This window comes from Schistocerca cancellata, chromosome 2 (assembly GCF_023864275.1).
Source record: "Schistocerca cancellata isolate TAMUIC-IGC-003103 chromosome 2, iqSchCanc2.1, whole genome shotgun sequence".
NCBI classification, from domain to species: Eukaryota; Metazoa; Arthropoda; class Insecta; order Orthoptera; family Acrididae; genus Schistocerca; species Schistocerca cancellata.
In genome coordinates, this window is record NC_064627.1 from 607173480 (window position 1) to 607245568 (window position 72089).

Sequence of the window (72089 nt, forward strand, 5' to 3'; positions counted from 1 at the left end):
GGCCGTCAGTAGTTCCAATGGAATGTTGTCTACTCCCGGAACCTTGTTTCGACTCAGGTCTTTCAGTGCTCTGTCAAACTATTCACGCAGTATCGTATCTCCCATTTCATCTTCATCTACATCCTCTTCCATTTCCATAGTATTGTCCTCAAGTACATCGCCCTTGTATAGACCCTCTATATACTCCTTCCACCTTTCTGCTTTCCCTTCTTTGCTTAGAACTGGGTTTCCATCTGAGCTCTTGATATTCATACAAGTGGCTCTCTTTTCTCCAAAGGTCTCTTTAATTTTCCTGTAGGCAGTATCTATCTTACCCCTGGTGAGATAAGCCTCTACATCCTTACATTTGTCCTCTAGCCATCCCTGCATAGCGATTTTGTGCTTCCTGTCGATCTCATTTTTGAGACGTTTGTATTCCCTTTTGCCTGCTGCATTTACTGCGTTTTTATATTTTCTCCTTTCATCAATTAAATTCAATATTTCTTCTGTTACCCAAGGATTTCTACTAGCCCTCGTCTTTTTACCTTCTAGATCCTCTGCTGCCTTCACTACTTCATCCCTCAGAGCTACCCATTCTTCTTCTACTGTATTTCTTTCCCCCATTCCTGTCAATTGTTCCCCTATGCTCTCTCTGAAACTCTGTACAACCTCTGGTTTAGTCAGTTTATCCAGGTCCCATCTCCTTAAATTCCCACCTTTTTGCAGTTTCTTCAGTTTTAATCTACAGTTCACAACCAATATATTGTGGTCAGAGTCCACATCTGCCCCTGGAAATGTCTTACAATTTAAAACCTGGATTCTAAATCTCTGTCTTACTATTGTATATCTGATACCTTTTAGTATCACCAGGATTCTTCCATGTATACAACCTTCTTTTATGATTCTTGAACCACGTGTTAGCTATGATTAAGTTATGCTCTGTGCAAAATTCTACCAGACGGCTTCCTCTTTCATTTATCTCCCCCAATCCATATTCACCCACTATGTTTCCTTCTCTCCCTTTTCCTACTCTCGAATTCCAGTCACCCATGACTATTAAATTTTCATCTCCCTTCACTACCCGAATAATTTCTTTTATCTCATCATACATTTCATTAATTTCTTCATCATCTGCAAAGCTAGTTGCATATAAACTTGTACTACTGTAGTAGGCATGGGCTTCGTGTCTATCTTGGCCACAATAATGCGCTCACTATGCTGTTGGTAGTAGCTTATCCGCACTCCTATTTTTTATTCATTATTAAACCTACTCCTGCATTACCCCTATTTGATTTTGTATTTATAACCCTGTATTCACCTGACCAAAAGTCTTGTTCCTCCTGCCACCGAACTTCACTAATTCCCACTATATCTAACTTCAACCTATCCATTTCCCTTTTTAAATTTTCTAACCTACCTGCCCGATTAAGGGATCTGACATTCCACGCTCCGATCCGTAGAACGCCAGTTTTCTTTCTCCTGATAACGACGTCCTCTTGAGTAGTCCCCGCCCGGGGATCCGAATGGGGGACTATTTTACCTCCGAAATATTTTACCCAAGAGGACGCCATCATCATTTAACCATACAGTAAAGCTGCATGCCCTCGGGAAAAATTACGGCCGTAGTTTCCCCTTGCTTTCAGCCGTTCGCAGTACCAGCACAGCAAGGCCGTTTTGGTTAGTGTTGCAAGGCCAGATCAGTCAATCGTCCAGACTGTTGCCCCTGCAACTACTGAAAAGGCTGCTGCCCCTCTTTTAGGAACCACGCGTTTGTCTGGCCTCTCATCAGATACCCCTCCGTTGTGGTTGCACCTACGGTACGGCCATCTGTATCGCTGAGGCACGCAAGCCTCCCCACCAACGGCAAGGTCCATGGTTCATGGGGGTAGGCCAGTTCTGTTAATTGGCACATAAAATGTCAGATGAGTTTCGTCAATATTCGCTACTTGGCTTAGTGTTGAATAATAAAGCGATGGAAAGATTATATTTTCTCTTCATACTCTTGTGGCATTTGCTAAGATATTCTGGTTTTGGTTCGCATGCTAAGTCCTTGACACCACACAAGTCTGTAGCAAAATCCAACTCCATCCTTGCGACTGTTAGGTTTCACTGTAGCGCTAGCCTACGAGCGTGTATTTGAATCATTTTTGTAATAATTCCAATGGCATTTTTATGGTGTCCTCGAATCCATTTGAATAAGTCATATTTTAGTTATGCCATTTTGCATTCAGTCCTCTATTAGCAGATGTAGTCTTCCTCATTTTCTTCAGTTCTTCTTGACTACCCCGACAATCGCGAATAGTATTTTTTCTGTTACATTTACATCTACATGGTTACTCTGCAAATCACATTTAAGTGCCTGGCAGAGGGTTCATCGAACCACCTTCACAATTCTTATTATCCTAATCTCGTATAGCGCGCGAAAAGAACGAACACCTATATCTTTCCGTACGAGCTCTGATTTCCCTTATTTTATCGTGGTGATTGTTTCTCCCTATGTAGGCCAGTGCCAACAAAATATTTTCGCTTTCTGAGGAGATAGTTGGTGATTGGAATCTCTTGAGAAGATTTCGTCGCAACGAAAAACGCCTTTCTTTTAATGATTTCCTGCCCAAACCCTGTATCATTTCTGTGACACTCTCTCCCATTTTTCGAGATAATACAAAACGTGCTGCCTTTCTTTGAACTTTTTCGATGAATTCCGTCAGTCCTACCTGGTATGGATTCCACACCGCGCAGCAGTATTCTAAAAGAGGACGGACAAGCGTAGTGTAGGCAGTCTCCTTACTAAATCTATTACATTTTCTAAGTGTCCAAACCAATAAAAGGCAGTCTTTGGTTAGCCTTCCCCACAACATGTTCTATGTGTTCCTTCCAATTTAAGTTATTCATAATTGCAATACCTAGGTATTTAGTTAAATTTACGGCTTTTAGATTAGACTGATTTATCGTGTAACCGAAGTTTAACGAATTCCTTTTAGCATTCATGTAGATGACCTCACACGTTTCGTTATTTAGGGTCAACTGCCAATTTTCGCACTATTCAGATATCTTTTCTAAATCTTTTTGCAATTTGTTTTGATTTTCTGATTACTTTATTAGTCGATAAATGACAGCGTCATCTACGAACAACCTGAGACGGCTGCTTAGATTGTCTCCCAAATCGTTTGTATAGATAAGGAACAGCAAAGGGCCTATAACACTACCTTGGGGAACGTCAGACATCACTTCTGTTTCACTCGATTACTTTCCGCCAATTACTACGAACTGTGCCTCTCTGACAGGAAATGACAAACCTAGTTAGTGGAGGGCCGCAATGCCACTCAGCTGTTCTATTTCCATGTTCTCCTGCATCTGCTTTACTTTCAATTTATAGCCCGCATCATAGGAATACCTTTTATTTTTTCCACTATGAAACTAGTTACGTTTGTGATGGCGGATCGGGAGGGGGATAGTGTCAGCAAGCTTGTGAATCCCCGCAACTCATGTTCGTCGCATCGGTGCAATGCTGCTGCCAGTTGAACACAATATTGCCAGATAGAGGTAGGTTTCCCACAACATGGAATGTATGGCCATTTTTAAGACTGGTATGAATTTTAAATCAAACACTGAACATTTTTGTATTAAGTTCGAGTATTACCCCCTCTTAAAGTTTGGAGGCAGTTTTTCGAAGAAAAAAGTGCGTCTTATAGTCCGTAAAATGCGGTTAATACATCTATTTGTATAATATGTATGGATTATGTCGATATCCTACTCGGTTTGCGTAGAATATTTTTTTTTTTTTTTTTTTTTTTTTGCACTGGCGCACAGCACTGCAATCGCCAAGAGAGAGATCTGCTGACTCTTGTCCACGCAAATCACATGTTGCTGGCACGTGCACGCTGTCGACCAAGGCAGGTGAGCGGCCGCGGCCAGCCCACGGTACATCTCCCAGGCGCAGCAGCGGGCAACGTGAGTACGCCTCGCGTGCTGCGTACGCACACCTCACGTGCGGCGGCGGTGTGGTGTTACGTTGGTGGCACCGGGGTTAAATTGTAATCATGCTTGTCACCTTATTTAAAAAAATAGAGTGAAGTTAGCCATCCATGTGCGGTTACAGGGTAGACCTTCGGAAGAAGCGCTCTCATTGTAACACTGTCACAGCAGACGGGGAAATGAGTGTTCGAACTACAGTCTGCCATAATACGTACACAGGGACGCACACTGACTCTACGTGTGATTTACCACCCCCCACCCTCCCCTCTTGTCGTAACTGATTTGTAGCCTACTTCCTTAACTCCTGTCTCATAGATGTTGCCTCAATTGGTTTCTAATATTTTGAAGAATCAGCCTCAGTTGGGCAAATTTTCTGGTCTTTACCAGGTTTCGTCTAAATTAATCTAGCCTTCTTCAGAAACATAAAATTACTATAACATGCCAGAGTAAGGCCCAGTCAACATTGAAATTAAAACCTGTAGTACCGTGGTACCATGTCGAAATGAAACTACGTAACTGAAGTCCAGCCCCGGCATCTCTTCACCACGCGGTCGGTTGGCAGCGGCAACTACGTTGGCACTGACCAGTTTTAATTTTAATGTTGACTGGGATTTACTCTGGCATGTTATAGTGATTTTATACTTCTGAAGAAGGCTAGATTAATTTAGCTGAAACCTGGTAAAGACCAGAAAATTTGCCCAACTGAGGCTGATTCTTCAAAATATTAGTCTATCACAGTTGCTGACGGGGCTGCAATATGCTAAAAACTTCAATTGTTTTCTTCTCCGTCGGTCATGAGCTCTAACGCTTGTACAAGAAACAGTGCATAATTATGTGGCAAGTGGGTAGGTTTAAATGCTAAGCATAATGAGAATCGTAAAATGCTAGGAGGCCAACGAACTGCGAAATTAGTAAAACGATTTCTAGAGCCGGTTTATCATTAATATTCATAACAAGATTTCCGGTCATTAATTATTAGTTCCCGAGCACAGCAAAAGCCACAAAACGCTTCGAACGGTCTTAGAATCATAAGATCGCACAAACATGTTTTTTGAGGCAACTTTAACACTTGATTCCGTTTTTAGGCGGAGCTACACTTCACACACTAGTTCGCGTGTTGTCACCTGTAAAACCGATCGTAGATTTCTTCGATTAGCACAACATCGCACGAGTATGTAATCCGAGGCAATTTTTCAACAAATTGTTCCCCCTTTACATGAGACCAGACTTTGTACACGGATTCATGTATTACCTCCTCGGAAATCGATCGTAGTTGTCAGCTATCTTAGCAGTCTGGCACTTGCCCTCTCAGGGCCCACTTTTGATTGACCCACTCTTTCCATCAATAAGCACTGGCAGCAACTAGAATTTGTAATCGGCGTTTCCGGATTAACTGAATGATATTACCAAGTTACCAGTGCAAGTAAGGTCATCATCACGATTGGAGCTGCATATTAATATTCAAACAGTAAATATAAATCATAAAAGATTCGCTTCTTGGCGCCCAGACTACTAGATGAATCCCCATTGTCTCTCTCTGTTCAAGTATGATGTCACTCTTGCTCTCTTGGCCGTTCTCAGGTTATGTGACAGTTTGGCGCGTCATTCGATGAGTCTGCCTTGTGATCCTACCTGCTCACTAGCCTCCCGTAGCAAAATCTTCCTGTAATGTGCATTAGAACATAGCAACAAAAATGTAATTAACCTGGGGAGGGATGTGGCATAAACGCCAAAACATCTCCAGCCGCTGTTGCACGGGGCTACTCCCTAGTGCATTTTATACCATTCTTAATCCGAGCACTTTGTTCTCCACCTTCCACTCTCATTATTACCTCTTGGTTCTTGTACATGTTGCATGTTATCCGTCTATCCCTATAGTGTACCCCTATTTTCCTCAGAATTTCGAACATTTTGCGCTATTTTACAATGTCGAACGCTTTTTTTTCTGTTCGAAAAATCCAGTTAAAGTGTCTCGATTTTTCGTTAGTCTCACTTCCATTATTAATTGCATCGCCCAAATCGCGTCTCTGGTGCCTTTGCCATTCCTAAAGCCAAACTGATCGTCATCTAACACATCCTCAATTTTCTTTCCATTGTTCTGTATTTTATTCTAGTCAGCAACTTGGAGGCATGAGCTGTTAAGCTGATCGCACTTGTCAGCTCTTGCAGTCTAATGAATCGTGTGGATTTTCCATTAGTCAGATGGTATATCGAAAGACTCATACATTATACACAACAACGTGAATAGTGGTTTTCTTGTCACTTCCCCCACTAATTTTAGAAATTCCGATGGAATGTTATTTATCCCTTCTGCCTTATTCGATCGTAAGTCTTCCAAAGTGCTTTCAAATTATGATTCCAATACTGGATCCGCTATCTCTTTTAATTCGACTCACTGTTTCTTCTATCACATCAGACAAATTTTCCCCCTCATAGAGGCCTTTAATGTACTTTTTCCATCAATCCGCTCTCTACTCTGCATTTAACAGTGGAATTCCCGTTACGCTGTTAATGTTATCACTTTTAATTTCACCGAAGGTTGTTTTGACTTCCCTATATGCTGAACCAGTCCTTCCGACAATCATTTCTTTTTCTATTTCTATACATTTTCTTGCAGCCATTTCATCTTAGCTTCCCTGTACTTCCTATTTATTTCATTCCTCAGCGACTTGATTTTTGTATTCCTGAATTTCTCTGAAAATTTTTGTACTTCCTTCTTTCATCAATCAACTGAAGTATTTCTTCCCTTACCACGGTTTCTTCGCAGTTAACTTCTTTGTACCTATGTTTTTCTTTCCATCTTCCGTAATTGTCTTTTTTAGAGATGTCCATTCCTCTTCAACTATACTGTTTACTGAGCACTTGCTTATTGCAGTAGCTATAGTCTTAGAGAACGTGAAGCACATCTCTTCATTCCTTAGTACTTCCGTATCCTACTTCTTTGGGTATTGATTCTTCCTGAGTAATCTCTTAAACTTCAGGCTACTCTTCATCAATACTAAATTGTGATCTTAGCTTGTATCTACTCCTGGGTACACGTTACAGTCAAGTATCTGATTTCGCAATCTCTGCCTGGCCATGATGTAATCTAAATGAAATCTTCCTGTATTTCCCGGCCTTTTCCAAGTATACCTCCTCCTCTTGTAATTCTTGAACTGAGTATTCGCTATTACTAGCTCAAATTTATTACAGAACTCAATTAATCTTTCTTCCCTATCATCCCTAGTACCAAGTCCATATTCTCCTGTAACCCTTCCCCTATAACCGCATTCCAGTCTCCCATAACTATTAGATTTTCATCCCCATTTACGTACTGAATTACCCGTCCAATATCCTTATTTACTTTCTCTGTCTCATCTTCAGCTTGCGGGGTCGGCATGTATACCTGAACTATCATTCTCGCCGGCCGGAGTGGCCGAGCGGTTAAAGGGGCTACAGTCTGGAACCGCACGACCGCTACGGTCGCAGGTTCGAATCCTGCCTCGGGCATGGATGTGTGTGATGTCCTTAGGTTAGTTAGGTTTAAGTAGTTCTAAGTTCTAGGGGACTTATGACCACAGCAGTTGAGTCCCATAGTGCTCAGAGCCATTTGAACCATTTGAACTATCATTCTCAGTGTTGGTTTGTTGTCGGTTTAGATGAGAATAACCGTGTCACTGAACTGTTCACAGTAGTACACTCTTTGCCCTACCTTTCTATTCATAGCGAATCCTACTCCCGATAACATTTTCTCAAGCTGTTGATATAACCGTGTACCCATCTGACCAGAAATCCTTGTCTTCATTCCCTTTAACTTCATTGGCCCAAATTATATCTAGATTGAGCGTCTGCATTTAGCCTCTGCATTTCCCTTTTCAGGTTTTCTAGTTTCCCTAGCACGTTCAAACTTCTGACATTCCACTGCTCGACTCGTAGAACGTTATCCTGTCATTGGTTATTCCATATTTTTCTCATAGTCACTATCCCTTGGCAGTACTGTCCCGAAGATCCGAATGAGAGCTATTCCGGAATCTTTTGCCAATGAGGAGATCATCGTGGCGCTTTTTCAACTACAGAATACATATCATGTGTATTCTGTGTCTTTAATGCAGTAGTTTCCGTTACGTTCTGCATCCTCATACCGTTGATCACCGCTGATTCTTCCGCCCATAGGGACAGTTTTCCATCCCAATGGCAAGTGAGAGCCTTGAACCTCTGTTCGTTCATCCGCCTTCTTTGATAAGGCTGTTGGCAGAATGGGTGACTTTTTATGCTGGAATTCTCCGGCTGCCAATGCTAATTATTATTCAAAATTTAATGGGTGGCAGGGCTCGAACCCAGGGCCGAGCACGTTTTGATTTCTATTCAAAGACGCGATCACTAGTCCTCGAGTGCTAAGTGTTAACACGAGCTATTCTTCCTAAACGCAGTGACTACTGAAATTAACGGGCCAGGGTATTCCCTGGCGATAATAGAAGCTATCGTCCTCCCTAGACCCAGCAGTTATTCAGACAGCTATCTTCCTTCCTATACCCAGCAGCTATTCAGACTCGTTAAGTATGTATTTTTTCCGACTGCATTCTTATTCATGGACGCCAGTACTCACATCTATATCTACGTCATACTCCAAAAGCCATCTAATGGTGTGTAGCGGAGGGTACTTTTTGTACCACTAACTGAGCCCTCCAACCCTGTTCCACCCGCGAATAGCGCATGGGAAGAACGATCGTCTGTAAGCCTTTGCATCAGTTCTAATTTCTCGAATTTTCTCCTCGTGCTCATAACGCGAGACGTATGTGGGTGCCAGTACTACGTTGTCGGACTCGGCCCGGAAAGTGCTAACTCGAAATTTCAATACTAAATCTCTCCGTGAAGCATAACTACTCTCTTGTAAAGTCTGCCACTGGTGGTGTTGAGCATCTCCGTAACGCTCTTGCGCCGGCTAAACGATCCCGTGACAAAACGCGCCGCTCTTCGTTGGATCTTCCCTATCTCCTGTATCAGTCCTGCGTGATAGGGATCTCAGACAGACGAACAATACTCAAGAATCGGTCGAACCAGAGCCATATAAGCCACGTCACTCGTGAATGAATAACATTTTCTTAAGGTTCTTTATCTGAATCTGAATCTGGCATCTGCTTTTCCCACTGTTTATGTGCTTATTTCATAATTCTCTCAGATATTTAATAGCAGATACTATTTCCAGATGTTTGTCATCAATAGTGCAGCCATACAAAAGTGGATTTCTTTTCCTATGTTTGAGCAATTTGTTACATTTATTTACGTTCGGGGTCAACTGCCAGAGCCTGCACTATTCATCAATTCTCTGGAGGTCGTTCCGCAAGTTCTTACTATCTTCTGGCGTTGCTACTTTGGTACAGACAACTGCATCATCTGCGAATAGCCTTCAAGAGTATTAGATGCTTTCTACTGCATCATTTGTTACATATATTGTAAACAGTAACGGTCCTACCACACTTCCTTGGGGTATTCCGGAAATTACCTTTACATTTGTCGATTTTGTTCCGTTTAGAGTGACGTTTTGAGTTCTAGCTGCAAGGAAGTCTTGATTCCAGTCGCAAATCTGCTCCGATACTCGATAAGCTCGTATATTTTTTTTTTCACGAAACGGCAGTGAGGGACGGTATCAAATGCCTTCCTGAAGTCAAGGTTCACGGCTTCAACCTGAGCGCCGTTGTCTACGGCACTGCAGATCTCATGGAGGAACAGAGCGAGCTGAGTTTCGCAGGATTTTAGTAAACTGCAGCAGCATCCAAGGGAACGTTCCAGTATTAGTATCGCTTACTGAAGGTTGTGATGCACACATATTATTAGGAACAGAAAATTGATTGAAACCGGGCGTTAACGACAACGAAATCCTAAGTTCAGATTGGAATATTTATCGTGAGCATATTGTAGTCGCCAATGGTGGCGGTGTGTTTATTGAAATAAAGAATTCGATAAAATCTGGCGAGGTTGTCACGGATTCAGAGTGTGAATTGGCTCTGAGCACTATGGGACTTAACAGCTATGGTCATCAGTCCCCTAGAACTTAGAACTACTTAAACCTAACTAACCTAAGGACAGCACACAACACCCAGCCATCACGAGGCAGAGAAAATCCCTGACCCCGCCGGGAATCGAACCCGGGAACCCGGGCGTGGGAAGCGAGAACGCTACCGCACGACCACGAGATGCGGGCAGAGTGTGAATTAATCTGGGTGAAGGTAAGTATCACAAATTTGTCAAAAATGGTAATCGCATGCTTTTATAGACTGCCTGGGTCGGGAGATCTAGTCGTAGAACGCTTCAGTCAGAACTTGCAGAATATCGTTAATAGTTTTCCTGATCATGCCGTTGTAATAAGGAGTGACTTCAACTTGCCTCGTGTAGATTGGGAGTGTCATGCAATTGGTGCCAGAGACAGGGATTCGTGTGACATTGTTCTTGATGTCTTATCCGAAAATCGCTTTGAGCACGTAGTTAGAGAACCAGCTCATGAGGGTGGCGTCGTAGATCCTCTGGCGACAAACAAACCTGAACTTATCGAATTAGTTAACGTAGACGATGATATCAGTGATCATAAGGCTGTGAAAGCATCTATGACAACGGGTCTTACAAATAATGTTAAGAAAGGTAGGAAGATACTTTTGCTTAACAAGAATGACAGGACACAAATTTCAGAGTATCTGAGCAGTCAACATCTAATATTCTGTGATGAGGAAGAAGATGTGGAGAAAAATGGAAAAAATCAAAGGCATCGTGCAGTATGCCTTAGACAAGTACGTTCAGAGTTAGGTCTTAAGGGATGGGAAAGACGCTCCACGGTTTAATAACCTTGTTAGAAAAGTGCTTCGTAAACACAGACAACTACATCTCGATTTCAAAACAAGTAAAAACATAGCCTGACAGAACGAAACAGTCCACACAGCTTTGCCTGTGACATTGCTCAGAAAACATTAACTGTCAGTGAATATCGTTCATGCGCCACAATTTCAGGAAGGTGTTCATTGCCCCACACTCTCAAACTGTGGCGATTAACTGATCCAGATAAATGGAAGGTTGCTTTGTCAGTGAATAACAGTTTCGAGGAAAAATGTCCATCCTCAATTTCTTCCTGCACTACGATGAAAAATTGAAAGTTGAAAGGTCTCTGTTGGATTCCTTTCATGTTAATTTCTTAAATGTGTTGTCATTTACGGCATACATTCCTCTTCTAAATTTACTGTGGTGTTTCTGACTATCTGGGAGGAGACTGAGCAGTGAAACGTGTCACTTTTACACATAAACAAGAACGATCTGTCACATTACTACACTTTAAAACACAGTTTATATGTAATTCATGTCACACAGTCTCATACGGAACCTACATCTGCTTTCTTTTATATACTGTATATGATAAGATACTGTTATCCCCCTTCCGTTCTGTGTGAGGATGAATGAGCAAATGTATTTCTAGTTGCATGCTTGATGGTAGCAGACAAGCCTGTCTGCTAGAGAACAGTAGGACCAACGTCGGAACAGGTAGCTACGCTTTCTAAAAGCAGAGAGGTTTCTATTCTTAGTATGGTCCTGTCCATCCCTTGTCATGTTGGTATAGGAAGCTGCCTCTCTGGTCACTTCCGTGTTAAGCACGCTCGGTAGGGGCCCAGGTCAGTCTATCCGTGGCGAACGTCTGAAGTGGTGAGCTCTCTGGCTAAGCGCGTGTCTGCTAAGTCCGTAGGACAATGGATTTCTTAAGTTCACCCTAACTGAAAATTTAATCACCTTTATTTCAGGTTTAGCTCTAAAATATCTAATGTTATCTTAAATTGCAATGCAGTGTAATTCGAGTGTGAAGTTCAGAATATCTTCCGATAGTTGCTTTGGCACTACTTTGTGAGTAAAGTGGAACCACGTGTTGATCAGTAACTCTAACTAAGATCATCAATCTTAAATGCGAATGTGCGTGAAATTATAATGTCTCGTCTTGACAATATTTTTCAATACAGCAACTTTTCTTTATGTCCAACCCATGTGGGGTGTACTTTGTGAGACCAGTACCACATGCTTATACAATTGTTTGACCCATCAGGTTACTAGTAAGACGATAGTAACCAGTTCGTGGTTTTTCTTTTGTAAATTGCTTTTCGATGTAATTTATTTTAATTATCAAAATTATTGTGGAGTTACACTCTTTGTGTAAACCAAGTTGACCACGTGAAGCATGTGGTGTAAGCATCAAAGTAGCCCTCAGCTATTCTTTTCGGGAAGATTTCCCAGTGTGTGGTAATTTCATAACGGACAGGATTGCATTCGAATGTAACTTCTTTGGGTGAAAATTGAATCAGTTGGTTGTGGTTAATTTCCTCTTGGATATGTTTCAACGTTCTTCGTGTGTTATTTTATGAATGCTGTGTTGTATGTAGTCTCCCAATCTTGGCTCCCTATTTGATGTGTTCCGTAAGATTACAAACTCACATTTTCACAATCCTAAATAAGGCACCAGTTTAGTTATGAATCAAGTCTGATATGCTGAAATTTTAATGGAACAATGATCGTTGTTAAGATAAATGTCCAAATATAAACTGATTTATTTCTTTTTAATTAAATTGTCTTTTTATATATATATCACCGGTTATCGTAAGATGAGTACTAAAAGATTATAATTAATGTTAGTCTGGTTGGGAATTTGGTAAGTTAGACTGGATACCTGGTGAAACAGTTGCGCAGTAATGCAAGGTTAACTTCCTCAGATAGCTCACAGCTTTTAACCCACTTTTATGGTCTTGAATATCAGCACCGCTTTCAGAACAAATTAATGCAACAATATTACAAAGTGCCAGCCATCATCTTCCGTTTTTAATTATTGCACGAGCTGCAGACGTTGCAATATTTTCCACGCTGATTGCTGCGGTATCCCAAGTTCATGGCTTGCGCGGACAGGTTGATTTCTTTTGAACTGAGTACGAAACTTTCCCTCACCTTCTCCAAGGCTGCATCTAGCAAACGTGGTCGTTCGGCACTTATCTGTTTACTGAGACGACCAGTGTCCCTAAACTGTCGATACCAAGCACAACACTCTGCTTACATGGCGGCTTTTTCCCATAATTTGCTCTGAATGCACGCTGCACTGTTGTAACAAATGAAAATCTCGCTTATTCCAGTTCGCAAAAATTCTTTTCATGTTTTGTCGCGATTTTATCAAGACACTACAATCGTAACGCCGACTTAGGGCACAATTCCTTGGCGAGTTAACGCTTCTATTCATGCATTAATCGTATTTGTGCATGTAATACATAGGAAAATATAGAACTTTGAAATCGAATGATAATTTATAGTAGTCTTGTATTTCTGCGAGGGGGTGGATAGTAACAAATTGTGACCCTACCTGGAATTTAACCCTAGATTCGGGCAGTCCCCACATGCTGCGTACAGGTGCCTGAGAAAGCCATCCTCCATTTCCTGAAGTGCCTCTCGTCCCATCCGCCAACTACAATGGTCGTTCCAGAAGTAACGCAAAACATTTTTTTCGCGGCCAATTTCGGTTGACAAAACGCGGATTTTTTTGGGACATTGAGGAATGTTCCGGCTTCAGTCCCTATATTTTAATTAATTTCTGACCGGTCGCGGCGATATATGTAGCTCTGATTCAAAATGGCGTCTCTAACGGAGGTACGAAAACCAGAGCGTCGCAGATATTCGTAAGAGCTTGCAGAATGTCTACGGAACATGGTAGCGAACAAAAGGACGGTGAGTCGGTGGGCGAGGTGTCTGTCATCATTGAAACAAGGTGGCGCAAACCTGTCACATCTCTCGCGTGCCGGGCGGCTGCACACAGCTGTAACTTCTGCAGTGCTGCAATGTGGGCATTCTCATTCGAGATCATCGACGGATCACAGTCAAATACCTCGCTGCTCGTCTGGACGTCTCTGTTGGCAGTGCTGACATACTCGTCCACCAGTTGGTGTACTCAAAGGTTTGTGCCCGCTGGGTTCTTCGGCGCCTAACAGAAGACCTTAAAGAGCAACGAAGGACGTTTTACATCTACATCTACATCCACACTCCGCAAGCCACCTGACGACGTGTGGCGGAGGGTACCCTGAGTACCTCTATGGGTTCTCCCTTCTAGTCCAGCCTAGTATTGTTCGTGGAAAGAAGGATTGTCGGTATGCTTCTGTGTGGGCTCTAATCTCTCTGATTTTATCCTCATGGTCTCTTCGCGAGATATACGTAGGAGGGAGCAATATACTGCTTGACTCTTCGGTGAAGGTATGTTCTCGAAACTTCAACAAAAGCCCGTACCGAGCTACTGAGCGTCTCTCCTGCAGAGTCTTCCACTGGAGTTTATCTATCATCTCCGTAACGCTTTCGCGATTACTAAATGATCCTGTAACGAAGCGCGCTGCTCTCCGTTGGATCTTCTCTATCTCTTCTATCAACCCTATCTGGTACGGATCCCACACTGCTGAACAGTATTCAAGCAGTGGGCGAACAAGCGTACTGTAACCTACTTCCTTTGTTTTCGGATTGCATTTCCTTAGGATTCTTCCAATGAATCTCAGTCTGGCATCTGCTTTACCGACGCTCAACATTATATGATCATTCAATTTTAAATCACTCCTAATGCGTACTCCCAGATAATTTATGGTATTAACTGCTTCCAGTTGCTGACCTGCTATTTTGTAGCTAAATGATAAGGGATCTATCTTTCTATGTATTCGCAGCACATTACACTTGTCTACATTGAGATTCAATTGCCATTCCCTGCACCATGCATCAATTCGCTGCAGATCCTCCTGCATTTCAGTACAGTTTTCCATTGTTACAACCTCTCGATACACCACAGCATCATCTGCAAAAAGCCTCAGTGAACTTCCGATGTCATGCACAAGGTCATTTATGTATATTGTGAACAGCAACGGTCCTATGACACTCCCCTGTGGCACACCTAAATCACTCTCACTTCGGAAGACTTCTCTCCATTGAGAATGACATGCTGCGTTGTGTTATCTAGGAACTCTTCAATCCAATCACACAATTGGTCTGATAGTCCATATGCTCTTACTTTGTTCATTAAACGACTGTGGGGAACTGTATCGAACGCCTTGCGGAAGTTAAGAAACACGGCATCTACCTGTGAACCTGTGTCTATGGCCCTCTGAATCTCGTGAACGAATAGCGCGAGCTGGGTTTCACACGACCGTCTTTTTCGAAACCCATGCTGATTCCTACAGAGTAGATTTCTAGTCTCCTGAAAAGTCATTATACTCGAACATAATGTGTTCCAAAATTCTACAACTGAACGACGTTAGGTCTATAGTTCTGCAGTGCAGTTTCTGCAGAATTGCTTGCTTGTTACGAGGATGATCGTTACAATTTTGTGTCGAACATCATATCAGGCGATGAATCTCTGGTTCATCACTTCGAACTGGTAGTGAAACAGAAAGGCATGGATTGGCGCCACACCACCTCTCCTCTGAAGAAAAAGTTCAAAGCTGCTCCCTCAGCTGGTAAAGTCATGGCAGTGGTATTCTTGGGCTCTGAAGGGGTTATGTGTTTGATGTACTCCTCCATGGTGCAACGATCAACTCTGTATTGTATTAAACCGGGGACCAAGGAACGATGGAGAGGCTTCGTCCCGCCTGTAGCCCCCAGTGCTTCACGACCCCACAACAGGCCACAGCAGTCCACCCACCCCACCGCCGCCCTACACAAAACCCAGGCTCATTGTACGATTCGGCCCCCAGTGGACACCCCAGGAACGTCTCATACTAGACGAGTGTAGCCCCAAATGTTTGAGTGGTAGAGTAATTATGGTGTCCTTGTACGTGGAAACAGTGTTTGTGCAGCGATCGTCTACACAGTGTAACTGAGGCAGAATAAGGGGAACCAACCCAGATTCGCCGAGGTACATGGGAAACCGCCTTAAAAACCATCCACAGGCTGGCCGGCACACCGCACCTCGACACTAATCCGCCAGGGACCGGCACGCCTTTCCGCTCGGGAAGCAGCGCGTTAGACCGCGTGGCTAGCCGGGCGGGCTACGATCAACTCTTAAGTGTATTGCCCTACCCTCAGGAAACCAAAGAAACGACTACAGCGCGTTCGTCGCCACAAAAATGCAAACCAACTTCTTCTCCATGTCAACGCAAGGCGTCACACAAGTCTGCTCACCTGAAATTAGCTCATGAAACGAGGCTCCGAGCCTATAACGTCACAAAAGGGCAAGTACCACGAAGCGATGAAAAATAAAGCGTAAGATGAAGTAAGCTCATTGCTTTAACAAGGCTTACAAGAAAAACACGGCAAGTGCCGTAAGCCGATTTCGCAGAAACTTTGTTCAGTGGAAGAAGAGTCAAAATAAGCGAACACGTGTCTCGGCTTATTTGAAACTACTCGATCGCTTCTCATAAAACAACGGTCAAAGTTCTCGATGTACTTCAGAAGCCTTTTGGCAGGCGACAATATCAGACGAAATGGTGGTACAGCTGCTAACGTCACTGCCTCTCGCTTTTGCGCCCCGTTAACGAAACCCTATTGTTTTTATTTATTTAATTTCATTTCATTTATGTACCCATATCCGTAGAAGATTACTACACGAATGATTGTTATCAAGTTATGGGATACAAGGGCGTTATATTAATTTTAAAATTAAAGCTGAGTTTCTCATAAGTGTCATACATTTATTATGAAGTGTACCTTTGTATGATATTTTCATGGAATGAACATTTAACATTTTTAAATGTTCGTATAATAAGTTGCCGTCTCTTTATCTAAGAATGGATGATGAATGCAGCTAGCCGCTATCTCTGTGTAATGTCTTGTCTATATAGACGTGTATCTGTTGCCTTTAAGATCCCTGGACCTTCACACACAAATCTATCCAGTAAAGTAAGGCCCTCCCAGTTCTTGGCTGATCCGTGATAAAACAGGCGAAAAATTAGACTAATGGAGGATTATTAGTATTATCTCTATTTCCATTCGCTCTCTCTCTTTCTCTCGTTTATCTATGTACAGTTTTTAATATAATATTTCATTACGTGAAATCAGCCAAATAGGATCTTTGGTGGAGTCCTTCGTCTTGGTAATCAGCGGCTGGCTTGCTGTAAGAGATGTTTACATTTATTATTACTGTTAAACACTGCAGTCAGTCGGGAGAATCAATCGTTTGGACAATTTGTTCCTTTTACGAAAGATTGCGAATTCCAGATGTGTACGAAGCCTTTTTGGACGATTTAACACAGACTCAGTGATTGCAGGCTCTCTTCGACACAGCTGAAACTTCCCCACTAATTACAGGGCCAACGTGATCATCAAATGATTCAGAAAAAAACTCATTCGTTCTTTCACTCCAGAACAAAAAAGTCACAAACCTTATTCATGAAGGAAATTGTGTATTAAATCCATCTCCATTACAAGTCCAGATCTCCGGTGATTCCACGCCTTAATTATTTTTCTTTTACAGTCTCTTTCTCTTCAAACAAACCGCTAGCGGCACAAATGTTAATTGGCTCGCTTTAGCGAGAAGAAAAGCAGAATATGTATCTCCCAGAAACACGTCAATCCCTTAACAGATACTCCAGAAGCTGTCCTAGTTACCACTCTAACAACCATGGAGAATGCATATATGCATCTGTTATTTCAAAGAATAAACGCACTAGAAAATACTTTGGCGTCGTCGAGCTGTCGCCGCATATATTACGAGAAAATCAGATCAGATAACTTTTCCAAAGTGAATAAATGTGGATGGTTTGATTGAAAATGATTAATTGGTGCGTGGTAGAGGGTATTTGCTGTGGGGACATTACAAACAGTCTAATGAGTACAGAGTATGAATTGAGAGTAAATCGAAGAAAGACGAAGGTAATGAGAAGTAGTAGAAATGAGAATAGCGAGAAACTTTTAATATCAGAATCGGTGGTCACGAAGTAGATGTAGTTAAGGAATTCTGCTACCTAGGCAACAAAATGACGAGTGACGGAAGGAGCAAGGACATCAAAAGCAGACTAGCAATGGCAAAAAGGACATTCCTGGCCAAGAGAAGTCTACTAATATCAAATATCGGCCTAAATTCGAGGAAGAAATTTCTAAGAATTTACGTCTGGACTACAGCATTGTATGGAAGTGAAACATGGAATGTGGGAAAACCGGAACAGAAGAGAATCGAAGAATTTGAGATGTGGTGCTACAGACGAATGTTGAAAATTAGGTAAGGTTAGGAATGAGAAGGTTCTGTGCAGAATCGGAGAGGGAAGGAATATGTGGAAAACACTGAGAAGAAGGGACAGGATGATAGGATATCTGTTAAGACCTGAGGGAATGACTTCCATGGTACTAGACGGAGCTGTAGAAGACAAAAACTGTAGTGAAGGATAGAGGAAGACAGAGATTGGAATACATCCAGCAAATCATAGCGGACGTAGGTTGCAAGTTCTACTATGAGATAAAGAGTTTAGCACAGGAGAGGAATTCGTGGCAGACCGCATCAAACCAGTCAGAAGACTGATGACCAAAAAATATATATATTGTCAACGGTTACAACCTTTTTTAAACTCTCGTACTCTTATATTTGTTATATCAGTTCTGATATTTTAAACTTATGTTTATTCTTCAGGAAGATATGGTGTATTCCCTTGGATGATACCGATCGTAGAAACATTCGAAACATAGAAATTCCGAACAACACGAGCATTGCACGATGGCAGGTTTGCCACAGTGAAATTTCTTCGTATGAATCTCTCTCGGGAGAGACAGGTCGTTCACATTGGTGAAGATTTCACTCATTGGCAATAATATCGCCGCAAATCAGCGTAACGTACCACTTTACCAAAAACTGACGCTTGGTGTTGATTATGAGTCAAGATATACTACAGGAATTTCACCGAAAGCAACTGCGAATAATTTTCTCATTTATTTACTGTTTTTTCTTTTTAAATTCATTGACCAGACACACAATTAGTAGACAAATAAGGAGGATTTTATTTCGACACACATTTGAAAATGTTTGTGCAGCAGTCTTCTATAGACGTGGGTTGGTAAATGAAAAACAAAAGAAATTTAATAATCGGTTTTCTAAGCAGCGACTTTAGCCACTGTGCCACAGCTTCGGCTGAACTTTTTCTCTCTCAAAGGGACATGAATTACTTCGCAAATTTTGACCTTCATTTTCTCAGGAACGGGCGAGTACCTATGGATAAGCTAAGACACGTATTCCTTTATTTTCACCTCCCTTCTGTTGAGCGAAGTTTCTCGGAAATCGGGTTATGGCACTTGACGTGTTCTCGTTAGATCATAAAATGAGACGAGGATTGTTTTCGATAAGTGACAGAACACTAAAAGGGAGAAAACGTTTCTTTGCTACTAAACCGACGTAAAGTTTACTGCTCCACATTTGATCCAAAGTAGTCATATATATAGGTTATGCCTTAATTAATTATAATTATTACATCTCCAATGGTATGTTGCAAATGTTAAGTGCAAAACGCCCTGTTTTATACGCTACACTCTAGGGTTAAAAGGAGGAGCGAGGCTGCGTGGTGCAGCACGGCACGTGGGCGGGCAGCACCCACGCAGCCTGCACGGGCAGCCAGCGCCGGCGGCCGTCAGCTGGCGGCGTTGTCTTGAGCCCAGACGTCGGCGTCGGCAGATGAGTCTACATTGTGCTGTCCTAATGGAAGCGGGCGCGCGGGACGCCTCCCCTAATTGATTATCGAACACTCGCCGGCGCTCTGCTAAGCCGGGAGCCAGCCGTCACCGCGGCTATGTTTTACGCCATCTGTTTTTTGCCTCAGTGCAGGGTGATGGGGCAACGCAAAATACGTTGAGCTTCTACCGGGAGGGGAAAGGAGTGGATTGAAGTTTGATTTCCGATCCCGCGAAACAAATTAGATTTGTCTGTATCTTGTCCCAGATGCGTCGTCGTTTCTTGCTCAAACATCCCTGTGCTTTTCACTTAGCGATCTTTCATTTGCCAATTTGATTCTGCCTCCAACTTCACCGACCCGCCTCTGATGCCGTTATGCGCTGCTGCCTTGTGCTTGGCGGCACCAATTCGCAGCGTCTTTTCAGGGGAGGATGAAACTTCTGTCGTGGGGATTTCAATGGGATGAAACGAGGGTGTGTGATTTTTAGGTTTTCTAGACAAAGGATAATTTCGAACGTTTTCTGGGTACTCAGCCGGGCGCCATCGTCCAGAAGACGCGATCTACATCTTAATTTATACTCCACAAGCCAGCCAACGGTGTGTGGTGGAGGGCACTTTACGTGCCACTGTCATTACCTCCCTTTCCTGTTCCAGTCGCGTATGGTTCGCGGGAAGAACGACTGCCGGAAAGCCTCCGCGCGAGCTCGAATCTCTCTAATTTTACATTCGTGATCTGCTCGGGAGGTAGAAGTAGGGGAACCAATATATTCGATACCTCACCCAGAAACGCACCCTCTCGAAACCTGGACAGCAAGCTACACCGCGATGCAGACCGCCTCTCTTGCAGTCTGCCACGTGCAGATATTCGGCAAGCCGACTTCTTGCCATCTTCAAGCGTTCCTAATGACTGATTTCTAGTCGCTATTCGCTATAATTGTCGAGCATTCCTTGTTAGGTATGTGTTCAATTCAAACATAAAAATCTTATTCCTCCTGAAACTCATGATGTCGTGTTTCAGGTAATATGGAGCTCATTGGCCTCATGTTACTGCAGAGGCAATTGTTGTCGCAGTGTAATTAGCATCGCCCGCATCTCGTGGTCGTGCGGCAGCGTTCTCGCTTCCCACGCCCGGGTTCCGGGTCCGATTCCCGGCGGGGTCAGGGATTTTCTCTGCCTCGTGATAGCTGGGTGTTGTGTGCTGTCCTTAGGTTAGTTCGGTTTAAGTAGTTCTAAGTTCTAGGGGACTGATGACCATAGATGTTAAGTCCCATAGTGCTCAGAGCCATTTGAACCATTTTTGTAATTAGCATCCGGTGATATGGAGGTGAGTTTACCTCCGGCTGTTGTGGAGAAAAATATTCTCGTAGCAGGTCAAGCCAACGTGTTGCGGTCTGTGGTGTGGTTGGTGGCCAAGTTCCATGATGAGCCGATTGTGCGGTTGACCAGACTTTTCGTAGGAGGCACGTGCGCTCTGTTGGATTCTCTCCGGCAGCCGGCTGCAGTGGCCGAGCGGTTCTAGGCGCTTCAGTCCGGAGCCGTGCGACTGCTACGGTCGCAGGTTCGAATCCTGCCTCGGACATGGATATGTGTGATGTCCTTAGGTTAGTGAGGTTTAAGTAGTTCTAAGTTCTAGGGGACTGATGACCTCAGATTTTAAGTCACATAGTGCTCAGATCCATCTGAACCATCTGATCCATCTCTCCCGCAAAAGCGGAATTACAGTGTCCTCGTGCGACAGACGAGTTGAATACAGTCTCGCGAGACACAGAGCGAGTTTCAGAATTCGGTTCTGCACCCTCCGCAGCGCCGCGATGTGTGTCAGCGACCTTCGCCCGTACCATGGCCGCGTACTCCATTATGTGCCCAATGATAGGTAGAGAAACTACGGGTTACGCAGCGGATATAGCCCACAGAGGCGCTCCACTACTCTGCTTCTGAGAACACGAATATGGGCCGCAGGTGAGCGTTTGTTCGAGATCACCCCGAGATACTTTATTAGTCTTCGTCAATGGGATGGGGCCTCCCATAATGGTTCCATGACTGATTTCTGCTGGACACCACTTTTATATTCTTCCAGTCCTATCCCACCCCACACGGCACCTCCCTTCTGCAGTCACCGGGCGGCAGCCTCTGGGGGCGAACCTGGTGTGGTGGTGGGAGAAGCACGACGTCAGGGTCGATCCAAGGTTCCCAGTAACGCCGCGGCCGGCGTCAGTCGCGGTTTGCTGCCGATGAGGCGACAATGCGTCCTCTTCTTCAGTTGTCATGAAGGGATCGGATTTCCATGTAGACTGATTGCTTTGCCCATGATCAAGGCTGGGTTCCAGGGCTTGCTTAATTGAAAGCCACTGTCTTTATTTATTAGTCCGTCATGTAATCGGATCTGCATAGCCTCTTTTAGAATGCAGTCCGAGAAGGTGTTTGCTGCAACCACCTGGTGCCTTAGTAATTTGTGGCATGTCCGTGGGAGATGCAGTGCTCTGTCATAGTGGACTCTATCGACTGTTAGTTGTCTGTATGGCGTTTGTGCCAGGTGCATCTCTCCTGTACCGTCCAGACAATCTGGCCTATTTTCCCACACCGGAAGGAATGCGGTAGACTCCCGATTTCCGGAGTCCTAGGTCATCCTTGTGGACTGATGCGTTAAGGAATGAGGAGGTTCTCCACAGAATCGGTGAGGGAAGTAATAGATGGAAAACACTGACAAATGGAAAGGAATACATCCAGCAGATAATTGAAGACGTATGTTGCAAGTGCTACTTTGAGATGAAAAGGCTGGTACTGGAGAGGAATTAGCGGTGGGCCGCATCAATCCAGCCAGAACAATGATGACTCAAAAAAAAAATCCTTCTATTCTTGCTGATGTGCTCCTGACATGTGGCACAATCGTCGTCGCAACAGGTTTCTTTTCGCCCTCAGCAGGGTGTGGTCTTGGCTGAGACTGGTTTACAGCAATACGTTATTCCACTCTTCTGTCTACCTTCCTCTTCATTTCTGTATATGTAGCATACCCTACATCGTACATAGCCTGTAGCATGTATGACGTCTTTGATCGTAGCCGGCATTTTTCTTCCTTCAACAGCTCTTTCTTCTATTGTTCCAGTGAATAATATTTTCTTAAAATATATTCTAAGAGTAATCAGCGTTTGGTTTCCCCTGGCTCTTTTGTGAAAGAGAATTTATTTTCCAAAATATTTTGATATCAGCCATTTTTCTCCTTAGTCACCATACAAATTTAAACATTTCTCGTAGTACACCACAAGCTTTCTGCATCTACATACATACTCCACAAGCCACTGTACGGAGCGTGGCGGAGGATATACCCTGTACCACTGAAACGTCCCCTTAGAAAAATTATTGAATTACTGTGCTGGTAAACCCCTTATGTTATTTGATTTTCAAACAGCTGAGCAGAACTGAACGTACTCAGACATTTCTCTCTTTACTTATTGTGATCAACACTAAACTGACATACAACATTTTTAGCGCAATGCAATCTGACTTTCAATAATACCCACAAAAGAATGGACCTGACTAACAATAACCTATACCTTTCATGAATCCCAATCTGACTTTCAAAAATCCCTACAAAAGAATGGCCCTGACTAACAATAACCTGTACCTTTCATGAATCACTTGCCTCACAAAAATCTTCGTTACTCGAACTACTGCAATGCAGCGAGCGCCACTACTGCCAGCTAAATAAAAGATTCTAACTACTGGAGGCACTAACTACTGATAGGCATAGTTAGCAAATGAAAGATTTTGATAAAGAACAAACAATGTATTTACCTTAATAGTGTTCAAAAGTCATAATATATATATCAGTTCATGATATCCAGTATTACAAATTTACTCTCTCTGATGGACACACGTCCAGATCATCCGCTCTTAAAACTCCGCCATCTCTCTCCCCACATCCACCACTGCTGGCGGTTCACCTCCAACTGCGCAACGCTACTCGCTGTTAACAAACCAACTGCCCAACACTACAATAGCAAATTCCAACAATGCAAACCAGCCACCGACTGCACGCAGCACAGCCAGTGATTTTCATACAGAGCGCTACGCGGCGTTACCAATATAAAAACCTAAACAGCCTACTTACATAGCCCCCATGCTCCCCACAAAAAATTGTACAAATTGTTTTGCGCAGTGGCCAATACAGATTTGAAATTTTTTTTTCATAATTACAATAACAAAAATCAAATGCACACACTTATCGATACAATGTTGATCAAAAGCAAAAATTTTCTCACAGTCCATAAAGACAGTCCTAATCACCCATCATAGTATTAATTACAATTTTATGCACAAAGTCTGAGCAGTAAAAGAAAATGCACACGGAAGTAGTGGATTTCCATGCAGTCTTGAAGAAGTAGTGTTGTCCTTCCAACGGAAAGAAAATGCTGACTCTTGACATGTAGACAGGTAATGGGCCACAACAGACCAAACCCACAGCAGAGTCAGTCGAAGTTATGAAGCATATTCGTAGGTAGGTCATCACAGAGCAGACCCACTGTAGTCCTGGTAGAGATTACGGTATTGGTGGGCCACCAGAGGCGCAGACCCACAGCAGTCCTTGTAGAGACGGCCAACAACCACCTGTTGCGACTGTGCAGGTGCACAATCACCATCGAAGAGTTTTGCGGACAATATAGCAAGTCCATGAACCACCACTTGGCAAAGTTTTTTTTTTAAATGTCCTTAGAACCAGCAATGCTGTTAACCAGTCCCTTGCTGAATTATTAACACACGTGTAAACACTAACAGTCCCAACTTCTCACATATTGTGCATATACCATGACCAACAGAAATGTGTACTGTGAAATGTATGCTTACAAATTACTTAATTTGATGAACTGGTGTCCATTACAATTTTAGAACATGAGAATACAATTACAAAGATACAGAAAACATCATTCAAAACAGTCCGGAACCGCACGACCGCTACGGTCGCAGGTTCGAATCCTGCCTCGGACATGGATGTGTGTGATGTCCTTAGGTTAGTTAGGTTTAAGTAGTTCTAAGTTCTAGGGGACTGATGACCTCAGAAGTTAAGTCCCATAGTGCTCAGAGCCGTTTGAACCATCATTAAAACATAATAATACAGATAACACTTGTAGTAATACAGGCTTTACTAAAGAACAGAAATAGACATATGCATCAGTGTTAATTTACTGTCTCTGATGGACACACGTCCAGATCATCCGCTCTCAAAACTCCGCCATTTCTCTCCCCACATCCACCACTGCTGGCGGCTCACCTCCAACTGCGCAACGCTACGCGCTGTTAACAGCCAACTGCCCAACACTACAATAGCAAATTCCAGCAATGGAAACCAGACACAGGCTGCACGCAGCACAGTCAGTGATTTTCATATAGAGCGCTACATGGCGTTACCAACATAAAAACCTAAACAGCCTACTTACACCACTAGTCATTTTCTTTCCTGTTCCTCTCGCAGATAGAGCGAGGGAAAATGAATGTCTATATGCCTCTGTATGAAGCCTAACTTGTCTTGTATCCGTGGTCTTTATGCGCAATGTATGTTGGAGGCAACGAAATCGTTCTGCAGTTAGCGTCAGATGCCGGTTCTACAGATTTTCTCAGCGGTGTCCCTAGAAAAGAACGTCGCCATCCTCCTGTTTGAGCTCTAGAAGCGTCTCCGTAATACTTGCATGTTGTTCGACCCTACCGGTAACAAATTTAACAGCCCACCTCTGAATTGTTACTTCGATGTCTTGAGGATCCCTAACAGTCGAACAATTCTCAAGGGTACGTTACACTAGCGTCTTATATGCTGTATCCTTTACATATGAACCACACATTCCCAAAATTCTCCAAATGAACAGAAATCGACCAATTGCTTTCTCCACCACAGTCCTCACATTCTTTTTCCATTTCATATCGCTTTACACGTTACGCCCAGATATTTAAACGAGGTGATTGTGTCAAGCAGGACACCACTGTAGCTGTGTCCGAATATTAGGCGTTTGTTTTTCTTATACATTCTCATTACCTTAAGTTTTCCTGCATTGAGAGCTATGTGGCCTCCACTTCCTATGTCTTCTGCTTATTTCGTTATCGCCATGTTGTTGACCCAGTCACTAACGTCCCATTTTATTTCGTTGACGTTTCCAGTCTGCCTTCCACCCAAAAAGTTCTTCAATTTGAGAAAAAGACAATGTCCAGGCTATAAGGCGGATATGCAGAACCTTCTCAGTCAAATTTCCGAAGCAAATCATTAGTCAGTGCATCAGAATGCGGGTGAGTCGAATGTTATCATGAATAAACACAACGCCGCGTTATGGCAGGAATCAGTCTATAAGTAGTCTGAGAGCAGGTTGCTAAGTTTGTATCTCTCCTCTTGGTATGAAGTCGCTGAACAGGTCACCCTATCGATACCAAAACACTGTGGTCACATTCTGTTTGATACTCAAAGTTTTGTATTGTATTGCTGGACATAGTGAATGACGCCATTCCATTTCCTGGAGCTTTGTTCCCAGACTTTTATGTGAAACTCGGGTCTCATTATCAGTAACAATGGAGTTCACAAACTCTTCGTCATTCTTGTCGTACTGAATGAGAAAGATCAGTGCAGCTCCCATTCGTTTTTATGTTCATTTGTCAAAAGTCGAGGAACCCACCATGCACACATACTTCTACATCCCAAACCACCAAAAACGTGTGATAAAGAACTGATCACGAAATTTCAGGAATACACAAACTTTATCTTGTTGAATTTTTTTCTCAATCCGTGAGTTCATCAGTCACACCTAAAGGTGTTCTCACAGTTCTTCATAATGAATACTCGTTGATCCACCATGAAACATGAAGTACCATTTTCGAACTGAAGATTCATACATGAGATTTTCACAGTACTTCCGGTGTTAGTCTGTAAATTTAAGTAGGGTGGACTTTTTTTGCATTCAGAAACCGTATTAATAACCTCACTGTTATGTTAGAGAATTTAAAAACATGACTGGCTTCAAAAAACAGTTAATGACGTATCTACTTAAGCAACAGTAATGCCTTCCTCTGTACATGAATGCACTTCACCTCATAACTTCCCTCTTTCACCCTCCTTAAATCTCCCTTCCCCAAAACTCGCTATACTAGTAAACATCTACTTTACACACAAAGATATTAATGTACATCTGCACAAATCTCCATTACTATTGCCAATTTTTCTCTCGTTTATCATTATTATTTGATTTTTTTACTGTTATTATTATTGCTTTTATCATAATTTGTGTGTATAGCACCTGTTGTGAAAATACTGCCAGCATTTACTTTATTAGGTCTTAGTCATTACTCTTTATTCATATCGTCACTAGAGTAATCTAATTTTCTTATTTAAACTATTCACATGATGTAACTCTGATGTGTGAAATGCTGCATGCATGGAACACTGGTCAGATGTAAGAGAGGGCCTGACGGCCCTCATCTGATCAGGTTAAATAAATAAATAAATAAATATTACACTACGAATTTCATGTTTGCCGTGATACTTAATTTTTTCACAGATTTTAAAATCGCACAGATCAACACGAAACGATCGTTCCCGCTCGCTGTTAGCGTCATACTGGCGCCAGTGCCCTGGGTTAGATCCAAAATCTCTTGTAACGTTTCTGGCTCTGGGAGGCATACTGGCCAATTCGAAGCTTCGCTCAGTAGTGGAGAAAGAATGCATTAGCTTATGTATGACGCAAGAAGTGGAATGAGGTGCAGACAATCTTCTTTTCATTTATTAATATTTCTTGAAGATATAATTCAGATTCAACTGACAATAATATTCCCTATCCTGTCAATACTAAAGTAGCACACATTCAGTTCAGATTGCATTTTTCTGGCCATTTTAATAACGTTAGAATTACAATACAAATACAGGTCAAAATTTAAACATTACACGCTTCCTCCAGCTCAGGCAAACTGGTTGGTTCTTTTGCATAAGGTGTAGCCTAGGTTGGACCTTAGACAGCTTATAAAAGCATCACTTGTTCGTGGGCGGTTGCTGAGGAAACTTCGAATAACCACGATTTTTGGATACAAAAGGATCGATTGTGGGCATGGCGACTTCTATAATTTTTATTCATGTCAAATCGTAGAAATTTTTGTGTTCTTAAGATGAAGCTCTCGGGGAACCCAGAAACTTTTTTCGATATCACTATCCGTTACCGCAATCCAGAGGTTCAAATTTACCGTACTTATTGTGACGTCTATTCCTGTAAGGTATCATGTTTACTTCTTGCTGACACCAGTCTGTTTCTCGAGTTCCTTAGCCAACCTATCCCCTCTTTCCTTATTCTGAGCCTGTAACGATTTAATCGCTTGTTTGATTTCCTCTTTAAATTCTCGATACTTTCGATCCCATTTTTGATTAGCCTGTAACATTTCCTCTTTAAATAATCGATCTTTCTGATCCCGTTCTTCTGTGTTTTCGTTGTTGTACCTCCCGTTGCCGATTAGCTTTTAGTATGTCCTCTTTAAAGTCTCGATCCTCCTCCACGAATTTAATTAAAAAGTCGAACGAAACATCCACCACCACTTCATCTGTAGTTTTACCCATTCTGCTAGGTCGTACAGCTGAATCACTATTGGGTATCGACAATCCGACGTTGTTACTTTCAGTCGTTTCCGTCGCAAACAACGAGTCTATTCCGGCCGCATTCTATGATTCTAATTCTCCTACCCTATTCATCTGTCCAGGGAGTACGTTTTGTATCCTATTATCATCCACCTCTGTTCCCTCCTCCTTAGCCATATCTTCGTTCACATCCTCTACATTAGATCTCAACCTATAGGACTTCTTTAACGTGGTCATATACTATAGACTACTACCAATCAACACTAACTACCGATAGACAACACATGAATACTACAATTCGACAACGCGACAAACTTGCCGTAGTCATCCACCAGTTGTTACATTGTGCAGGGAGTAGCATAATTAATGGCGTAAACGCATACAGTTGAAAGTACATGATACTAGAAGCAAAAAAGTGTCAGTAAACATGGAGTCGAAAATACGTATCTTAACAGCTACGAGCAATTTTTCATCTTAGACACTGTGAAACAAATCTCTTCTATTGCAAGTTCTTTGCCTTCCCTATTTTGGGAACTGGTAATATTGTAAGTAGGCTGTTTATGTTTTCTTTATGTAAGTTTGCTGTTTATGTTTTCTTATTGGCAACGTTACGTAGCGCTCTCTGTATGAAAATCACTGGCTGTGCTGTGTGCAGTATGTCGCTAGTTTGCATTGTTGCCTGCCATTGTTGTCATGAACTGCTATAGCTGGATGTGAACAGCAGATAGCGTTGGGCAGTTGGAGGTGAGCCGCCAGCAGTGGTGGACGTGGGGAGAGAGATGGCGGAGTTTTGATAATCTGTAAGACTGAATGTCAATTATGAATATTAAGGTAAATACATTGTTTGTTCTCTATTAATATCTTTCATTTGCTAACTATCCCTATCAGTAGTTAGTACCTTCAGTGGTTTGAATCTTTTATTTAGCTGGCAGTAGTGGCGCTCGCTGTTTTGCAGTAGCTTGAGTAGCGAAGATTTTTGTGAGGTAAGTGATTTGTAAAAGGTATAGGTTAAAGTTAGTCAGGGCCATTGTTTTGTAGGAGTTATTGAAAGTCAGATTGCGTTGCGCTAAATAATATTGTGTGTCAGGTTAAGCACAGGCTTGTATAATTGTTCTAAGTGGACGTTTCACATGTATAATTGTTCTAAGGGGACGTTTCATATGTCGACCCTTAGCCTAGGATACCTCACTGGAATCTTCTGATTTTTTCTTGTAGTTTGTGTATTTAGTGTAGCTTTTGTTTATAGCTAGTGCGTAATTGTAGAGGGAATCTCCTTTGTAGTTGCAGCCTTTCTTTGTTGTACTGTAAAACAGTTGTGGCATGCATGTAGATTTGCACCAAGTATTTCGCAGCTGCAATTAACTAGATATTATTTTCAGTGCTATGTTAATGTGTTCTCCTATTTTTGCTCTTCAAATTGTGTTTTTCTGTGTTATCGTGTGAAATATTGTCACAATAATGGCGTGTGAAAAACGTAACACTCGGCTCCAAAGTAAACTGAGAAACGACAGTGAAGACGAAAGCAATGTGTTAGCGCCACTGTGTAATGAGTTAACTAATGTTCAAAGTAGTAATTTGGTAACTGTGCATAGGGAAATGGAGCGGACGTCAAACAATGGCGTAGACAGTCAAACAGGTAGTGAACAGGGAAGCATTATCGATCGGTCGGTCGGCAACAGCTCGCCTCAGGAATCCGAAATGATAGGACACAATATTGCAAATACTGTAGATTCAGGTTTTGCGTCCTCACCGTTTCCTCAAATAAGTCAAGACACATTTTCAGCTTGTCAAAATGTGAATGTTGCCGGCGCAAATGCACTGCCGAAAAGAGTAGAGGAACAGATTCCAGACACTAATGCATTGTTATTACAACTAATGCAACAAATGGAACAAAATCAGAGACAGATGGGACAAAATCTTCAAAAGTTAGACACAATGGAACAAAATCTTAAAAAGTTAGACACAGTGGAACAAAATCTTAAAAAGTTAGACACAGTGGAACAAAATCTTCAAAAGTTAGACACAATGGAACAAAATCTTCGGAAGTTAGACACCACACTTGAACAAACACGTGAAGATCTAACTACTGAGTTACATAACATTGAATCGAAATGCCAAAAAGTCTGTAATGACGTAAAAACACAAATTTGTGAGCATTTTCAGCCTATTTTTTCGCGGCATGAGAATGCATTACAGAATCACGAAGCAGCCATAAAAGAGCTGCAAACTATTGTTCATGAAAATCATGAGACCTTGCAAGCTAAAATGGACTCAGTTGCATCTACCGATTCGGTTACGCAACTTGCAAAATCTCAGGAAAACTTAAAGGACACAGTAGAAAGACACATGGGGGAAATTAGTTCATTATCAGAGAAAGTAGCCGAACTTTCGGATCAGGTCACTAACTTATCTACAAAGGTAGATATTGATCTGAATGACACAAGACCCATAGCCTTCACTGACACAGAAGAGTATGAACAAATTAGAAAATTCAAACAAAATCAAAATCAAATCAATACACAGTACAAAAGAGAAATCCGGGAAGTACAAGATCAGTTGACACAGGTAATACAAGAATTACATATTTCAGAGGATACTCGCGCTCCAACATGGGAAGAGGAACTTAGAAATACGGAAAAGCCACAAAATAATAGCACAGGGCATTTCGGTAATTATGAAAGAAATTGGCAAGGTACACCGAATTTTGAGATGGAACCGCCGAAACGACGTGACAATGACCGACATGCTACTCGCCGACACGATGATTTTGACTATAAGCTGTTCATTACTACACGTAAATTCAAAACATTTAAGAATTCTGGCAACGACATTCATCCACAAGCATGGCTCCATCAATTCTCTCATTGTTTCCCTCCCAACTGGTCATTGGAGCACAGGTTAGAATTTATGTGTGGCTACTTAGAGAATGAACCAGCTGTAAGAATGCGATCGGTCATTCACGATTGCCACAGTGAAGGAGAATTTTACCATGCCTTCCTCTCAGCATATTGGTCTCAAGCCACACAAGACCGCGTAAAACATAGCATCATGATGATGAAACACTTCGAACAATCTGAATTTTCCAGTCTTGTCAAATATTTTGAAGACATGTTGCACAAGAATCAGTACCTATCAAACCCATACAGCCCCTCAGAACTCATCCGCATTTGCTTAATCAAACTGCCCGAACATTTGAGACATATTATTTTAGCAGGACGTTGCAAAGACGACATTGAAGCTTTTCAGGGACTGTTACAAGAACTGGAAATTGACACAGACAGTCGCGGGATGCGAAAACAGGAAAACAATCATTACAGGTCACATCCGTCACAATTCCGTGACGACAGAAACAATAAATGGCCACGACAAACCTATTCTTACAACGTAAATCGTGACCAAAACAGACACCACCCATATGACAACCACTGGCAGAGTAATAGTTACAGGGAAAGATCACCTCTCCGCAGTAATGACTATCACAGAGACAATCAGAGAAACAGACAATATGGGAACCAAAATAACTATTATCAAGGGAGACAGAATAACTTTAGACGCAAAGGTCCAGCGCGTAGTTACGATTCAAGGAGAAATTCTCCACCACGTGACCGACAAGAAAGAAACTATGGAATCTACCGACATGACGACAGACGATATGATCGTAACGACAGACCTGAATTACATCAGAACTGGCGAGATTTAAACAGAGCTGGGCCCTCTCGGCAAGGCGAATTTGTGGAAGTTAGGCCTCCAAATCCCAATAACGACGCGCGCCAACAAAGAGACAATAGGCGATGACTCACACCACTGGCAGCCACAAGACGTACTTATGAAACTGACGACGGAGCTGCCGTAGCTAGTAATTACGTAAAAATGGAAGACATTAGGGACATCTTACTCCAGGAACACGACGTAAAACATAACAACATTGCATATCCTGTGATTCACATTACTGTAAATGACGTAAAATTTACGGCAGTACTTGACTCTGGCAGTCCCATTTCAGTAATTAGTGAAACAGCTTTTAGCAAATGCAACAAATCGAACGATTGCCCCACACTTCCGTTACGTAAGATTAAATTACAAGGTGCAATCTTTGGAAAAAGTGTAGATGTACGCCAACAAACCAATTTAGAATTCTTTTGCCAAAGCCACAGCTTCTCTATGAACTTTCTTATTGTTCCATTATTGTCGACGGAAATTATACTGGGAGTAGACTTTTTGAATGAATACAAAGCAATTTTAAGCTTTCACGATGCTGAAATAAGTTTAGAGAAAGAAGGTATGTCAATAGCTTTGAAATTTGAAGACTGGCTCTCAAACCATGATGAGGAAATTAATCGGCTTTACCTTCTGTTAGATAACAGTTCGGAATTTTCTACGGAACTAGACACTAACAATCACTCTGCAAGTACTGACAGGGATGACATCGACGGCATATTTGAAATTAATGAGTTAATTCAGAATAAAATTCAAACAATTGAGAATTGTAATGACACTGATAGGCAGGACCTTTTTGAGATTTTACAAGCACATTCCACAGTTTTTACTCACAAAACAGGAACAATCAAGGGGTTTCAATACCAATTTCGTGTTTGTGAGCATACTAAATTTTGTGTTAGACCATACGTAATTCCGGCGCATTATAGGGACCGTGTTAGAACAGAAATACAATCCATGCTTGACGAGGGCATTATTGAGCCTGCAGTAAGCTCATACAACAATCCGTTACACGTTGTTGAGAAGAAAAATGGATCGATCAGGCTTGTCTTAGATTCGAGACAAATCAATACTATCATCATTCCTGAAACAGATAGGCCGCAGACGATGGAAGAACTTCTTCAAAATTTTAATGGTGTAAAAGTGTTGTCTTCCATTGATCTCAGATCCAGCTTTTATCAGATTGAACTTCATCCAGAATGCAGAAAATACACAGCTTTCCTTTGTTTCGGCGTTTGTTATCAGTTTCGGAAACTTCCTTTTGGTTTGAACATTTCTTCAGCAGCATTCATTCGCGGGTTAAATTCCATATTACCTGAGTTCTTAAAACGTCACATCACCTTATATGTGGACGATATTCTAATAGCAGAAGCTTCATGGGAACAACATAACCGCATACTCAACAGTTTGTTACGTATTTTTGCAGAATCTGGAATTACAGTTAACTTGGAAAAGTCTGAATTCGGTAGGACAAAGGTGAAGTTTTTGGGACATATTATTTCTTCTGAAGGCATTCAGCCGGATCCTGAAAAGTTAGAAGCAATTAGAGCCATTCCAGTTCCATCCACAAAAAAACAAGTCCGCAGTTTTCTAGGTCTCGTAAATTTTTACCGTCGTTTTCTGAATATGCAAATTCTAGTTACACCAAAACTTGGTTCTCTCACTGGAAAAAATACTATTTGGAACTGGGACGAACAAGCACAGTTGGAATTCAATTCTTTGAAAGAAGCGTTACTTCACGCGCCAATACTAGCTCATCCAGATCTGTCACAAGATTTCTGCCTTAGCACGGATTCTTCCAAAGTTGGTCTTGGTGCCCATTTATTTCAAGAAGCCATAGAAAATGACACTACCATACAGAAAACCATTGCTTTTGCTAGCCGAGTGCTAACAAAATCTGAAAAAAATTATTCCGTTACTGAATTAGAAGCTTTAGCTATCGTTTGGGCATTTAACAAATTTCGTTTCTTTCTTTCTGGTAAGCACGTAAAAGTATACAGTGATCATCGTGCATTACAGTTTCTTATGTCTTCAAAATTAAATCATGATAGGTTAAAACGTTGGGCATTGTTTCTGCAAGAATTCCGCTTCACAATAGTCTACATTCCCGGCAAGGAGAACATTGTTGCGGACGCGCTGTCACGCGCACCGGCTGGGCTTGAGAAAAGTAACACAGAAGGCAACCTCGAGAAAAATTTCAGTATTCTTTACATTCAGAAAGTCGCCTTTGAAAACTTCATCACCACATCTTTAAAGGACATTGCTCATGAACAAGATAAAGATCCGATTTGGAAAGATATCAAAAGCAAATGGCATGAAAAGACACACACTCAGATTCGGCATTATTACCTGGTTAGAAACAACATACTCTTCAAACGCTGCACTGTTGATGACAAGCTATGGGTACTTTGCATTCCAGACGATTTTGTTAATAAGCTCATTTGGTACATTCATTTCAGCTACGCACATTTTGGTCCACGAAAATGTTATCATATTCTTCGAACGACTTGTTATTTTAACAATATGGAAAAGCGAATTCGAAGAGTCTTGTCTATTTGTAAACTTTGTCAAAAGGCGAAACCATCTACTATCTCACATCGTGCTCCGTTGTTTCCTATTATTCCTTCCAAATTAAAAGAATTTGCTGCTGTTGATCTCTTGGGACCCCTTGTCACAACATCGAATGGATTTTCGTACGTTCTAGTCGCTGTTGAACTTACTTCAAAATTTGTTTCTTTCACTCCGTTACGTAAAGCCACTGGACGGTCTGTATCCAACGCCTTTGTTAAAAATTTCTTACGTGAAGTGGGACACGTTAGTAAAGTCATTTCAGATAACGGACCGCAATTCAGATCTGCTGTGTGGTCACGCATGCTTCGGAATCATAAAATCAAACCTGTTTTTATTTCATTGTATTCACCACACTGTAACCCGTCTGAACGGATTATGAAAGAAATCAATAAGCTTTGCAGACTTTATTGTCACAGAAAGCATCAGCATTGGGACAGATATTTACACTTATTTCAAAATGTGCTGAATGAAATGCCTCATGATTCCACTGCTTTACCACCTACTCTTGTACTGAAGAATGTAGAACCTCCGAACAGAATCAGAGAGCTTGTACCTTTCCCGAATACACGTAAACTTCGACACAAAGACATAATTGATTTGGCTCTTAAAAATATAAAATCTGCAGCAGACAAAAGGAGAAAACTACACGGTAAAGCAAATGCAAAGAAATTATGTATTGGTCAGAAAGTTCTCATTAAAGCTCATTCATTGTCACATAAGAAGAAACACTTGAGTCACAAATTCTTTCTAGTTTACAATGGACCTTACAGAATCCGACGTATACCACATGATAATTGCGTTGAAGTTGAAACTCTGCGTACTAGGAAGAGTAAAGGTTTACACCACATTTCTCATGTAAAACCATTTATTGACAGATAATCTGCTTTTTAACTTAGTCTTTGCAATTTTCACTTCACACTACTTGTACAATTTGTCACACTGAGAAACTGTTAACATGCAACTATGTTTTAAAGCTAACTAACCATCCAGTCAAGAACCAAGAGAACTTATTTAAACAGAAATTACGAATGCATTGTTATTGCGAACAGACGACACAGTGTTATTGTGTGTGTACATTCTTGCTTGTTAGTTGCATGATTACGTAACGACTTAGTTTATGTGACAGCTACACGATTTTATCACGATGCTGCTAATGCGTGACAATTTACAATGTTGCTTTTGCGGTGTATCTGTTTTATATCTGCACAGTTTTTTCTGAATTCTTCTATAAAGTGAGAGATGTTTTAGTGGTGACCTTTGTGCTATTGCTACAAGGAGACAGCCTTTTCGTAGGACAACAATACGTTACAGCACAGTACTTTCCTCATCACGGCAATAAGCGTAATAACAAAGTTATCTATACGCAAAGCATTTCACTTTTGTGTATCATGAGGTAAGTACATTGGCTTCTGCTTAACTTAGCTTTTGGAGGACGATAACTACGACACTTCCCAGAGATTTTCTTAGAGCAAGACGCACATTTAGCGCTACATGACACGTATTTGAGTGATTAATTTTGTACTTAAAACATTTATTTTTAAAGATTTTTGAATTACAAAGAAAGTTTTTCGTGATACATTTCATTCCATTGCTGTAATCTGTAACACCTGAGGGTATAATTACAACAAACCTCAGGGGGGTACACGCCTACTTTGTGTCCCATGTGTTTGGCAAGCACAAGGAGCCCTAGCTAATATGGTATTTGCTTATACAACTTTACACATCGGTACCATATTTCTCTAACACATAAATTACACACCTATCTGATCATTTAACAGAGAAACAAACATCCTTTTACTACGTCAGTGACACATGTTTACGCAATTACAGATTTGGATTATTTCACACTTAAGAAATTGTACTTTGTCTGTACCTTTTGCACTGTTCATATTTTTTTGGTACCATTGTGATACTATGAGAGCTTTGAATGATGTATTTTGGTATGAGATCATGATTTTTAAAGTACGTTTGAGGTAGATGACACTACTGAAATGAGCAGAGAATTTTCTTTAGGTTTTGAAATTATTGGAGGAAGCTACGACGATTTTGAGATTTGACTGAGGTGTTATGGTGTTATTTTTACGACGACGATGTGTATTATGCTGCTGAGGTATGTTTATGATCCATAAGCTGATGCTATATGAGTTATTTGATTATGCTATGTATCTGTTATGATGAAATATGGAAAAAGTGTCGACAAATAAGGTAAGGAATAATGAATAGAAGTTAGGGACTCTTGACTTGTGAAAAAGGATGTTGGAAACCAAGAATCGTACTTTAAGAGTTATGAAATGTGTGTGTAAATGCGTGAATGTATCACAATGCACGCGAAAATTTTTTGGACACTGTCATATCAATAGCATTTTGTTTCTACAGATTTGTAACGCAAATTCTTGACCTGTGAAATATTTTTATATGAGACTGTCACTGTAGCGAAAACTGCTGTTGTCAATATTTCCATAAGAAAGTTAAGTGACCATCTGTACATAATGCGTCGTGGGCACCCAGGTGTGTCAGACACCTGGAGAACAAGCCATTAGGGTGTGCCAGAGGCACAGGTGGAAGAGAAGGACAAAGAGAGGCCTATACTCCTGTTAATGACATTCCTTTGTAGAGGGCATCGCTAATGCGACACGCTCGCTACTTGAAAACATATGATTTTTGTAATGCGTTGTGGGCACACAGCTGTGTCAAACACCTGGAGAATAAGCCATTAGGATGTGCCTTTCATCGCTAATGCGACACCCTCGTTACTTAAAAATTTATGATTACTCGCACTTTGTGCTAATTATTGAAATGCTTATGAATTGACAAGAAATATTTTTACATCTGCACACCTGATTATGACAAGTGTCTTTCTACGAGAGTTGAGTGCTACTGACTTACGAAATGCCACATGACTATTGAATGATATTTTTATGCTTTGCTTTTCGTAGTTGCTTATTTCATTTGATGTCTGGTTTCCAGCTTTGTTGCAGCATTGCTTTTATAAAATGAGATGCATTTGCTAATGTGAACTCTTTCTGTCAACAGATCTATTAAATGATAATTTTGTAATCCACATTCTTTAAAAAAGGAGCACTTGGAAAGGAAAGAACAATAAGAAGTAACTAGTAACAGTAACACTTAATTTTCTTTTCAGGTACATGGTAATATTTTTTTTACAATCAGTTGTTATGGTGCACCACTTTAATTACATAGACATTAAGATGTGAATATGCATTTCCCTTGTCTGCATTGTTGTTTTTCTTGTAATATTTTTTCTGATTGAGCTATGTCATGTTTAGGTATAAGTTGCTGCTGTTTGTCAGGCATAGTGTTACTGAATTTGACTTTGTGTTACTCTTCTAAGCTAGTTTTTCTTGTTTCCTGCATTGCCTTATATTAGTTGTAATATTGCACTTGCTTTGCTAATTTATGCTGCTAGCTTTGCCAATTTGCATTTTTTGTCATTTCTGTTTGTGTTGATTTGTTGTGATGCTGCATTGCCTCGTCCCTTGGTATATATATCTGAGCTCAGTAGATTTAAGTTAGCTTAAGAGGGGGTAGACTATATAAGAAACTGACTATGGAGAATAGGTAAAGAATGCATTGCGAAGAAAGATTTGGGCCCCAATGAGTATTGTACAATCAGAAATAATTATTTTGAAAGAAATATGAATAGAATACAGGAACGAGGTATAGGTAGGATTTTCTTGGAAATAAATGATGAGGTAAGCAATATGTGAACATATAAATACAGAAAGCATGCTTGGATAGGATTTTTTTGGTGGAAACAAATGTTGAAATAAGACGAAAGATCTATCGAATGAAGTTGTGGGGTGGACTGCAGTACCAAATGTTACACTAAAAACAAACCCTGTCCTTTCCTTTTGTGTTATCCCACTATGTGTTTGGGTACCCGTGTGTATTTGTGTTTTTCCTGTCTTTATGTGTTTAACTGATGAGAGCTATGTTGTAGAATTTTTCTAATACTCTGTTATTTTCTTTGTAAAGATGCTTAGACTTTATTTATTCTGTTTTGTTTTAATGCTCATGTGTGAAGTTGACGTTTCAAAAGTGATTCTGATCTTTTATTTTTGTACTCATGTCATCATTCCTGTAACACTGATGTATATGTTTATTTCTATTCTTTTGTAAAGCCCCTATTACTACAAATATTATCTGTGTTGTTATGTTTTTAATGATGTATTTTGTACCTTTGTCATTGTATTCTTATGTTATAGAATTGTAATTGACGCCAGTTAATCAAATTAAGTAACTTGTAAGCATTCATTTCACTGCACACATTTCTGTTGGTCATAGTATATGGACGATATGTGAGAAGTAGGGACTGTTAGTGTTTGCACGTGTGTTAATAATTCAGCAAGGAACTGGATAACAGCATTGCTGGTTCTAAGGACAATTCCCAAAAACTTTGTGAATGCACAAGTGGTGGTTATGGACTTGCTCTATTATCCGCAAGACTCTTCAATGGTGATTGTGCACCTGCACAGTCACAACAGATGGCTGCTGGCCATCTCTACAAGGGCTACAGTGGGTCTGCATCTTTGATGGCCCACCAATACAATACTCTCTACCAGGACTACAGTGGGTCTACTCTGTGATGACCTACCTACCAATATTCTTCGAAACGTCGACTGACTCTGCTGTGGGTTTGCTCTGTTGTGGCCCATTACCTATCAGCATGTCAAGAGTCAGCACTGTCTTTCCGTTGGAAGGACAACACTACTTCTTCAAGACTGCATGGAAATCCACTACTTCTGTGTGCAATTTCTTTTACTAATAAGACTTTGTGAAAAAAACTGTAATTACTATTATGATGAACGATCAGGACTGTCTTTATGGACTGTGAGAAAATTTTAGCTGTTGACCAACATTGTATCAATAAGTGTGTGCATTTGATATCTTTGTTATTGTAATTATGAAAAATTTTTTCAAATCTGTATTGGCCACTGGCCAAAAACATTTTGTAAAATTTTTTGTGGGGAGCATGGGGGCTATGTAAGTAGGCTGTTTATGTTTTCTTTATGTAAGTTTGCTGTTTATGTTTTCTTATTGGCAACGTTACGTAGCGCTCTCTGTATGAAAATCACTGGCTGTGCTGTGTGCAGTATGTCGCTAGTTTGCATTGTTGCCTGCCATTGTTGTCATGAACTGCTATAGCTGGATGTGAACAGCAGATAGCGTTGGGCAGTTGGAGGTGAGCCGCCAGCAGTGGTGGACGTGGGGAGAGAGATGGCGGAGTTTTGATAATCTGTAAGACTGAATGTCAATTATGAATATTAAGGTAAATACATTGTTTGTTCTCTATTAATATCTTTCATTTGCTAACTATCCCTATCAGTAGTTAGTACCTTCAGTGGTTTGAATCTTTTATTTAGCTGGCAGTAGTGGCGCTCGCTGTTTTGCAGTAGCTTGAGTAGCGAAGATTTTTGTGAGGTAAGTGATTTGTAAAAGGTATAGGTTAAAGTTAGTCAGGGCCATTGTTTTGTAGGAGTTATTGAAAGTCAGATTGCGTTGCGCTAAATAATATTGTGTGTCAGGTTAAGCACAGGCTTGTATAATTGTTCTAAGTGGACGTTTCACATGTAAAATTGTTCAAAGGGGACGTTTCAATATGGACCAAAACAGGAAAAAAAAGTCCAGTAAACATATGCTCTAAAATGTGTTCCTTAAGAGCTTTGAGCAATTGTTCATCTTTGCTATTTTGAAACACAGCTCTTCTAACGCTAAAGTGCTCGTAACTTCAAAGGTATGCGTTTTAGGGCAAATGTTTGCGGACATTTTTTTCTTATTTTGGTCCATAATACCACTTCCCAAAATATGGAAAGCAAAGAACTTGCAGTAGAACAGATTTGTTTCACAGTATCGAAGACGAAAAATTGCTCGTAGCTCTTAAGGTATACATTTTCGACCCTATATTTACTGAGACTTTTTTGCTTCTGGTATGGGTACTTTCAACTGTATGCGTTTACGCCATTAATCATGAAACACACTGTATTTAATTGAAGCACAATGAGTCATGACTCAAACTTTAAATATCGACTATTACGGCAAGTTCGTCATGACAATTATTTCGATACATACTTGGGTGTTGTGTCTTTTATAACACCTGAAGGTGCGCTCCCTCAGGCACGACGTCTAGTGCTTTCAGTTCGTTATAAGTACTTGCTTCGTGTAACTCCGGGCGTAGCTTCTCGAAGTCAAGCAAGGTTAGACGGATGGTTATTTCGTTCGTATACAATCACTAAATAACTCCCCAAATCACAGGTGTAAACTGTATATTGTTCATTTTTTACCTGCAAGCCCCACTTTGGGAGGCATTTGTGGCACCTCCTATTGCTACTTTCTGGAACTTTAACGATCAGCGAAAGTGTAATGCCCTTTTTCTATGCCCAGGCAATATTCTACACCTCGTCGAGACACGTGAAGGCGAGGCGACTCAACACCGTTATTGCGGTCGATATTTGTTGATTACATTCGCTCTTTGCATTAATTTGAATCTATATTCTGGGTTACACGACACTTTTAAAGTCTCTTTCGTTAATAAGTTTAGGTTCAAATACTTACTATCGGCTAGCTGCGTTGTTTAGCCGTTGCCACCAGATATGCTCGTTAACACTTACTAGGCGGCCGTTTCGCGTTTCAAAGTGAATTGATATCTTTGGTTAGCGTAGCACATGTACACCGAATTGATTCCTTCAAAAGACACTGTTCATTTAACACAGCACAACGTTTTGTCCTTGAAAATTATTTCCTTTAATATGGAATAAACTATTATTATTGTTATTTCTTTTCTTTCTCAGACGTTAGGTCTGGTTAAAAATGGAAAGTGACGCGGACCTTGATCCAGCGTGACTTCCTTTTAACTGTACGGTATAAGTTACATTGCATTTAGGAACTTTCGGGTGATTGAACAAGTATCAATAATTACAGATTTCTGTAGTTGTATATATAAGTTTGGATGTAGCTGTATTGCTTTGATGTACTGGTGGATATTGTGTGGTATGACTCCTGTAGTTGATAGTATAATAGGTATAATGTCAACTTTATCCTGATGCCACATGTCCTTGACTTCCTCAGCCAGTTGGATGTATTTTTCAATTTTTACTCCTGTTTTCTTCTGTATATTTGTTGTATTGGGTATGGATATTTCGATTAGTTGTATTAATTTCTTCTCTTTATTGGTGAGTATGATGTCAGGTTTGTTATGTGGTGTTGTTTTATCTGTTATAATGGTTCTGTTCCAGTATAATTTGTATTCGTCATTCTCCAGTACATTTTGTGGTGCATACTTGCATGTGGGAACGTGTTGTTTTATTAGTTTATGTTGTAAGGCAAGCTGTTGATGTATTATTTTTGCTACATTGTCATGTCTTCTGGTGTATTCTGTATTTGCTAGTATTGTACATCCGCTTGTGATGTGATCTACTGTTTCTATTTGTTGTTTGCAAAGTCCGCATTTATCTGTTGTGGTATTGGGATCTTTAATAATATGCTTGCTGTAATATCTGGTGTTTATTGTTTGATCCTGTATTGCAATCATGAATCCTTCCGTCTCACTGTATATATTGCCTTTTCTTAGTCATGTGTTGGATGCGTCTTGATCGATGTGTGGCTGTGTTAGATGATACGGGTGCTTGCCATATAGTGTTTTCTTTTCCCAATTTACTTTCTTCGTATCTGTTGATGTTATGTGATCTAAAGGGTTGTAGAAGTGGTTACGAAATTGTAGTGGTGTAGCCGATGTATTTATATGAGTGATTGCTTTGTGTATTTTGCTAGTTTCTGCTCGTTCTATAAAGAATTTTCTTAAATTGTCTACCTGTCCATAATGTAGGTTTTTTATGTCGATAAATCCACTTCCTCCTTCCTTTATGCTTAATGTGAATCTTTCTGTTGCTGAATGTATGTGATGTATTCTATATTTGTGGCATTGTGATCATGTAAGTGTATTGAGTGCTTCTAGGTCTGTGTTACTCCATTTCACTACTCCAAATGAGTAGGTCAATATTGGTATAGCATAAGTATTTATAGCTTTTCTCTTGTTTCTTGCTGTCAATTCTGTTTTCAGTATTTTTGTTAGTCCTTTTCTATATTTTTCTTTTAGTTCTTCTTTAATATTTGTATTATCTCTTCCTATTATTGTTATTATTATTATTGTTACCATTGTCCATAGATAATCCAATACAATGTTCACTTCTCGTGATACTCTGTTCGAAATCGTAAGACACTATAGTTTTTCCTTAACTCGGCTTTTATTCACATAGTTTCTTTTACATGATTCACTAATATGAATGGTCACACTTTAGCTCGATAATCAATGTCCAAACAGGGTCTATAATCGAAAGCAAGTTGCGACGCCATGTTTGAACAGTTGCTTTGGCAACAACTGAAGTTCTGAAACTGGAATTAATGATATCGATCTTTTATCGATTGAGATGTTCGCTAGATGTTAGCGTTACCTCATTTCTCTGTTTTCGTAATTTTGACGATAAATTAAACGAACAGAAATTTACTTTTAATTAGCCTGGCTTCCAATGTTGTTAACTATTTCACGCTTTGGCGCATGAACTTAAGAGACGCACATACTCAGGACTGGAACGCTAAAAACTCGAACACTGAAATCTTCAACACAAAAACTCCCAGATATTAAAGACTCCCAAACACTAAAGACCTCAGGCGCTAAAGAGGTTAACAATACGTACGTTGGGTTTATATAGCAGTTTTGAAACAAAAGGGGTGTTCGTTACAAACTTTCAATAAAGTCACTTGCTACTTTGCATATAATACTCCATTCCACTGGATTTTATTACACTTTTATTTAATTTTCTCTACTTTAAAACGGGAATTCATGATTTTATATGAAATATGGGAATTTTTCATAGCCAGTTCGAATAAATTTTAGATTTCAAAAAGACCAGATATGTAACGAGGGGATACAGCCCCTCAACGATGACTACTATATTTTAATTAACTTGTCATCTTTTCAGGTAACCGAGAGATATGATAATATTACGCCTCTTCAAATTTTGTCTTAGAAGGTTGGGATCCTTCCTTAACTATGACTGACTTTGACTTATGATTGGGTATTTCTAGTTTCTTTCTTATGGATCCAGGGTTTTGTAACTTTGCTTGGGAGCTTATTTTTTCTTTTTCTTTTTTCTTCTTTCCTTTTTATGATCGAGTGACAGTATGTAACATAAATATGAGTGGGTGATATGACACGATTAAAAAAATTGTACAATAGGTTTTTTCATGTTCCTCATGTCCTAGATTATTCATCACGGACTAACTTAAGTATTTGAAAGTATTATCTAAATCACAGATACTTCTATTTTTGCTAACATTAATTAAATATTTCATTCATTTAATATCTACACTAAATATGTCAGTTTAAAGTTAGCCATAAATTTCATTTTAGATACGAGACACAACCTAAATATTCATTTTATGTCTATTCCTGAATAGATCAGTTTTATTAATTACACATTCCAATCTATGCATAGACATAAATATTTCATTAACAATCTTGGGAATTGTTTGGAGCCGTGTCTGTTGTTTTCCTGGCGAGGACTGCGATGTCCATTCGTCTCGCCGCCTCTGTGTGGCTGCACAGAGTGATCGTTTGGCTTTTGGAGCCCACGTGTGCGGTTGCAACAGTGGGACATATGGAATATGGGCAACCGAAGTCATCTTTTGTCGTGCCTCTTCTTGTAGCTTGCAACATGATCATATATGTTTTGCAGCCTCTTCAATGGCTAAGCTGCACAATGTTTTCATTGCTTGAGTCATGTTGCCTCTTCTAGTAGTTTGCAACACGCTCGACGTAACAATGGATCTTCTCACCCCGCAAATCGCGTAGCTTCCTCGATGATTGCGCCATAGGATGTGTGATTATAGATTTTTCATTATCTTCAATTTACATTCGTCGATTCTTCGTCTCTATGGTTAAGCTTCGTAATTCGTTCTTCGGATTGCCTACAGCTGCCGATCTCCTTCGGTAGTGTCTTCATTTTCTTCAAATTGTTCTTCTGATTTATACCGATACTGCCTGTAGACTTCCATGATGTTCTTGACTACTTTCACGATAGAATTTCCGATTGGCATCAACGGACAGCTCGATTCTTGTATAACATCTTCCAGTGAGGAACTGCAGGTGAATGTTTCTTGTTCGCTCATTCTCGCTCCACCTCTAGATTGTAAGGCGGGCGAACTCCAGACGTCGACGCCCTCCACCTGTGTCATGGAACGTCTCATAGTTCGTCGTTACCGTTTCTGGAGCCATGCAGCCAAAAGATGACTCGTCCCATCAGATAACAGCAGCAATCCCTCAGGTTATTTGGGCTGTGGCCTCAGCGAAGGGTAAGACTTCTTCACGTGCTACAGAATGACGAACATGTATAGACACGACATAAACGGACATTATCTTTATATATTATGTCACTCATTAAATTTCATCCCCAGCAATCAATGTTCTTGTTCACTGATGTATGCGGTCTTTTGGCCTTTCTAATACTTCATAGCATTCATTTTCCCACTAGTGTCAGGCACTAACTGTTTGGACATGCGATATTTCATTGTTTCACAATTATTCTCAGTGCTCAAATCACTTTCATTTTCGTAGGTTACGCCGAGATTCTTACCTATTCAGCTCCGGGCACAATCCTATTGAATTAATTACTCCATTACATGACTTGCTGTAGCTTATGTTGAGATTCTGTACTACTAGTTCCTGGCACAGCTTTATTGAAATAACTGCATATTAAATTGCCGTGGTGACGTGTCAAATTAATTCGATAACTCATTGTACTTGTTCTTAATTTAAGGCCTCTGTTTGCTAACCATTACAGGTGAGGCACTTAAAAATTACAGAATAAAGTATTAACAAATAGCATTGTCATTCACTACTACAATACTAAACAAAGAATACATTTATATCCACTAAAATCAGAACATTATTAAAACAATAATTTGTAATATTACTCTAACTGAATTACTTAAACTATTACTTAAATTACAAAAACTACTCTGGTAAAGCTTTTCATTCAGTGTCCCATTAACTGTCCCTAAAGGTTTCATCCGTAAAATTTCTTCAAATATTTGTGAGGAAACAAGCTGTTGGTCTGCTTCCCTATTACTTCATTAGCTAACAAATAGCTTCCCTCATCCGGAATGCAAATGATCTGGTATGGCCCGGCGCAAGCATGTTGCCATTTATTGTTTAACCTCTTAAGGGCCGATGACACAGTGTGTTTTCTTAATAAGACGTTATCGACTATGGTATACGTCACAGTTCACCCCAATTTACCATCGAATTTGACCTTCCCCAGTCCCACAGCATGCTTTAGTCATTCACGCACATCATCCAAATACGACTTCCAATTATTGTTTCGCTCAGGGAAGATCGGTAAAGGTTTACTCCACTTACTAGATTCGGGCGTGTTGTATATTATCTCTGCTGGAGTATGCCTAGTGGATGAGTGCGGCACGTTATTGCGAATCTCTTCAAATAACGACACGTACTCTATCCACTTATATTGTTGTGTTGCAACATAAGTGCGAATAAATCTGATAAAGTCTCTACGTTCAGCTGGCGAAGCTTCTCCATGATATCGTGATATCAAGATATCTTTTACGTCTAATTAGAACATACACTCCTTCCAAGGCTTGCTGGTGTAATATCATGCATTATCAGGCAGGAAAGCCTCGGATTACCAAAATTAGGTATGTAGTCTTTAACTAGGTAGTTGAACATAGGCTTGACATTAGTAGACGTTATTGGATACATTTTAACGTATTTTGAAAACAAGTCATAAAAGACAATTACATATTTAAATTTACCTCCTGCAGTCGGAAGTGATACGACCACGTCACAAGATACTATCGCTAAAGGTTCTGGTGGAACTATTGAGTGTAATAGTAACTTAGTGCTATAATTAATAGGTTTTATCTTTTGACATAAGGTGCACACCTAAAGCATACTTTGTATTTTCCGTTTCATATTGAGATAAAACAATATTGTCTGATTTCACCGTTACACTTAGTAGCACTAAAATGTCCCCAGGAGTAATGTGTATGCCATACGAATTCAGAGATGTATTTTTCATGTATACACACTTTACAGTTCCCTTTATTGATGTTCGCTTGATGAAACAGGGCTCCCGATGCAATTTATAATTTAACAATCTATGAACATTTTCACCTGTTTTTAAAGCATTTGTCACACGATTCCAGTTCGCGTCTTGTTCTTGTAAGATCCATAAATTTTTACACATATATTCGTAACCCTTTCGGAACGGCACATTTTTCAATAGCATTACCCTAAAATTCTGATTATTTTCGGTTATGTATGACAATAGGCTTTGACCCTTCGACCATGAAAGCAGACGACTGCACCTTGCCCCTCTGAGTAAAAAACGTATAAATTTACGTAAATTAATAAGAAAATAAAATTTTGTACTGTGTGCTACGTAAATGGATCCACAGCCCACACAAAGGGACAGTTGTAATGGCACTTATTAGATGTCTTCTAAGTGGTATACGCAAGATAAAAAAGAAAGCGATGCGTTGCAGCAGAGATGCTGTTAGATGAGTGAGATGTGACTGTCACTTTTTTTAAGTCAGCAGCGATGTGCCTTGAGGAAGAAAAAACGCGAACATTTTTTTATAGTTCTTCCTATTGTAATGGTTTCGTTAGTAAGACTGTGTTTTGGGTAATATAAAGGAAATGAAGTGAATTACAGTGCCTGTCTATTTATTTGACAAACAGTTCATCTCACTGCATCGAAACAGGAGTTTCTTTCATTGAAAATCAGCTATTTGTCCTCGATGTACATGTCGCCACGCAGAGTAGGTTGATGAATCCAGCCAATGCACGTCCAGTAAAATATGACAAGTAGGCTACTGTGAAAGTGGTTTGATTTGCCAGATCAATATTGATCTCACACATTGTTAAATACGCACATTTCAGACGTAACCTCATAGATAGTATGGAAAAGGGTCTCCCACCATGCAATTCCCTACGAGCCTTCCTTTTATCAGTTTCCTTCATTCAGGGCAACTGGTCTGTAGAGCGATCCAAGCGTGAATACTGTGCTACACTTCTCCTTTCCATGACCAGACTGCAGCTGTTCTTCTTCGTTTAATGTTATGAGAGGCACTGTCGCCATACATTCACTGACAGCACGTAAACAATCTGCAAGCAGTGTTAGTCATGTCCTGTCACTCTTCCTCCATTCTAGACCTAAGTGCACACACGTTTGTGCACATAAGGAGCAAGTAGTTTCTGAAAAAAATTGAAAGAAACAAACTGATAAACTGAAATACACGTGATATTGAGTAAAATGAACAATATTAAGAAAATAAACCGTTACAAAAGCGGCTATAGGAAATCATGTAATTTACTACAAAACTATAAGAAACTGGTTTTTAAAGGAAAATGCACAGGAAGATCGAAACTAAAGTTCTCTTCGAAAAAGTGTCTGTTTCATTTACTTCTGCAGGGAGATAGTATCCCTTGCTTTTGAATCCAGCCTCCAATACTAACATGCCATACTTTCTTCAAATGCAGCTAAAATTCTTAAACTCATTTAGTAGTACACTCCTGGAAATTGAAATAAGAACACCGTGAATTCATTGTCCCAGGAAGGGGAAACTTTATTGACACATTCCTGGGGTCAGATACATCACATGATCACACTGACAGAACCACAGGCACATAGACACAGGCAACAGAGCATGCACAATGTCGGCACTAGTACAGTGTATATCCACCTTTCGCAGCAATGCAGGCTGCTATTCTCCCATGGAGACGATCGTAGAGATGCTGGATGTAGTCCTGTGGAACGGCTTGCCATGCCATTTCCACCTGGCGCCTCAGTTGGACCAGCGTTCGTGCTGGACGTGCAGACCGCGTGAGACGACGCTTCATCCAGTCCCAAACATGCTCAATGGGGGACAGATCCGGAGATCTTGCTGGCCAGGGTAGTTGACTTACACCTTCTAGAGCACGTTGGGTGGCACGGGATACATGCGGACGTGCATTGTCCTGTTGGAACAGCAAGTTCCCTTGCCGGTCTAGGAATGGTAGAACGATGGGTTCGATGACGGTTTGGATGTACCGTGCACTATTCAGTGTCCCCTCGACGATCACCAGTGGTGTACGGCCAGTGTAGGAGATCGCTCCCCACACCATGATGCCGGGTGTTGGCCCTGTGTGCCTCGGTCGTATGCAGTCCTGATTGTGGCGCTCACCTGCACGGCGCCAAACACGCATACGACCATCATTGGCACCAAGGCAGAAGCGACTCTCATCGCTGAAGACGACACGTCTCCATTCGTCCCTCCATTCACGCCTGTCGCGACACCACTGGAGGCGGGCTGCACGATGTTGGGGCGTGAGCGGAAGACGGCCTAACGTTGTGCGGGACCGTAGCCCAGCTTCATGGAGACGGTTGCGAATGGTCCTCGCCGATACCCCAGGAGCAACAGTGTCCCTAATTTGCTGGGAAGTGGCGGTGCGGTCCCCTACGGCACTGCGCAGGATCCTACGGTCTTGGCGTGCATCCGTGCGTCGCTACGGTCCGGTCCCAGGTCGACGGGCACGTGCACCTTCCGCCGACCACTGGCGACAACATCGATGTACTGTGGAGACCTCACGCCCCACGTGTTGAGCAATTCGGCGGTACGTCCACCCGGCCTCCCGCATGCCCACTATACGCCCTCGCTCAAAGTCCGTCAACTGCACATACGGTTCACGTCCACGCTGTCGCGGCATGCTACCAGTGTTAAAGACTGCGATGGAGCTCCGTATGCCACGGCAAACTGGCTGACACTGACGGCGGCGGTGCACAAATGCTGCGCAGTTTGCGCCATTCGACGGCCAACACCGCGGTTCCTAGTGTGTCCGCTGTGCCGTGCGTGTGATCATTGCTTGTACAGCCCTCTCGCAGTGTCCGGAGCAAGTATGGTGGGTCTGACACAACGGTGTCAATGTGTTCTTTTGTCCATTTCCAGGAGTGTATATGTTAATCTCTTATGAAAGGGCTCCTTGTACTTTCGCTGAAGGCATTTGTTAAATACGGTGAATCATCTAAAACCTGCACCATAGATATTGATGTACAGTTTTTCACAGAATGGATTTGTAGCCAGGGATTCGTTTTGTTAGCCCATCAACAGATTGTATTAATACTTAGAAAGTGTATTTTTGTGCAAAGATACACTTTTTAAATGGAACAATGACAATTCACATTAACACACTAAAAGTATGGTAAATTAGAGTGCTAGTTGTGTTTATTGCAGGATTATACACACATCAAAAAAAGTTTTGCATCATCTCGGTTCCGAGAGTTCCGGAACCTATACAGAAAATTGGAATAGAGATCAACATAAACGTCATTTCCGCCCTTTTTATTGCTCATGAAAACCACACATTGCATGTTGTACGACTATACAGCGAGACCTTCAGAGGTGGGTGGTCCAGACCTGTAGACACAGGAGCCGGCCGAAGTGGCTGTGCAGTTCTAGGCGCTGTAGTCTGGAACCGTGAGACCGCTACGGTCGCAGGTTCGAATCCGGCCTCGGGCATGGATGTGTGTGATGTTCTTGGGTTGGTTAGGTTTAACTAGTTCTAAGTTCTAGGGGGCTAATGACCTCAGAAGTTGAGTCCCATAGTGCTCAGAGCCATTTTTTTGTGCACACCGGTACCTCTAACACCCAGTAGCACGTACTCTTGCATTGATGCATGCCTCTATTCGTCGTTGCATACTATCCACAAGTTCATCAAGGCAGTGTTGGTACAGATTGTCCCATTCCTCAGCGGCGATTTGGCGTAGATCCCTCAGAGTGGTTGGTGGGTCACGTCGTCCATAAACAGCACTATTCAATCTATCTCAGCCATGTTCGATAGGGTTACTGTCTGGAGAATATGTTGGCCACTCTAGTCGAGCGAAGTCGTTATCCTGAAGGAAGTCACTCACAAGAAGTTCACGATGGGGACGCGAAATGTCGTCTGTGAAGACGAATGACTCGCCAATATGCTGCCGACATGGTTGCACTATCGTTCGGAGGATGGCTTTCACGCATCGTACACCCATTGCGGCGCCTTCCATGACCACCAGCGGCGTACGTCGGCCCCACATATGCCAGCCCAAAACAACAGCAACCTCCACCTTGCTTCACACGTTGGACAGTGTGTCTAAGATGTTCAGCCTGACCGGGTTGCCTCCAAACACGTCTCCAACGACTGTCTAGTTGAAGGCATATGTGACTCTCATCGGTGAAGAGAACGTGATCCCAATCCTAAGCGGTCCATTCGGCATGTTGTTGAGCCCATCTGTACCGCTCTGCACGGTTTCGTGGTTAGAAATATGGACCTCTCCATGGACGTCGGGCATGAAGTTGCGCATCATGCAGCCTATTGCGCACAGTTTGAGTCGTAACACGACGTCCTGTGGCTGCACTAAAAGCATTATTCAGCTTGGCGGCGATGCTGTCAGGGTTCCTCCGAACCTTAATCCGTAGGTAGCGGTCATGCTCTGCAGTAGTTGTCCTTGGGTGGCCTGAGCGAGGCATGTCATCGACAGTTCCTGTCTCTCTGTATCTCCTCCATGTCAGAACAACATCGCTTTGGTTCACTCCGAGACCCTGGACACTTCCTTTGTTGAGAGCCCTTCCTGGCACAAAGTAACAATGCGGACGCGATCGAACAGCGGTATTGACCGTCTAGGCATTGTTGAACTACAGACAACACGAGCTGTGTACCTCCTTCTTCGTGGAAAGACTGGAAGTGATCGGCTGTCGGACACCCTCCGTCTAATAGGCGCTGCTCATGCATGGTTGTTTGCATCTTTGGGCGGGTTTAGTGACATCTCCGAGCATTTAAAGGGACTGTGTATGTGATAGAATATCCACAGTTAACGTCAATCTTCAAGTGTTCTAGGAACCGGGGTGATGCAAAACTTTCTTTTGATGCGTATAGTACTAGTGGTTTACGAGATATCTTATTTTGAAAAACTGCCACACCAAAACGTGTACGATACGTGTGGTAGTACACACTAAAGAACAACATAAGCGCGTACACTAGTTATGTGAATTCTGACCAGTAACAAGACATTTGACACTCACAGCGTGTATTCAAAATGACTACCGGCAGCGGCAATACACGCTTCCGGTCTGGTATGGAACGACTGCTGCACACGTGCTAGCGTTTCAGCAGAAATGTCCGAAAAGGCTGCGGTAACACACCATTGCATAGCAGCAGGTGTAGTTCATCTATTCTTGTAGACGGCATCTTTTAGCTTTCCCCAGAGAAAAAACTACAGGTGTCAAATCCGGGGAATGGGCCAGCCAATGTATAGGTCCTCTGTGTCCAAGCCAATGATCTGGAAACAATTCGTGTAGACATGTTGTAACACTGCCTGCAATACGTGCTGGACAGCCATCATGTTGGTAGTAAAGGTTCCTCCTAGTCTCCAGAGGAAAGTCTTGTAGCATCTGTGGAAGATGTCCTTGTAGGAGCTTATCATGCTTTTGCATATTCAGTATTCTGTCTATGAAAAACAGGCCTAAACTGATTGTTCACTATCCCACACCACACGTTTACACAACATGGGCAGTGACGTTCCACTTGACGAAGGCAACGGATATTGTCAACAGACCAATAGTGTATGTTTTGGCGATTTACCTGGTCATGATTGGTAAATGTGGCTTCATCACTAAACAAGATATATGATACATCAGGCAGCTGCAGCCGGCAGAGACAGACGCAGCAACAATGAAATAACCGATTTTGTGACTTTTACGAGTTGCTCACCTGAAGCGAATTGTGTAATTTCATCTGTGTGCTTTGATAGTTTAGTTTCTTGAGTTTCTGCGTAATATCTAATAGACACAGTTCTCGCGTTTTCGTTTCTGACATATTACAAGTTCCTAATCAGGGGCAAATTATTTAAACACAGTTCCTGAATTTTCGTCACAGTTTACAGTAGAGTTCGACAGCGCCTGTCGATAGTCCGCTTGTCTGGGTAGTGTAGTTTCCCATGGTCTTTAGTATGGATAGGGACTGTGATTGTTGTGTGCGGGTGCGAGCCTAGTTGGTGACTTTTCGCTCTCGTCTCCAGGCTGTGATGATTTCGGATACACAGCTTGAAGCTGCAGTGGATGGGCACAACTGTTTACAGATGGCTGTAGGGAGCCAACGGAGTCCTCTAATCGGTCCTCACCGGTGGCCAGCCCAGTTACTGGTTGCACTGAGGTTGACGCCTCACCTGTGATCGAGTGGGATGTCGGTGCCTGGCAGGCGACGAAAGACTTCCCAGGGGGCCGCACGTAAGTCCTCGCTGGTTAGTCTGACAAACAGGTTCCAGGTGCTGTCCGTGGCTGACACTGTTGCTCAGCCAGATGCAGTCGCCTGTCCTGCTTCAGAGGAAACCTTCAGCCTGCAAGATCCGGGCAATCACAGAGGGTGAGATTATTGTTAGTTGGGAGCTCCAATGTTAAGTGTGTTATGGGTTCCTTTAGGGACTTGGCTGCCAGAAAGAGGAAGATAGCCGATGCGCACTCTGTGAGAATACCAGGTCCTTCCGGATGCTATGAAGAGCCAACTGTAGGTGGTGGCTCAGGTTGGTACAATGATGTTTGTCGCTTTGCATCGGAAGAGATTCTCTCTGGTTTCGAGCGGCTAACAGAAGTGTTAAAGGTTGTCAGTCTTGCTTGTGAGATGAAAGCAGAGGTCACCATTTACAGCATAGTCGACAGGACTGATAGCGGACCTATGGTACAGAGCTGAGTGGATGGTCTGAATCAGACGGTTCTGCGACCGTGCAGGTTGCAGATTCCTCGACTTGTGCCTAAGGGTGCCTAAGGGTGGTTGGTTTACGGGTTCCTCTGAATAGGTCAGGAGTGAACTACACGCAAGAGTGGCTACACGGGTAGCAGGGGCTGTGTGGCGTGGACTGTGCGACATTTTAGGTTAGAGGGTTGCGGGAAAACACAGAAAGGACTCCAGTCGTAAAGGGTGAAAGCCGAACACAGCCAAAACATAGATCGATAAACAGTTGTAAATTGTCAAGCTTTGTAAGGAAAGTAACAGAGCTCCAAGCGCTAATAGAAAGCACAGATGCTAAAGTCGTTGTAGGCATCGAAACCCGGCTAAAGCCAGAGATAAGTTCAGCCAAAATTTTTGCGAATGATCTAACGGTGTTCCGAAAGGACAGGCTAAACACAGTTGGCGGTGGCTTATTTCCTGCTGTTAGTAGTTAGCTTGTCGCGAAATTGAAGTAGATAGTACCTCTGAGTTAGTATGGGCAGAGGTCATTCTTGGCAACTGGAATAAAATAGTAATTCGATACTTTTACCGACCTCCCAACTCGTTGATACAATTGCTGAAAAGTTCAAAGAAAACTTGAGTTTAATTTCAAACACGTACTAAATTCATACAAGTATAGTTGATAGTGACTTTAATTTACCCTCGACATTTTGGCTAAAGTATATGTTTAATTCCGGAGGTGCGCATAAAACATCACCCGAAATTGTGCTACACACATTCTCTGAAAATTATTTCGAGTAGTTAGTTCATGAGCCCACGCGAGTGGTAAAGGTTGTGAAAAGACACTTAACCTGTTAGCAACAAATAACCCTGAGCTAATAACGAGAATCAAAACGGATACAGGGACTAGTGAATGCAGGGTTGTAGCAGCGAGACTGAATACTGTAACCCCCAAATCCTCCAAAAATAAACGAACAATATAACTAATCAAAAAAAGTAGATAAAAATCCACTTGACGCCTTCCTGAGAGACAATCTCCACTCCTTCCAAATTACAAATTTAAATATAGACCAGATGTGGGTTGAATTCAAGGAAATAGCATCGGCAGCAATTGAGAGATTTATATCAAAGAAATTAACAAACGACGGAGCTTATCCTCCTTCGTACACAAAATGGATCAGAACACTGTTGCAGAAACAACGAAAAAAACTTGCAAAATTTAAACGGATGCAAAATCTCTAAGATTGGCGATCTTTTACAGAAGCTCGAAATTTAGCGCGGACTTCAATACGAGATGCTTATAATAGTTTCCACAACGAAACTTTGTCTCGAAACCGGACAGAAAATCCAGAGAGACTCTGTTAGTATGTGAAATATGCTAGCGGCAAGGCACCGTCAATGCCTTCTCTGCGCGATAGCACTGGCAATATTATCGACGACACTGCTGCCAAAGCAGAGTTACTAAACACAGCCTTCCCAAATTCGTTCATCAAAGAAGACGAAATAAATATTCCAGAATTCGAATCAAGAACAGCTTCCAACGTAAGTAATGTAGGAATAGATATCCTCGGAGTAGTGAAGCAACTTAAATCACTAAATAAAAGCAAGTCTTCTGGTCCAGACTGTATACCAGTTAGGTTCCTTTCGGAGTATGCTGATGCATTAGCTCCATACTTGACAATCATATAGAACTGTTCGCTCGACGAAAGATCCGTACCCAAAGACTAAAAAGTTGTACAGGTCACACCAGTGTCCAAGAAAGGCAGTAGGAGTAATCCACTAAATTACAGGCCCACATCATTAACGTAGATATGCATCAGGATTTTAAAACATATATTGTGTTCGAACATTATGAATTACCTCGAAGGAAACGGTCTATTGACACACAGTAATACGCATTTAGAAAGCATCCTTCTCGTGAAACACAACTAGCTCTTTGAGTTGAGTGCTATTGACAAGAGATTTCAAATTGATTTCATGTTTCTAGATTTCTGGAAGGCTATTGATCCTGTACCACACAAGCGACTTGTAGTGAAATTGTGTGCTTATTGAATATCGTCTGAGTTATGTGACTGGATTCGTGATTTCCTGTCAAAGAGGTCGCAGTTCATAGTAACTGACAGAAAGCCGTAGAGTGAAACAAAATTGATTTCTGGCGTTCCCAAGGTTAGTGTTGTAGGCTTTTTGCTGTTCCTCTTCTAAACGATTTAGGAGACAATCCGAGCAGCCGTCAGATTGTTTGCAGATGACGTTGTCGTTTATCGACAAGTAAAGTGATCGGAAGATCAAAAGAAATTGCAAAACGGTTTAGAAAAGATATCTGAATGGTGCGAAAACTGGCCATTGATCCTAAATAACGAAAAGTGTGAGATCACCCACATGAGTGCGAAAAGTAATCCGTTAATCTTCACATGAACGATAAATCAGTCAAATCTGAAGGCTGTAAATTCAACTAAATACCTAGGAATTACAATTACGAACAACTTAAATTGGAAAGAACACATAGAAAATGTTGTGGGGAAGGCTAACCAAAGACTACGTTTTACTGGCAGGCTACTTAGAAAATGTAACAGATCCATTAAAGAGACTGCCTACACTACGCTTGCCCGTCCTCTTACAGGATACTACTGCGCGGTGTGGGATCCTTACCTGATAGGATTGACGGAGTACATCGAGAAAGTTCAAAGAAGGGCAGCACGTTTTGTATTATCGCGAAATATGGGAGATAGTGTCACTGAAATGATACAGGTTTTGGGCTGGACATGGTTAAAAGAGAGGCGTTTTTCTACGCGGGTAAATTTTCTCACGAAATTTCAGCCACAGCCTTTCTCCTACAAATGCGAAAATATTTTGTTGACGCCGACCTACAAAGGGAGAAATGATCATCATAACAAAATAAGGGAAACCAGAGCTTGCACTGAAAGATATGTGTTCGTTTTCTCCGCGCTGTCCGAGATTGGAATAGTAGAGAATTATTGTGAAGGTGGTTTGACGAACCCTCTGCCAGGCACTTAAATGTGATTTGCAGAGTATCCATGTAGATGCAGATGTAGGTGCAGATCCTGTCTTAATGTTCATGTACAGAAGTTAACACGAGTCTCATACTAGTTTCCATGCTGCTCTTGATGGCGAGAGAAGTGATAGGAGTGGAACCTATGCCGACGGAGAATGCATGGGACACTTGCCTGACTCAGGCCATTTCCCCGTGCGACTGCGCGGGATCTAACGCGCGGATCAACTGCAACAACAGCAAAAACTTTAATTTCCCCCTCTTCTGTCGTCGCTTATTTCCTTATATTACGTTGTCTAGGTGTAATTGGTTGAAGGGGTTGCTAAATAACTGCCGAGGTGGTTAACTTCTATTGGGATATCTTGCCGCATACACTGTACAGGAGCGAATTGCGTTCTTTCTACGCTCTCCATACACCATGAGCGTGTCAGGTTTTTCTGCATTAGTAAATACCATAGTCCACTCACGACCTACTGCTTGGACCACCACACACTGACTAGCAAGTCGCAGTGCACGGAAGGAACACAGAAGCACACTGTAAGTAAACATAACAACTTCATACCTAGCAACCAGGCATGCTGAATGGCACCAACAGGTGTCAGTGTGGAAACTTTTCGAAATCTGACATCTCGTAAACGACTCGTTCTAGAATCAGGCGACAAACGCCACTGACATTCTAAATTACCCTACTTTTAGTTTGTTAATATGAATAACCGTTGCTCCATCTAAAAAAGTGTATGTTTGTATAAAAAATGCACTTTTTATGTATTACTACAATCTGTTGATTGGGTAACTACTAATCCCTTCTATGAAGACTGCACGTCAATAGCACTTCCCATTATCTGTGGTGCAAGTTTTAGGTGATTTACCCTCTATATTCGGTCTTGAGTGTGGCTGCTCATAATTTTCATTTGTGGCGGCATGTCCTCCCACGCATCCCCTACAATTTCATATTTATCCTTTAAACATCGTTCTCTTCATTATCTTAACGTTCATTTGGTGTTCACGTGCCCTGTATTATGAGCTGCTCCTCCTTTTCACGAAAATAATTGTCTGCTTGGTTGCTTCGTATCTTTGATCCATACACCCCAAAAGACGGTCCCCGAGGACACCGCTTTGTCAAAGGCAGTTCTCTTTGACGCACGGTAAGAGCTACTTGCCCCAGCGGAGCCGAAACGCACGTAAGCGGCATCATAGCTAATAGCAGCCGCCGCCCCCCAATTTGCAGAGGATTTGCCAAAGGAGACGGGCGCCGTGTACCCTCTTCCACAGAACAGGAGTGGTCCCTCATAGTTCAGAGGAGCATTTCTAAGAAAGTAAGACTCCTTAACAATTACATATTTTGATATTTCCAATGCACAAAGAGCTACTCCGCTACTGTTTCGTCTCTAAATAGTTTCCGTCGCATCTATAAAATATTCTACGTCACTGCAAATTTAAAAGTAAAATAAACAGCTCTCTCGCAATTAGCCCTAGTCAGCAGGCACGGAAGTATTCAGCAGGGACAGACAAAAGTTAAAAGTAAATAATTCGAAAAAAATATGATGCTGTGACGCATTTCACTTCTGGTGGAATATCGGCACTACTGCAAATGTCTGCCAAACTGTTATCTGTTTTATCGGCGATAGCCATGATGTACCCCAACAATTTCCGCCATTACATGTTTCGGGATTCGTCTATGTACTCTGTCTTTAACTTACGCTTTCGAGAATTCACTTCCCAAAGTACCAGGTACATATGAAAACTTGCCAAGTATTTGCTGACGAAACTTAAGTAAATTCACGAAATGGTGTTCTTTTGATATTAATTAAACATTTGTTATAGAAGCAGGAGTTGAAAGTAGTTACCAAGTCCAATAGCTCTCTCACATTAATTAAGCCAACGCATCTTCTATGGCAAACGGAATCATCTTGTTTTTGTGATCTTCATTTCGAATACTGGTTTGATAAGCTCTCCCTCTCTACAATCCCACCTCCCTCTCCACGCACTTCCATTTGTTGATGCCTCTTAGTGGAACTTATCTACTGATTCCTTGTTTTATTCAAGATGACCTAAATACACACATCAAAAGTTTCTCATCACCCTGGTTCCCAGAACTCCTGATGATAGACGTTGACCGTGGATGTTGTATCACAGACACCCCCCCCCCTCCCCCCTTTGACTGTACAGAGATGTCACTAAACCCGCTCAAAGATGTAAAAAACCATGTATAGGCAGCGCCTATTAGACGGATTATGGCTCGGAGGAACCCTGACAGCAACGCCACCATGCTGAATAATGCTATTCGCGCAGACAAGGGATGTTGTGTTACGACTCAAACTTTGCGCAATAGGCTACATGATGCTCAACTTCACGCTCGACGTCCATGGCGAGGTCCATCTTTGCAACCACGACACCTTGCAGCGCGGTACATATGGGTCCAACAACAAGCCGAATGGACCGCTCAGGATTGGCATCACGTTCTCTTCACCGATGCGTGTCGCATACGCCTTTAGCCAGACAATCGTCGGAGACGTGTTTGGGGGCAAACCGGTCAGGCTGAACGCCTTAGACACACTGTCCAGTGAGTACAGCAAGGTCGAGGTTCCCTGCTGTTTTGGGGTGGCATTGTGTGGAGCCTACGGACGCCGCTGATGGTCATGGAATGCGCCGTAACGTCTGTACGAAACGTGAAAGCCATCCATCGACCAATAGTGCAACCATGTCGGAAACATTTTGGCGAGGCATTCGTCTTGGTTCAAATGGCTCTGAGCACTATGGGACTTAACTTCTAAGGTCATCAGTCCCCTAGAACTTAGAACTACTTAAACCTACCTAACCTAAGGACAGCACACACGTCCATGCCCGAGGCACGATTCGAACCTGCGACCGTAGCGGTCGTGCCGCTCCAGACTGTAGCGCCTAGAACCGCTCGGCCACACCGGCCGGCCATTCGTCTTCATAGACGACAATGCGCGTCCCTATCGTGAATGATTTTCTTCAGTATAACAACATCGCTCGACTAGAATGGCCAGCATGTTCTCCAGACATGTATCCTATCGTCCATGCCTGCGAGTGGGACAGTCTGGACCAGCAGTGCCTTGATGATCTTGTGGATTGCATGCCACGACGAAAACAGGCATGCATCAATGCAAGAGGACGTACTACAGGGTATTAGAGGTACCGGTGTGTACTTCTGAAGGTCTCGCTATATGATGGTACAACATGTAATGTGTGGTTTTCATGAGCCATAAAAAGGGCGGAAATGATGTTTACGTTGATCTCTATTCCAATTTTCTGTACAAGTTATGGAACTCTCAGAACCGAGGTGATTCAAAACTTTTTTTATGTGTGAATTTATTTTCTCACCAGTCCGATTCAGGACATCTTCATTAGTTGTTTGATGTACTCATCTGACTATCAACACACTTCTGTAGAACCACATTTCAAAATCTACCTCTTTCTGTCTGTAGTATCAGCCATGTTTCACATCCTTACTGAACTACAATTCAGACAAATAGCTGCGCAGAGTGGCCGTGCAGTTTGAGGCGCCTTGCCACGGATTGCGCGGCCCCCTGCGCCGGAGGTAAGAGTCATCCATCGGGCATGAATTGTGTGTTGTTCTTAGGATAAGTTAGTTTAAGTAGTGTACTAGTCTAGGGGCCGATGACCTCAGCAGTTTGGTGCCTTAAGAATCCACACACATTTGAAGATATATATATGCCTGGGAGCTCCTCCAAAACCCCTGGATCGATTTCAACCAAATTTGGCACAGAAACAGCAGGCCTCAATAAGTATCGGCACAGTGCTCAATATAACATCCTACCTCGAATAGGTGCCGAGTTACACGAAAAAACGGATTTTTCCAGCCTCTGGTGTATAGGCTGTCCTGAACAACTGGCATGTCGTGTCTGAATTATTTATCTGGCAAACAAAACTACTTTCACGGCAGCCTACTTGTCATGTTGTAGTAGTATTGACTGGCTTTATCGACCTACTTCGCATGGCGACCTGTACATCAGGGACAAAAAACTGATTTTCAGTCCCCTGATGTATAGCGTGATCTTCTTGGAAGGCATGTTGTGGGAGTGGTATTACCCTGCTTTCATGGATTGTAGGGGTGAGTGCCAAATTATAGGATAGTAAGGTTTCTAATCAAGTAACGACTGGACTCTGTCGGAGGTGGCAGGATCTGTTAAGATTTGGTCCGCTGAGACGCCATTTTGAGTTTTGTCACATTACGAAGCGTGCTCTATGGTGAAGTGGTTGCCTGATTAAATTCGGAGTTTGAACATATTCTGCCGAGTTCACTACCTGCACAGACATCGACTAAATGTAAGTGTATACGGTATTATTTTTCCCGAGGGCATGCAGCTTTACTGTATGGATAAATGATGGCGTCCTCTTGGGTAAAATATTCCGGAGGTAAAATAGTCCCCCATTCGGATCTCCGGGCGGGGACTACTCAGGAGGACGTCGTTATCATGAGAAAGAAAACTGGCGATCTACGGATCGGAGCGTGGAATGTCAGATCCCTTAATCGGGCAGGTAGGTTAGAAAATTTAAAAAGGGAAATGGATAGGTTGAAGTTAGATATAGTGGGAATTAGTGAAGTTCGGTGGCAGGAGGAACAAGACTTTTGGTCAGGCGAATTCAGGGTTATAAATACAAAATCAAATAGGGGTAATGCAGGAGTAGGTTTAATAATGAATAAAAAAATAGGAGTGCGGGTAAGCTACTACAAACAGCATAGTGAACGCATTATTGTGGCAAAGATAGACACGAAGCCCACGCCTACCACAGTAGTACAAGTTTATATGCCAACTAGCTCTGCAGATGACGAAGAAATTGAATAAATGTACGATAAAATAAAGGAAATTATTCAGATAGTGAAGGGAGACGAAAATTTAATAGTCATGGGTGACTGGAATTCGGTAGTAGGAAAAGGGGGAGAAGGAAAAGTAGTAGGTGAATATGGATTGGGGGGAAGAAATGAAAGAGGAAGCCGCCTGGTAGAATTTTGCACAGAGCACAACTTAATCATAGCTAACACTTGGTTCAAGAATCATAAAAGAAGGTTGTATACATGGAAGAAGCCTGGAGATACTGACAGGTTTCGGATAGATTATATAATGGTAAGACAGAGATTTAGGAACCAGGTTTTAAATTGTAAGACATTTCCAGGGGCAGATGTGGACTCTGACCACAATCTATTGGTTATGAACTGTAGAATAAAACTGAAGAAACTGCAAAAAGGTCGTAATTTGAGGAGATGGGACCTGGATAAACTGAAAGAACCAGAGGTTGTACAGAGTTTCAAGGAGAGCATAAGGGAACAATTGACAGGAATGGGGGTTAGAAATACAGTAGAAGAAGAATGGGTAGCTTTGAGGGATGAAGTAGTGAATGCAGCAGAGGATCAAGTAGGTAAAAAGACGAGGACTGCCAGAAATCCTTGGGTAACAGAAGAAATATTGAACTCAATTGATGAAATGAGAAAATATAAAAATGCAGTAAATGAAGCAGGCAAAAAGGAATACAAACGTCTCAAAAGTGAGATCGACAGGAAGTGCAAAATGGCTAAGCAGGAATGGCTAGAGGACAAATGTAAGGATGTAGAGGCTTGTCTCACCAGGGGTAAGATAGATACTGCCTACAGGAAAATTAAAGAGACCTTTGGAGAAAAGAGAACCACTTGTATGAATATCAAGAGCTCAGATGGAAACCCAGTTCTAAGCAAAGAAGGGAAAGCAGAAAGGTGGAAGGAGTATATAGAGGGTCTATACAAGGGCGATGTACTTGAAGACAATATTATGGGAATGGAAGAGGATGTAGATGAAGATGAAATGGGAGATACGATTCTTCGTGAAGAGTTTGACAGAGCACTGAAAGACCTGAGTCGAAACAAGGCCCCGGGAGTAGACAACATTCCATTAGAACTACTGACAGCCTTGGGAGAGCCAGTCCTGACAAAACTCTACCATCTGGTGAGCAAGATATGAGACAGGCGAAATACCCTCAGACTTCAAGAAGAATATAATAATTCCAATCCCAAAGAAAGCAGGTGTTGACAGATGTGAGAATTACCGAACTATCAGTTTAATAAGTAACGGCTGCAAAATACTAACGTGAATTCTTTAGAGACGAATGGAAAAACTAGTAGAAGCCGACCTCGGGGAAGATCAGTGTGGATTCCGTAGAAATATTGGGACACGTGAGGCAATACTGACCCTACGACTTATCTTAGAAGCTAGATTAAGGAAAGGCAAACCTACGTTTCTAGCATTTGTAGACTTAGAGAAAGCTTTTGACAATGCTGACTGGAATACTCTCTTTCAAATTCTGAGGGTGGCAGGGGTAAAATACAGGGAGCGAATGGCTATTTACAATTTGTACAGAAACCAGATGGCAGTTATAAGACTCGAGGGACATGAAAGGGAAAGAGTGGTTGGGAAGGAAGTGAGACAGGGTTGTAGCCTATCCCCGATGTTATTCAATCTGTATATTGAGCAAGCAGTAAAGAAAACAAAAGAAAAATTCGGAGTAGGTATTAAAATCCACGGAGAAGAAATAAAAACTTTGACGTTTGCCGATGACATTGTAATTCTGTCAGAGACAGCAAAGGACTTGGAAGAGCAGTTGAACGGAGTGGATAGTGTCCTGAAAGGAGTATATAAGATGAACATCAACAAAAGCAAAACGAGGATAATGGAATGTAGTCGAATTAAGTCGGGTGATGCTGAGGGAATTAGATTAGGAAATGAGACACTTAAAGTAGTAAAGGAGTTTTGCTATTTGGGGAGCAAAATAACTGATGATGGTCGAAGTGGAGTGGATATAAAATGTAGACTGTCAATGGCAAGGAAAGCGTTTCTGAAGAAGAGAGATTTGTTAACATAGAGTATAGATTTAAGTGTGAGGAAGTCGTTTCTGAAAGTATTTGTATGGAGTGTAGCCATGTATGGAAGTGAAACATGGACGCTAAATAGTTTGGACAAGAAGAGAATAGAAGCTTTTGAAATGTGGTGCTACAGAAGAATGCTGAAGATTAGATGGGTAGATCAAATAACTAATGAGGAGGTATTGAATAGGACTGGGGAGAAGAGAAATTTGTGGCACAACTTGACTAGAAGAAGGGATCGGTTGGTAGGACATGTTGTGAGGCATCAAGGGATCACCAATTTAGTATTGGAGGGCAGCGTGGAGGGTAAAAATCGTAGAGGGAGACCAAGAGATGAATACACTAAGCGGATTCAGATGGATGTAGGTTGCAGTAGTTACTGGGAGATAAAGAAGCTTGCACAGGATAGAGTAGCATGGAGAGCTGCATCAAACCAGTCTCAGGACTGAATACCATAACAACAACAACGGTTTTATGTTATATACAGTGGGTAAGCTTATAGCTTCAACTTCTGAACAATAGTTCGAAGTTATGTGTTTGTTAAGTTATGTATTTGTTATATTCTGGTCTTTCCTTTCAAGCGTTGGCTCCTTTTATCGGATAATGGGAGGGATCTAACTATCGTTAATCCGATAGTTGGCTTAGCTTTTTTTTACTTAAGTTATATTTCTTTTGTAGATGTCATTGTCGAAACAAATCAACAAAAGGAAACAACAGGACCTGCAAGCAATGTTAGAAGCAGTAAATGCCGTTAGAGAAAAGAAATGTGGATATTTGAAAGCAGCAAAAATCTACCACGTTCCCAAATCAATATGGAACAAAACTGAAAATATTGAAAGTTTGGTTAGCAAAAAATCTTGTGTTTTAGGAAATGACTTGGAAGAATAATTAGTACGTTATTGTAAAGTAATGGAGAGTAGGTATTTTGTGTTACTGTCATGTGTCATAAGGCAACTTGTTTTCCAATTAGCAAAAAGAAATGACATCAAACATCCATTCGCGCTTTCAAAAGGAGCAGCGGGGAAAAATGGTTTAGAAATTTTGTAAAGCGTCATCCTTGTCTTAGTTTAAGAAGACCAGTGTCCGTTTCTTTGGCTAGAGCTAAAGATTTTGTTAAAGAAAAACGTTGATTCCTTTCTCGACCTTCTGGAACCTGAGCTAGAAAAGTCTTTTCTGTCTTTCCTCGTAAAAATATGAAAGTGGAATTGTTGAACGGTTGTCCTCAGGAAAAATTGCAAGCTGTCACCCCTCAGGATGGATTCAGCTCCATATTTTTACAGAATGGTTCAAGCACTTCTTACAGTTTACAAAACCATCTACCGACAGCCCAGTTATGTTGATATTGGACGGACATTTCTCCCACACGAGGAACATCGACGTGATTGAACTAGCTGGCAAACATGGTGTAATAATAGTGTGTCAATGACCACACACAACACACAAACTCCAGCCATTAGATCTAGCCTTCATGGGACCATTCAAAACATATTACAGCCACGAAATAGAGTCCTAGATGTCTAACCGTCCCTTTAGGGCAGTTACAGCACATCAAGTCACGGAATTGGTGGGGAAGGAGTATGCTAAGTGCGCAAATCTTGAAATTGCGATGAGTGGTTTCAAAAGATGTGGCGTAGTCCCCTTTTAACAGGAAGGTTTTTTTCGGAATTAGACTTTATCCAATTGGGCGATGGGCACGAAAATAATCCTGACAATGATCATGAACTTGTGGAGCCCAGCAAAACGAAAAAAATTATTTCACCTTTCCATGTGCGTCCGCCTCCAACAGTCGGCCAAACAAATGCAACAGCACGTCCCATTGGTAAAGTCGTTACAATCACTAGCTCGCCTTTCAAGAAATCCCTTGAAGAAAAGTTGCAATTACAAGGCCCAACAGATAAGCCTAGACTTAAATCAGGCCCATCAAACACAAAATCAGCCAGACCCCTGCCAGAACGTTCATCTTCGGAAAGGTCAACAGCTGCAGCATCAAGAACGCATGCAACAAGACAAGAAAAAGGAAGGAAAAGACAGCGTTACTCATCTTCCTCCTGATCTGAGGATGGTTGTATTCCTCTCGTCTCCACAGATGACGAAGACAGTGCGGATGAGGAGTGCCTAAATTGCAATCATGCTTACAAATTAGACACAAGTCTCGAACAGTGGATCCGTTGCACAAAATGTCTTCGTTGGGTGCATGAATTGTGTTCTGGCGCTGCCACGAAGGGATGGAAAACATATGTACGTGATCATTGTAATAAATTAAGCAAGTAATGCATGGTAAACAAATGAATAATGTCTTTATGTTGTGTAAGTAAGGTTTTTGTACGTTATCTATTGCTGCGGTCGCAGGTTCGAATCCTGCCTCGGGCATGGATGTGTGTGATGTCCTTAGGTTAGTTAGGTTTAATTAGTTCTAAGTTCTAGGCGACTGATGATCGCAGAAGTTAAGTCGCATAGTGCTCAAAGCCATCTGAACCATTTTCGTTATCTATTAAAAGTACTTGAAACATAAAGTATTCTTCTTATATCGATTTGTACTTCATACTGACTACTATCCGATGATAGGAACCCGAATTTAAAAACACCGAAATGCTCATAAATCAGATAATGTACAATTTGTGACCAAAATAATATCAATAATGAAAACCTTGGTGAGATATATTGTATTGGTACGCTTGTGGCATGTGAAAGTGTATTGTATCTTAACGTAGCGTGAACTAAAGAACGTCAGATTTAATCATAAAGACAAATATCTTATGATAGGGCGCTCTCCCCTACTGCAGGGGGTATTGACGCCGGCCAGGTTGGCTGGGGACAGGTTAAGATGGACAGAAGAAGGTATGGTCGTGGTGAGGGGAGGAGGAAATGGACAGAGAGAGGGGAGGAGGGGGACATGCATGAGGCAGATGGAGGGCATAGAGGGGTAGTGGGTGGATGGAAAAGGAAAGTAGAGATGGAAAGAGAGGGTGTGGTTAGAGGGAGTGAGGAGGAAGATATCTTAAGAGAGATGGTGTGGAGAAAATGAAAAAAGGTAGGGTGAGGAGGAAATGAAGAGACAAAGAGATGAGGAAATAGACAGAGGTGGGAGGATGAGATGGACAGACAGAGGGAGCAAGACGCAGACACAGAGAGGTGGAGGAGAAGATGTGTTCGGTATATGTATACCCTGATAAGCCAGAAAGAACGTCATGACCACTGCCCACCGCGACGTTGGATGCCGCCTGGTGGCGTTGCGGGCACGTGACGCGGTGACAAAAGAATGTGAGTGGAGCAGACGTTACAGGGGATTACCCTAGAGAAGGTATTGGCTGCAAATGGGGAAATTCATTGAGGTAAGCGACTTCGACAAAGGGAAGATTATTATTATGCAGAGCCTGTGAGCGTATATCTCTAAAACGGCAAAACTGGCTGACTGGTCACGTGCTACTGTCGTGAGCGTCTATAGAAAGAGGTAGATGAAAAGTGAAACTACCGTTAGGCGCTAAAGGTTTGGACCTCCACGACTTTTCGCAGAACTTGGGTTCTTGTATGCTCTGTATAAGGTAGGAGAGATGGTGATCTGTGGCATCTCTGGCGAAACATCACAATGCTGGTGCACATATGTTACAGAGCACATTGTTCATTGTACATTGTTGAATGCAGCTCTGCAGCCGACTACCCCTATGTGTTGATATGTTGACCGAACGACATCGTCAGTTATAATTGCAATAGGCATGACACCATTGGGATTCGACCGTTGACCATTGGAAATGTGTCGGTTCTTAGAGTGAGTCGCCATTTTGCTACACTAGGCTAATAGCGGTCTCCACAAACGCCATCATCGAGATGAACGGCGGCTCAAAACGTGCAGCGCGCCACATACGCGGGCTGGTGGGACCAGTATTATACTATGGGAGACATTTCCTGTACTTGCATGGGACCTGTGGCAGAAATCGAAAACACGCTGACAGCTGCGAAGTACCTGCCTCCCTTCATCCTTGATGTCTTCCCTGACGGCGTGTCTCGGAGCCAGAACCACGATACAGTGGTTTGACGAGCATTATAGAGAACTCACGTTAATGTGCCGGCAACCAAAGTCGCCTGATGGAAATTCTATGGAACCCATCTAGGTCGCAAGAGGGCGCCATCACTGCTTACGCAAATCAGCGGCCCGTTATTTACGCGTATTACAGGACTTGTGCATAGACATCGAAAGTCACAAACCTACCAACAAACAGTTGGATCCCTGATACGCAGAATCATTGATGTATTTCGTTCCAAAGACGAACAAACAAGCTATTAAGCAGGTGGTAATAATGTTTTGGCTCATCAGTATAGAGTGCATACGTGGGCAAAGCTGTGAAGAGTAGTAGTTTCATAGAAGACTTTCGACCGCCTGCGTTCGTATTACCTGTTAACATATTTTTCTTTTTGAGAAGTGCTTCCCTTGCTATGTCAAATTGCTTTTTACATCCTTTCTGCACGGGCATTGTTAGTAAAAAAAAATGCCCTGAGCATCACCCGATTTAATTCGACATTAATACCTTTATTTTAATTTTGTTGTATTCATTTGTATTCATCAACAGTCTCTTTTAAGACAGTATGCATTTTGTTCAACTGATCACCCAAGTCCTTTGCCTTTTCCGATAGAATTACAATGTCATCGCCAAAGCTGAAGGTTTTCATTTCCTCTCTCTGAATTTTAATTTCCTTTCAAATTTCCCCCCGTTTCCCTTTACTACTCGCTCAGTGTACACAGTGAGTAACTTGAAGGATAGGCTACAGTTGTGTTTGACTCGCTCCTCAAGTAACTGCTTCCATTTCACGCCCTTCGACTTTTAGTAAGTGGAGTCTGGTTTCTACACAAATTGTGTATAATCTTCCGTTCTGTGCATTTTATGCCTGCTAGCTTCTTTCGAAGAGTATATTGCAATAAATACTGGGTGTTGTGTGATGTCCTTAGGTTAGTTAGGTTTAAGTAGTTCTAAGTTCTAGGGGACTGATGACCATAGATGTTAAGTCCCATAGTGCTCAGAGCCATTTTTTTATATTGCAATAGCGCTGTGAAAAAGACACTGACGGATTTTGCGACGGCAATATTTCAACGTTCACTTTGAATGAAAAATTGTGTTGTCTTCGGCGTGTTTTAGGAAGAGGGACTACGATCCTCTCGTTTTAATTTTCATCTGCAATCGTACTGTGTGGCGTATAGCAGAAGATAAAATATGTATGTCCAAAAAATAGCCACAGTGAAAAAATAAACAATTTTTTAAACACACAGATGTTAACTCCTTGTCTCCAACAGTGCGTTCCTCTCCTCTATTCATACACGTGTACCACTACTTTTTCTACTTTGCTAAGCAATCCTGAAACGCTGTTATCGAAATGTTCTTCAGTACCCGTGACGAATTTTCATTGTCATCAACGATTTCTAAACGGTTCTCTTTCTGCACTGGTTTTAGTTTTGAAACGAGGAGGAAGTCGCTTGAAGAGTTTACGAGGGTGGGGCGACTGAGGAGAACAGTTATCTGATTTTTAATACGAAGTCTGCGAACTCGCAGAACTGAATGTACAAACTCGTTCTCATTGCGAAGGAATCACGATTCTGATCTCTTTTTGCGAATTTTTGAGGCAACCAGTCCAGACTGAGTACTGACGATCGAATGTTTGACCTTGCGGTAAAAATTCGAAATTCAGTTCCATTAACACAGAAAAATACTATGCACATCATTTTGACATTAAATCGGGAATAATGCGTTCTTTGTTGGGCGTAAAGATCCCTTGCTAGTCAACTGTTACTATTGGACTTTGCCTAGCTGTACACTCTACACTCGGCACCTGTGTTGATCCTTTGAATGTATAAGTATTCATTATCAGTTTTTACAAGGAATTGCTTGAAAAATTCCACTCGAAGATCGTTCTGTTATTCAATAATAAAACGAGGAACAACTTGTGGGTGTTGAAGAAAACAATTCCTTTATTCCCACATACATTTAGCAATAACTGAACACTACACACATGAATGAATTGTGTAGACCTGAACAACACGGAATAACTAACAAAAGCTAAGTCAAAGAATAACTATATCACTGCACGTAAATTAACACTTCACGGAATGTTTATGAAGCACTGTACACTTGTAGGGATCGATTGTCAGAAATAGGTCACTACATGACTCCCCCCTTTAATGCTAACGATACCGCAGATTAAATTTCACACGCCGTCCAGCTCTTGTAACTACTTCTTTCTTGAAACCGGGTGGTGCGTCACGTGTGTCAGTGGTTGTGTCAGGGAGTGGTGTAGTAGTCCTCGACGTCGGTCTTGGTGTTGCAGTGACTGGTGTTCGCTGAGCGTTGTGGTGTTCATGGCGTACAGGAACACATCTTGTAGCTTCTCCTGTCTTCTCTGGTTTGTGTTCAGTGGTAGCTGTGGTGTCTGTTGCGTCCAGAAATGCAGGCTTGATACGGTCCACTGCAACTGTGGTGGGTGTACCGTTAATCATTATGCGGAAAGTATTGGTATCCCTACTGACTACCAGATATGGTCCGTCATACGGTGGCTGCAGTGGTTTACGCACAGTATCATTGCGTAAGAATACATGCGCTCACTTGTCTAGCTCTGCAAAAACGAACGAGTGTCTTCCAAGCTGGTTTCTGGGCATTGTTGGTCTCAATTGGTGTATATGCTCTCTTAATCTTGTGGCGAATTCTGAGGCTGTGATTGTATCATCTGCCATGCTGTGCAGAAATTCTCCAGGTAGGCGTAACGTTTGTCCATACACCAGTTCTGCTGCTGTTGCTTTCAGATCACTTTTGAATGACGTTCGTGGACCCAAAAGTACGATAGGTAATGTCTCTGTCCAATTCGGTGTTGCGTGACATCTCAGTGCTGCCTTTAACTGTCGATGAAGACGCTCAACCATGCTATTTGATGCGGGGTGGTATGCCGTGGTGCGTATGCGTTTCGTACCTAATAACGTAGCAATTGCTTTGAAAACTTAGGCTTCAAATTGTCGTCCTTGATCAGTTGTAATTCTCAGTGGAACTCCAATGGGCAATCCAACCACGAAAAAATGTTTGAGCTACAGTTTCTGCAGTGATGTCCTTCATTGGAAATGCCTCAGGCCACCTAGTAAATCTGGCAATCACCGTGTGGCTATAACTGTAGCCTTCCGATGTCGAGAGTGAGCCGATGATGTCAACATGCGCATGGTCAAAACGCTGATTTGGTGGAAGAAATGTGCCTAATGGTGCCCTGACATGCTGTGTGATTTTATTTCTCTGGCACGCCAAGCATTGCTTCACAAATGTTTTACAGTCTGTGTGCATACATGGCCATACAAATTTTTGTTTGACCAATCTGAGTGTGGCTCTTACTCCTGGGTGTGACAGATTGTGCATTGATGCAATTGCCTGTGTTCTGAATTGCTGTGGCACAAATGGACGTATCTTTCCTCTTGCTACGTCACAGTACAATTCAATGCTTGCTTCAGGAAATGTCGCGAGCTGTAGCTTCAATCCTTTCTCTTGTTGCAATAGATCACGCAACTCACTATCACATTGTTGCGCATGCGCGAGGGCGTCGTAATCAATGGCCTTTGTCACTGCTTCCACATGTGCGATGTCATCTGCTACTGTGAACACTGCTTCTATGCGAGAAAGTGCATCAGCTGGAACATTTAGCTTCCCTTCCACATACACAATGCTGGTCGTGAACTGGCTGATATAATCTAAGTGTCGCAGCTGCCTGGGCGATGTTTTCTCTGGCTTCACCTTAAAGGCATAGGTAAGCGGTTTATGATCTGTGTAAATCGTAAACTGTCGCCCTTCTAATGCGTGTCTGAATTATTTTACTGCCGCATAAGCGGCGTACAGCTCACGGTCATATGTTGCCCAATGTTGCTTGGCTGGTGACAACTTATGACTATAAAATGCAATGAGCTGCCATAACTGATCAATTTGTTGCTGAAGTACGGCACCACTGGTAGTGGACATAGCATCAACCATGAGAGCGAGTGGAGCGTGCGCAACCGGGTGTGCTAATTGTGCGGCCTCTGCTATTGCTTTTTTTATAGCGTGAAACGCGGTGGCCGCCTCGGTAGTCCATTGTACACTGTGGTTAGGTTCAGGTGCGCCTTTAAGTAGTTCATTCAATGGTGCAGTTATCAGTGCATAATTGCGAATGAAGCGTTGGTAGAAATTCACTACTCCAATGAATCGTCGTAATTCTCTGACTGTGACAGGGCGGGGGTATTTGTTTATGGCCTCTACTTTACTATGTGGCGGTCGAATACCCTGTGCATTCACCATATATCCTAAAAAAGTGGACCTCTTTGTCACCAAAAACACACTTGGCAGGATTAATTACTAGTCCATGTGTGCGTAGGCGGTCAAACACTTAGTGCAAATGCTGTAAGTGCTCCTCTTCTGGTGCAGACATCACCAATAAATCATCTATATACACATAGCAAAAATCTAAATCTCTTGTAACTTCATCCATAAAACGTTGGAAGGTCTGGGCGGCATTACATAGTCCGAATGGCATTCAGGTGAATTCAAATAGGCCGAATGGTGTTGTCACCGCTATTTTAGGAATGTCTTCTGCAGCTATAGGGATCTGATAGTAAGCTCGAACTAGATCAATCGTAGAAAATATAGTCTTACCGTGAACATTTGCAGAAAAGTCTTCTATATGTGGAACTGGGTACCGGTCTGGAATGGTCCTTGCATTGAATTGGCGATAGTCACCGCAGGGGCGCCATCCATTCTTCTCTTTAGGCACGATGTGAATTGAGGATGCCCAACTGCTACTAGAAACTCTGCAGATACATTGTGACAGCATGCTGCGAAATTCCTGCTCTACCACTTTTAGCTTTTCGGCCGTTAAACGTCTAGGCCGAGCGTGAGTTGGCGGACCTGGCGTGGTCAAAATGTGATGGACGGTTGTAGCCTTCACTAGTGGGAGACTAGGCGATTGCTGTGAGATCTCGGGGTATCCTTTCAGTAATCGTAT